Source organism: Pygocentrus nattereri, chromosome 13 (assembly GCF_015220715.1).
Source record: "Pygocentrus nattereri isolate fPygNat1 chromosome 13, fPygNat1.pri, whole genome shotgun sequence".
NCBI lineage: Eukaryota > Metazoa > Chordata > Actinopteri > Characiformes > Serrasalmidae > Pygocentrus > Pygocentrus nattereri.
The window spans coordinates 5,647,769-5,719,857 of record NC_051223.1 but is presented as its reverse complement, the minus strand read 5'-3'; the positions used below and the strand labels follow the sequence as shown (position 1 = coordinate 5,719,857).

Below are 72,089 nucleotides of genomic sequence, written 5' to 3'. Positions count from 1 at the left end.
ATTTAGAGCGCAGACTGGACTTTACCTAAAACAGTCACGACCGGCACTTACGTTCCTCCACCAGGCATTTCAGCCATAATCTAAAACGACAGTGATCATACAGTGAAAAATAAGGTGGATATGTTTTACATGAAGTTTGCATCAGACGTTAACATATATTTAAGCTCAACTCCTTCAGTACAGATTCCTGTCATAGAGCTGGTGTTTCTAATAAAGTGGCCAGTGAGTGGAAACACAAGACAGGCGTTTCTAATAAAGATGCCAGTGAGTGGAAACATAAGATTGGTGTTTCTAATAAAGTGGCCAGTGAGCGGAAGCACAGGGTAGGCGTTTCTAATAAAGTGGCCAGTGAGCGGAAATATAGCCAGGGTTTCCAATAAAGCGGCCATTAAGTCATTTTAAACTCTTTGCGGAGCTTTAAGTGTCTTTTTTTGTCTATACTCTTTCCCTTATGCTCTGTTACTGTCATCCTTCACTCTGTGGTGAGGCAGGAATATGTGAGATGCTTCTGTTTTGTATATCGCATGTTCATCTGCTTTGAAATCTTTTATTTCCCTCACACATCATGGATGGATACAGGTGCAGCAGTCATTTCAGAAGTTCCTGGAACAATACTCAAAGGGGAAAAAAGAGCCTGCACGTCTAAATCAGGCGTTCTGATGCACGAGTAGTTTGTTATTCAAATCTTCAGTGCTAGAGCCAAAACATACATGACCTTCTACAAAAACAGGCCAGTGTTTCTGATGCACCACTACTGATCCTCCTCACTTACACAACCCTTCAGGCAAACCTGCTTATTAAAGAAGCCAGAGTTCACATAAAGATGTCTATTACCTTTACCTGCTTAATGAAATCCATGAATATTTCATGTGATGTAACTCCAAGCATGTTATTCTTTATCTACTCTAAATTACTCAGTGACTATAATGAGACTAATTGTGTAATGGAGTCATTCTATGGAAACGTCCATTTTTGGGTCCCTAGCGTTTACAGATATATTACACTTGAAAAACATGTTGGGGTCACAATCCATCCATCCATCCATTTTCTTCTCCACCAGGGTCGCGGGGGGGTGCTGGAGCCTATCCCAGCAGTCTTCGGCGAAAGGCAGGATACACCCTGGACAGGTCGCCAGTCCATCGCAGGGCAGACAGACAGACACTCACACCTAGGGGCAATTTAGCATGTCCAATTGGCCTGACTACATGTCTTTGGACTGTGGGAGGAAACCGGACAACCCGGAGGAAACCCACGCAGACACGGGGAGAACATGCAAACTCCACACAGAGAGGACCTCGGTCACCCGGCCTGGGAATCGAACCCAGGCCCTCCTCGCTGTGAGGCGACAGCGCTACCCACCACGCCACCATAACGCCCTGGGGTCACAATTGATTTATATTTTAAAATAAAATAATATTATTTTAACAGTTACACCTTCTCGAGCCTCAATTTAGCAACATTGGTTTTTAAATTAATCATATAGAATTCCAAGCACCTCAGAAGAGCTGGTCCCCACAGTCATGTATGAAGGCCATATTTTGAGGTAAAAACACAATCTGCAATTTTAACTACAATAATCTATACATGACTATGAAATATATGACCCAAATGACATAAAGAAAACAAAAGCCACATAAATATGATTAAAAAAAATATAATGAAGGTTTCCCAGGAGTCGTGTCACTGGTGTTACCGCGTAACAAAAAACTCTTATTTTGAAATAAAAGTCACACTGATGACATCACTCGACTTCCTTTTAGCTATTTTCTGAGGATCTATGAAGAAAAGCACATGGTGGGCCCACTGAGTCTTTCAGCTATCAGAGATTTTCTCATTTAGCTCATGATTTCATATGAAGCTTTTTCGCTAAAGTCACTAGTGTGACAGACTTTATTCTTAGGCAAGTGTGATAAAACAGAATACAAATGGATTAAATTGCATATTTTAGTGGATATTCTATGACTGACAACGTGTGGTTTGATGCTCTGCTGCAGCCATTTAGTAAAATGTCTCTGGTGTTACCTTTCTTATGTGTAACACCAATGACAATCGGTAACACCAGTGACACATATGGGTAGATAAAACAGTGGACGTTTTTGTAGAATGACCCAATGAAGGCAGAAAATGCCCACGTTTCCTTGGCATTTAAAGGGGTAAATTAGTAGAACAAACATAATATCAAAGAAAAAGGTACCACAAAGCTTCTAGCTGTTAGCCAAGGTCCAGGAATGTGGTAAGCCATGTGTTATTAGGGCACGTTTTTATAAGATTATAATCAGCGTAAGCTCAGGGGGAATCTCCTCACTGAAATCACATTCTCAGGGGTGCCTGCCTTAAATGGCACTGACACCAAATGACTGAAAGTACAGAATCTACAGAGCAGGACTGAACGTTCGTTCCACGGTCCAACCGCCTGGGACTTGCAACCCGTTCCTAACAGAATGATTCAGTCAATAACAATGAATGGAATCTAGTAGTGAACGATAAGCATTACTGAAATGACAACAAGATAAATGGTGGCTATATTTTACTGTTCAGCATCTCGAACATCTGAGAAAACAGGACATTTTTATTCACATGTTCACAAATACGTACATAATATATAGTCAGTTTTCAGCTATGCAATGAACTTCAGTGCACATTTTATAAAAGTGTCACAAACCACATAATCAAGTCTACTACAGATTAGTGAACTATTTTGAAGGGAGCATGTGATGACAAATGCATGTAGTGAGATGCTAACTGGTGGATATATGGGCTTCCATTACTTATTAGCAACATTAGCGCTGTAGCTACAGTGCAAAACTAAATTTCAGACACTAAGCATGTTCCCCATATGTAATGCACCAGTTGTATTATATAAGTGTCAATATGTAATAAAATTACCCATAAGTACTGTAGTGTAATACTAATGCATGCTAATTTCAGAGTGTTAGGTCTCTAGCATTATTCACTGGTTTATTCTAAAAGGACTCTTATTGTGAAAGCGGGGTTTGCTGGTTCGCTTTGTGTTTACGCCTGTACAACTGGATAAACTTGTCAGTCGAGGCATGCAAGTGAGTGTATGCCTGTGCTAACGTTAAATCCTTACAGGAAAGTCTGTTCACTCAGCGGCCATCTCTGCATCGCCGCCGGGCAGTTATTTCCAGACACACAAGACCAGACTCCTCTCTCTTTGAATGGGGACCTAAATACTCAAAACTTAAAATATTTAAGTTAATGTTTGTAATGTTTGACAATTTTGGACCATTTCTGTTGGTCTGTTAATTATGAAATATTAACTCAATTTATTATGCAAAAAAAAGCAACAAAAATGAAGGATTACAAGGTTTTTGCACAACAATGAAATGAAAGTACTTATATATAATAATATGGCCCATCTGTATTATATAGAGTACCTACATGCAATAACAACATGTCCAGTATGTATGCAAGTACCTAAATATAATAATATGTCCCATATGTAACATATAACTGTCAGTGGGATTATAACAAATTATTTTATAAATGACAGCAACTCAGCCATGAAGTAGTCACGTAAAATGACAGAGCAGGCTCAGCGGATGCTGAGGTGCATAGTGTGCAGAGGTCACCAACTTTCTGCAGAGTGAATCACTACAGACCTCCAAACTTCATGTGGCCTTCAGAGTATCTCAACAACAGCGTAGAGAGCTTCATGGAATGGGTTTCCATGGTCGAGCAGCTGCATCCAAGCCTTACATCACACCAAGCACAATGCAAAGCGTTGAATGCACTGGGGTAAAGCGCTGCCACTGGACTCTAGAACAGTGGAGACATGTTCTCTGGAGTGACGAATTATGCTTCTCCATCTGGAAAGCCGGTTGCCAGGAGAACAGTACTTGTCTGACTGCATTGTGCCAAGTATAAAGTTTGGTGGAGGGGGGATTATGGTGTGGGGTTGTTTTTCAGGAATTGGGCTCAGCCCCTTAATTCCAGTGTAAGGAACTCTTAATGCTTCAGCACCGAGAGATTTTGGACAATTTCACACTCCTAACTTTATGGGAACAGTTTGGGATGGCCCCTTCCTGTTCCAACATGACTGCGCACCAGTGCGCAAAGCAGGTCCATAAAGACATGGATGAGCCAGTTTGGGGTGGAAGAACTTGACTGGCCTGCACAGAGTCCTGACCTCAACCCAACAGAACACCTTTGGGATGAATTAGAGCGGGGACTGTGAGCCAGGCCTTCTCGTCCAACATCAACATGTGTTCCAACTCTTGCCAGAAGAGTTCAAGCTATATATATATATATATATATATCGTCACATAAAGTGGGAAAGCTGGTCTGATCAGGAGCAGAAAAGCCCCAGAAGCAGCTGACATGGGCTTAAGATTTTGAAACTGCTTATACGTATGAAATACCGTGAAGAATTTATAGCCATAATCAATGAATAAGTGAGGGACTGTGGAGGACCCTGATTGAGAAAGCATGCGACTGCTTACTTAACCAAATTACTTATTCCAACGAAACTATTCGACTGACGAGGCTGGGGCCTGAATCGCACATACACACAGAGCCTCTCGCTCGCACAGAAGGTCTATTGAAGCCAGTCTCCCACCCCCTCCCCCTGCACTTACATCATCAAGCATGGCCTGGAATCCTGGATTACCTCACAGCACTGAACGTCCGGACTCATGTAGTGCATATTGTTTCTGCATACATTGTTCTTTCAAGGAACAAAGAATATAAATGCAACCTTAAAGCTTTCACGGTCCAACTGTGTAACTTCAATTAATTTTCTTCCCAGAAAAAGCATCAAATCTTTTAAAGCTGAACAATAAAGTAAGAAGCCTGGAGACACAACTTAAAAAATAGGATTGTGGTAGAATTACACTGATCAGGCATAACATTATGACCACCTCCTTGTTTCTACACTCATTGTCCATTTTATCAGCTCCACTTTGTAGTTCTAGAGTTACAGACTGTAGTCCATCTGTTTCTCTGATACTTTGTCAACCCCCTTTTACCCTGTTCTTCAGTGATCAGGACCCCCATGGACCCTCACAGAGCAGGTACAATTTGGGGGGTGGATTATTCTCAGTGCTGGTACGAGTGGATCAGACACAGCAGTGCAGCTGGAGTTTTTTAACACATTAGACACTCCTACCTCGTCACACCACCACCACATCAGTGTCACTGCAGTGCTGAGAATAATCCACCATCCAAACAGTACCTGCTCTGTGAGGGTCCATGGGGGTCCTGACCACTGAAGAGCAGGGTAACAAAGTATCAGAGAAACAGATGGACTACAGTCTGTAACTGTAGAACTACAAAGTGCAGCTATACAGTAAGTGGAGCTGATAAGATGGACAATGAGCGTAGAAACAAGGAGGTGGTCATGATGTTAGGCCTGATCTGTGTGTGTTCCCTGACTAAAGGTGCTGTAGACATACCCCCAAGGGTTCCAATCCAATCCAGTAACAGTTCTTTTTTTTCCGAAAGTATACAGAGGTCGTTACATGGCGACGGTTGATAACAGCCCGAGGCAGAGACATGTAAACCCACACACCTGCACACCTGAACAACCACCTAATCAGCCTGTAAACATGTGTCTTCCAGCTGAGACACAAGCTCGCTCCTAACAGACACCCCAGAGGAGAACAGGAACCAATGACTTTCAGTCTAGATTTCAAACAAAGAATATTTCCTGAAATACAAACCATGGTGGACTTCCAATATAGACCATATGCAAAACAGTCTGGCTATATCCGAAACTACGGCCCATTCACTGCTGTCTGACATTTTCAGTCAAATCATAGTGAATATCCAGTTCACTCTCACAATCCTACAACACATAGAAGAGACAAAAAAGCATCCATAATGCACTGCTTTGTTCGGTTTGAAAGTTCACATGCAACTAGGAGTCGGCTCACCTTAACACTACTGTGGCAACATCTTCCCATATCTTTCCTCTGATATCATACAATTCCAGGTTGAGGTTGAGATGTAACCAGAGTCCTTCAGAGTGGTTTGGTGTGAAATGGCTGATTGTAGAGACTCAGATTTCTATATAATGGTGGTGAATGGAACCAGGGGTCACCATGACTAAGTTTAAGTGATACTTTTTAATCCCACAAACAGGGAAATTCCACCTCCGCATTTAACCCATCCGTGAAGTGAAACACCACACACACACACTAGGGGGCAGTGAGCACACTTGCCCGGAGCTGTGGGCAGCCCTATCCACGGCACCCGGATAGCAGTTGGGGGTTAGGTGTCTTGCTCAAGGACACTTCAGTCATGGACTGTCAGTATTGGGGATCGAACCGGCGACCTTCCGGTTACATGACCACATACATGACTACATACTGTCCTGATTGGATAATTTTCCATTGACTGTTTCAATTTCCCTGCGATGGACTGGCGACCTGTCCAGGGTGTATCCTGTCTTTCGCCCAGTGATAGCTGGGATAGGCTCCAGCACCCCCCGTGACCCAGAAGGAGAAGCGGCTTAGAGCGTGTGTGTATATATGTGTGTGTGTGTGTTTCAATTTCTTAAAGCAAATTTTAAAAACAAAAATGTACCAATTACAACCTTTTTTTATTTAATGGGCTATGAGGGTTCACCAGTGCTGGTCTGGGTGCATAAGACACAGTGGTGCTACTGTATTCATGCCCTCCGATGTAAAGAACAGTGATTAGGGAACCGGTTTGAGAGCTATGATTTGGAGGGACTGTACGCTCTCTCTGACATCACGTCCTGATTTTAATGCCTTCACGTGTCTGTGGGGGCACGGTTCGATGTGTGGGGGCTCTGGGTTTCACATCAAACACAACACCCCCACCAAAGACTTAGCACCTGCTAAGAGGAAGTGAACAACACAAGAACCAAAAACGGATGTTACATAAATGACACTTGACATTAGGCACTAGACTACCCTTATACAAGCTCAGCCCAGGAGACAAACACAGCAGCAGAACAGACGACCAAAAAAATGCTGATCGTCCACCTACCAGACAGGGGTGGCGTAATCAGTCAAGTGAGAGATAAATATAGGCTTACTGAGGTTTTGGTTCCTAGCTAGAGACGTGCAGGACAGCTAAAAATTACATTTGCTTATTTAGTTTAGCACTGGAGCTATGAGGTTAATGTAGCTCACAAGCTTACTTACTAAAAATAATATATACACACACACACACACACATATATACATACATACATACACACACATATATATATATACACACACATACATACATACACATACATACATCCTTATATATATATATATATATATATATATATATATATATATATATATATATATCCTAAAGTCTGAATTGTGTCTCAACTTTTGTCCTCCTTAAACAGGTAATTAAGATTAAGTGACCCTTATTAGTCCCACAACGGGGAAATTTCACCTCTGCATTTAACCCAGCCGTGCAGTGAAACACCACAGACACACTAGTGAAGACAAACAATAGGAGGCAGTGAGCACACTTGCCTGGAGCAGCAGGTGGGCAGCCCTATCCGCAGCACCCGGGGAGCAGTTGGGGGTTAGGTGTCTTGCTCAAGGGCACCTCAGTCACGTCCTGTCGGCTCAGGGGATCTGAGACCATCATGGGCTGGAGGTTAGGGAACCGGCTCTGTGACCAGAAGGTCGCCAGTTCCGATTCCCAGAGCCAACAGTACATGACTGAGGTGTCCTTGAGCAAGACGCCTAACTCCCAGCTTCTTCCCGGGCGCTGCGGATAGGGCTGCCCACTGCTCCAGGCGAGTGTGCTCACTGCCCACTAGTGTTTGTGCTCACTAGTGTGTTCACTAGTGTCCCGTTGTGGGACTAACAAGGGTCTCCTAATCATAAACTCATACAATCTTATGAGAAGTATATACATGATTCAGACTTGGCTGTCCAAAAATATCTGGACACCTCTTTAAATTAGTGAGTTCTAGTGACATTAGAGCTTGTATATCCTCCATAGAAAAGCAGGCATGGGCCTAAGGTCACCACTTGGCTGTGGAGCGGTGGAACTAATACCTCTGGCATGAGTTGAAGTGTCCAGGTTAGTCCAGAACTGATCATCTAACATCCGTACCTGACCTCAGTAATGCTCACGTGGCCTATTTATACCTTTGATTGAAGAGGAAACCCAAGATGAAGAGTTTTGTTCATCGTTATAGATGACCGTGTCAAAGTAAAACAACTGTTAATCAGATAAACATCTTCGTGTATTAGCAGCCGCTAAACGTCTAGGAACACGTTCTCACTGAACACTCACACTGTACCTGTCTGGGCGGCTGGGCTGCATTTCCTTCATGCCTGCATGAAATATCCTCGTATGGGAGATGAACTCTGTCTGTATCCGAGCAGTCAGAACATGTTCTCACGATCGCAAATTCATTGTAGGAGTAATAAATGATGGGTGGTTATTGGTTTCAATGGTATATTGTGATGTAAAGCCAAATGCTAATCAAACCATTGCACATTTGTATGGGCTCATTTATTAAAAGTCATAATTCATCTTTTCACCATTTCCCAACCACATCCCTTAGAACTGAACATAAAAGTGATGTATGCAAATGACCTCTGTTCTGACTGGCTGAACTGCATACAGCCTCTCAAAAAGCAGTCTGAGGGGGTGGAGCTAAACTGCTGTAGGCTGAATAGTTGGATATGTAAATATGCTGCCCATGATCATTTTCACCACTAATACTGTGATAGAAAAGATAAGAACAGCACAGGGACCTGAATACAAACATATCTATAAATGAATATGAACATCTATATGAATGAACATGAATATCTACTTGGGTAGACGTAGAATATAACATTTAGAGACATGGATTAAGCCCAGACTTGGACTAAATTGCAGTGGCAATGGAGAATCACCATTAGAAATTCCTTTTGGTCTAGGCTTAAAAGGGACCTCCTCTGACTTATCAAAAATTTCTGCATAATTAAATGGTTAACGTCATCACAGTCATTCAGACTGGCTTGGTGTGAAAGGCTCTGTTCTAGAGATGGGAACCAGATGTGATGGGAACCAGACGTCCACCTCTAAGAGCTCCCTCAAAGAAGGTTATTGCATGAAATGGCTAGGAATACAATGTACACTGCCTGAATCTGTCCAGGGTGTTTCCTGCCTTCCTCACACGGACTGCTGGGATAGGCTCCAGCTCCCCCCTGACCCAGGAGGATATTTCCACTGTAGACGCTGGGCCTCCTGGTTCCTATCACCACCACTGTAAAGAAATCTGAGTCTCTGCAAACAAACCATTTCACATCAAACCAATCTGAACCACTGTGTTTACGTTTCAGCCACTGAATTATGCAGACCTTGGGAAAAACTGGTGGAATTCCTCTTTCAGCTTAAACTGGATCTGGCAAACTGGCTCCATAGGATCACAATTCTGTTTCATTAGTCACAAATAATTACAAAACAGTTCTCAAACACAGAAACCGTAACTACAGAAAGAGAGACTCCTGTATGTTTCGTAATTCCAGAAGATGAGTAATGATTGCGCAATGCATTACTCATAAAATCTCACTGTAAAAACATCGGTATTAAACACACGCCTTTCATTCAGGGTGTGAAAAGTCACGGAAAGGTTCCACTTTAATTCAAGGCAGAGAACCTGACCAGAGCTTCACACTGACACAACTAAACTCTATTACTCTATTATTAATTAAATCAGTGGGCTTTGTTCTGTCTTACAGTCAAAATGAGTCTGACCAATTTAGATTTATATACATTCATACACATTTCCACCATATCGCTGTTGCTGGAACAAAACCTCGCATCTCCATTTTGGTCGTTTTTCACTTCTTGAAATAATTTGAAAGCACCTGTTGCCCTTTATGCTGTGTTTAAATTTCATGATGAATGGGCCAAAAGAAATGGCCCAAAATGACTTGGAAAACATTCTGGTTCCATTGACTTGCATTATAAGTTAAGCACGTTTTTTCCTTCTCCTGTAAAGTTTGATTTTGGAGATATGAGGTTTTTCTTCTGACAACAGCGATATTCTGTTCTTAATGATTTTAAAGGGCACATATCCTATATCTGCAGCCTTTAATGGGGCCTATTTTTCTATCATTCAGGTATTTTAGAATAATCAGAGAGTCCATTTTTATTGTCAACACAGCCAAGTTATTATTATAATCAATAGTCACAGCCCTGAACTTTTCCATCTCCATGGGCAGAAGTAGAGTTCATTCTTCCCCAGTTTAAAATGCACCTGCTGCTATTAATATAACAAAGTTATAATATCACAAAGTGTCATGCTGTCACTCATGTAGGCATACAAGGTCAATGCCAGGCCTGTGTCTGGGTCCAACTGACCCCCAATAAAACATGCAAACGTTGCCATCTATAACCACACGGTAGTTTCACAGTGTCCTGAACAAGCTGGTACTCGTATGTCAAGCAGGGTGTTTCTCCATTTCACTTAGAAGGGCTCATATCAACGAAAGCATGTTTACATACTAGATCAACTTAAATAAACATTCTTAAATAAACCAACGGGTCTTTATCTGGAAACTAAGCTGCAAAACAGCTAAGCTCACAAAAGCCAACATATTTACATATGTCCTATTAATACACACACACACACACACACACACACACACACACACACACACACACACAAATGTATATATACACTCACCGGCCACTTTATTAGGTACACACTATTCAGTTGCCTGTTAACACAAATAGCTCATCAGCCAATCACACGGCCGCAACTCACTGCATTTAGGCATGTAGAGGTGGTCAAGACAACCTGCTGAAGTGCAGACCGAGCATCAGAACGGGGAAGAAAGGGAATTTAAGGGACTTTGAACGTGGCGTGGTTGTTGGTGCCAGACGGGCTGGTCTGAGTATTTCAGAAACTGCTGATCTACTGGGATTTTCACGCACAACCATCTCTAGGGTTTACAGAGAACGGTCCGAAAAATATCCAGTGTGCGGTCAGTTGTGTGGACGAAAATGCCTTGTTGATGTGAGAGGTCAGAGGAGAACGGGCAGACTGGTTCCAGATGATAGAAAGACAGCAGGAACTCAAATAACCAACCAGAATCTCTGAGGAACGTTTCCATCACCTTGTTGAAAGTGTGGCACGAAGAATTAAGGCAATTCTGAAGGCAAATGGGGGTCCAACCTTTTACTAGTAAAAGATACCTAATAAACCTGTACCTAATAAAGTGGCCGGCGAGTGTATATGTGTGGGTGTATATATATGTTATATATATATTCATGTGCTGTGTTTAACATATTGGGAAAAAAACAACAATGTGCTGGACAGGCCAACCAATCAGAGCAAAGCAATTTACATGTATTAGTCTTAAAGGCACAGTAAGAAAATTTAATAATGTTTAACTAATTTCAGGCATAATGTGAAGCTGGAAAATAGGCACAGACAAAAACTAAATTGATGGTTTTATAATAAACCTAAACAAAAGTTTGCTTAAGAAAAAAAAAACATTTTATAGGTTCTAGTACTTTCTGGTTCCCAGCTCTCCATCCAGGTTCACTACAGCTGGGTATGAAGCGGCTCCATTCCACTAATTTGCATCATACAGTGCACAATTATGTGTTATGATTATATAACTGGCCATGACCAACACAGGAACTGTCCTTCTCTCTGCTCACCTCACACAATAATCAAGAACCACAGCCTTCTGTTAGGAGACTGAAAAACAGGGGACATGTCTTTTAGGGTGTTTCAATGGCTGCATGATGTGGTCAAAACATAACAATAAGCCATTATATTGCTACCTGCTTCCTTACATATTCCATGCTTGATTTCTTTACAGTGGAGGTGAATGGAACCAGGGGTCACCATGTCTACAACACAAATATAGCCATTTTATTACTACTCAAAACAATCTACACACGTCTTCTGATGTTGACAGTGAAGAAAGTCAAAGTGAAAACCAACAGGATTTTCCAAATCTGGAGGCACTCCTAACAACCACCTGGAAGAGCTGGTAGACACCAACACTACCCCCCATCAAATCAAGCTGCTACAGATCTAAAAACATTCACATCCATCCTTCCCGTGAAAAGACAACTCAGCGCTCTGGGTCGGAAATGACGTGTAGCTGTCAAGAACCTAACTGAGAAAAGGAGACGGACATATCAAACAAAGAAGCGGGAGGATGGACTGACCACTCCAGAGTCCAGACCACAACGTCAGTCAATGTGTTAGGGATTACTTAAATACTTAGATCATGAGCAGAAAATGCTAAACCAACTTCTAAGACTGAACTTTTGGAGGTATGGTGATGTCATCACTGTGCTGACTCTCTAAGTACGTTTGATTGGCTAGTTACTGGAGCTCATTCGCATAATGCAGCCTTCTGCAATGTCAGAGCTGCAAAGGCCAATATAAGGCCATAGACTAACACAATAAGCAATATAAGGCCATATATTAACATAATAAGCAATATATCGATGTAACTGTGAGTCGTGCAGAAGTGCTGACCATATCTAGGCCTAGATGAGTACTTACTCATCGTCTAACACACAAAACCACATCCCCATTACACACACACACACACACACACACTGGGCTGCAGGGTCTACCCGTGCATTGAAATCATGTGAGCTTGCATTAGCATAAGATGACCTACATATCCGGGACTTCTGCACATTGTGCCCGCTGAACTGAATGGCACCTCGGCCGTGCCACCCTTGGAAGCCTCATCGCCATGGAAACCAAAACTTCAGTGGCAGACTTCCAGAGGCGCCTGGGCCTTTCCATACACGAGAGGTTAGGCTGAAATGGTTGCAAATGCCTTTTTCTGTAGAAATAAGACTCACCTACAGATGAAATCCCCACTGAGGCACACCTTGCTATAAGCAAGATAAATGATTGTCATATTGTGTCATTGTGCAACTCATTATGCAACGAAATGAATTCGAAAAGGGTGGGCAAAACACTTGTCCTCACAGCTGAGAGAAGAAAGTCAACTTTTTAAAGTAGGCTAACGTCCTAAATTCACAAAAAGACTGCATGACCTGTTTTGTCTGGAATGGAATCAAACTTAGACTAAATAACGACAAGGAGGAGCAGCTTAAATCACAACAACACACTTTAAACGTGATATTTTAAGTTTTAATTTGTGTAAAATGCACAAATGAAACCCTGCAGATGGTTTCTCGTCCACCACATTTCCAGTTTTCATAAGAAAAGCAGTTTTCCCAATGCTACTTTTTCGAACTTTCCGTTCCACCTTAACTGTGCTGCACTCAGTGCAGCTTCCATCCTCGCCAGAATGTAACTGCTGCACCATTTAAGGTGGAACGGAAAGTTCGAACGAGAAGCCCAACCTCACCTGCAGAAAACAACATCCTCCAACGAAGGAAACCGTGAGAAAAGCCTACCGTGCAACAAGTGCTTTTTCGCTCACTCCAACAAAGCCCAGAACAGCCTCCTGACGATTCTATTACACTTTAAAACATTAAACGATATATTAAAGCCAAAAATTAAATAAAAGTCCCTCGTAATCCAGCCTTTTTGGAGTGGTACGGATGCTCTTTGGAGTTGAGGCGAGGAAAAGTCCCTCCTCCTGTGGGAAACAGGTAGCCGAGGCCTGAGGGGGAGGAGCAGCGGAGGGAATTTAACTCTTTCAGGCCCTGCTCAAGCTCAAGCTCTACCGTACTGACCATCTATTTAAGTACAGTATTATTATTATTCAGGATTTGCTGAATAAAAGTCCCCTTAACAGCCTTACAGAAAATGCAGACTACAGTTTACCTCAGGATAGTACACAAATGTAACGGATTCCTACAGGAATATTAAAAAACAGACTGTAATAAAAGTATTATACACTAATATAGGTACCTTATAGTTTATTCTAGTGTAACTATAGATTTTTGGCACATATTTTCTCAACGTTCAACAAACCTGTTGATATGAGTGCTTTTATTTTGTAAAACAGAAAGCAAAGATAAAAAAATAAATAAAAAATATTAAATAAATAAATCAAATAATATTTAAGTATAAATATTTAAATAAAAAAATATTTTCCTAAGATTTTAATTGCTAAGTCAAAATAATGACTTTTTTTAAAAAATACTGACTTATTATGTCAAAATAATGAATTGTATTCTTGAAATTTTGACTTAGCATTTCAAGGCGATGACAAAGTGTAACGCAGGGGAGCGATGATGAGGCGGACGCATGAGTATGCTGAGAGAAGCTAGATTTATTAGGGGCAAATCCATAATCAGGGTCTGAACAGTCAAGGGTCAAAGAGCCAACACGGAGAGATCGAGGGACAGACATTACGAAAAGGAACACAGACTAGACACACAATGGAGGCCAGAAGAAACAACACCATACAAAGACCAGCAACTAACAAGGGAAAACACAGGGCTTAAATACAAGAACAATGAGGGTTAACAAGACACAGGTGAAAACAATCAAGGGCGCAGTCTAGAAACAAGGGGGCAGAACACGGAAGAAAAGGAAGCACATGGACAAGACCAGAGGTAAACTAAATCATGTGGAGGACTGGGAGGGGCCAATCGTGACACAAAGTCTATACTGATTTTCTCAAAATCTTGACTATGTTGACTATTAAAAAATTCTTCATTCATAATGCTATAATTGAAATAATGACTTGTTTTCCCAAGATACTGTGTCACGGGTGGCTCCTCCCACTACTCCATGTGCTCCTTTGTTTGATCTTCCATGTGCCTTTGTTTTGGTTTTCTAGTCCTGCCCCTTGTTTGGTTACTCCTCCCCCTGATTGTCTCCACCTGTTTTCCACCTGTCTCTCATTATCTCTGTTGTATTTAAGCCCTGTGTTTACACTTGGTCTTGGCTGGTCTTTGTCCTTGTCCTGTTTGGATCTTTGTTTGTAGTTTGAATTGTCGTTTGACGCGTTTTTGATTTGTTTGCTGTGTTTCTCTGTTGTGTTTATCTTGGTTCTTAGTTATGTCTGTCCACCCTCAACTTGGTGTAGATTATTGGAAACTGGACTGTCTTGACTATGACCCTGGATTTGTCCTTAATAAATCTTGCTTATCTCAGCGTATGCGTCCGCCTCCTCACTCCACGTTACACTGACTTAACATGTATAAATAATGAAATTATTTCTTGCCTTTTTCACTTAGTATCTCAAAGCAATGACTCAATTTCTAAGAAGTTTGACTCAGTATCAGAAATAAACACTTTTTCTCAAAGCTTTGAATTATAATCCCCCCCAAAATGACTTGAAATGTTGACTTAGTGTCTCAAAATAACAACTTTTTTTTTTAATTATGACATCTCAAAATAATCCCTTATTATCTCCAAATATTTACTATTTTAATTTAATAACTGATATTATGTTGCAGTTGCACTTGATTAATTAAAATCGCATTGCCAAATTAGTCAAAATCAGAAATAAAGTCAAAATCTTGACAAAATTGAATCATTCTGAAATAAATTTTCAAGATTATAAAATTACAAGTCCTTTTTCCGAGAAAATAAAGTAATAATTTCAAGATACTAAGTCATTTTTTTAAAAACTGTTACCAGAAACAGAAGGAAAAAAAGTATCCTGGAGGGAATCGGCTTCCATATATGTGGTTTTATGAGTCTATAACAAAAACTGGGGGGGGGGGGGAATATTTTTACCTCCAGAATTTGTAACACAGTTTTATCTGGATTTTTATATGGATTTTTTTTTAAATGCCCCCTACCACCCACCCCCCACCACAACCCCCCCCCCCCCCCCCCAACCTTTCTTGTGTCTGGGTTTTGCATTAAAGTATTACTGCGTCACGTGTGTCTTGTTTTGCATGAGAATTCTACTTTAAAAAAAGCAAAAAAAAAGATTTAAATCTTCATCTTGCCAAGTAACTGCAGCTTGTGACCACAGTTAGCCTGCTGTTAGCAGTGCTGAGGCAGCGGTCAGCAGCAGGCTAGGCTACTGTGGACTGAATATTACTGTCATGTGGACAGTTTTTACACCAGTCCTTTTGTCTAAAAGACCCGAAAACTATAAAATAAGCACAAAAACCATCATCTGGTGCGGAAAAGACAGCGAGAGGGCGATGAGTTTCTCTGGGAGCTTTGAGTTTGTGTCTCACAGCATTAGCCAAACCAACCCAGTCAGGAAAAAACAGCCACGCTTTTCACATGCAGATCTGTTTGGCACCGCACTGCAGCAATTACAGCTGAGGCTTTGTTAGCCCGGGCATTTGATCAAAGGAGATAAATAAGTGAACCGTAACGCTTGGGGAAACTAGCCTAACTGCTCTAATATCTTGTGTGTACTTTTTACAGAGCACTTTTAAACGACTGGGCCTTTAAAAACATTAAATGATGGAGGTTTATCAGCCGTGTGGCTAGACGAGTACAAAAGTGGTGATTCTGCCGGCACAAATAAATTACAGCAGTACACATGCAGATTCATTTCACACTAAAGCTGGGCCCATTCGCCCTGAGAGTCGGGCACGTTTGGCTGAATGTGAACGCAGTTTTTGAGCCTGGAAGTGGTCCAGAGAACTGAGCACTGGGTCTCTTGAAAATGGTGGTCTGGTAAGTGGAGGGAGTGCTTGCATGCTCATGGAAATGACATCCAGTAGTCACATTTGGCCTATTTTCATAGGTACTAACAGCATTTAAACATCATGCTCTCACTCACTGTCCACTCATTAGACACTACCTTGTCAGTCCACCTTGTAGATGTAAAGTCAGAGACGACAGCTCATCTGCTGCTGCACAGCTGCGTTGGTCATCCTCTAGTCCTTCATCAGTGGTCACAGGACGCTGCCCACAGGACACTGTTGGCTGGATATTTTTGGTTGGTGGGCTGTTCTCAGTCCAGCAGTGACACTGAGGTGTTTAAAAACTCCAGTATGATTGCTGTGTCTGATCTACTCAAACCAGCACAACACTCACTAACACACTACCACCATATCAGCGTTACTGCAGTGCTGAGAATGATCCACCACCAAATAGTACCTGCTCTGTGAGGGTCCATGGGGGTCCTGACCGCTGAAGAACAGGGTAAAAGATGGCTAACAAAGTATCAGAGAAACAGATGGACTACAGTATACTATACTGTAACTGTAGAACTACAAAGTGCAGCTATACAGTAAGTGGAGCTGATAAAATGGACAGTGAGCGTAGAAACAAAGAGGTGCTCATAATGTTATACCTGGTTATGTGAGGCCTCTTACATTGTATTATTGTGCACATAGTACACTTTACTACACTGTATATTCTCAGCGTAATGCCATTACTACTACCTACCACATTCCTTACTGCCAGTCACCTGGTGCTATTTCTATATATACTGCTACTTGTTTTCTGGTGTACGTGTCTAGTATGCACAATCCCTCCCTGCCCCCTGTGCTCTTCTACATAAATATGTAGAAACATGCTGCTGTACTATAAGAATTTATATACATATATATATATATATATAAATATATATATAATAAGAGAAGAAACAAGTCTTGTATCTTAAATTTATAAATTAATTGTATTATCTGATTAAAAAAGTGAGCTAGGGCAGAGTGATATCCTCTCAGGGGACCCAAAATTCCTTGTAACAGGGTCTTCCAAATCTTGAATCCAGGTTCCAGTCCTGAATTTTGCATGCACTGCTTGGTATGATACTAGGTGACCAACCAGTAACATGGACAGGTCAGTTAACTAGCGGCAATTACAAAATATAGGCCTGGAAACTGGACTGGGTCCAGATTTGAAGACCTGTGCCCAAGACTATTATTCTTGAGCACAGCGGTAATAAACATCACCAACATTAGTAGGAAGGGATGAGCGCTACTTTTGTTATTCGAGTATCTGCAAAGTTACTGAACAGATATTTGGATAACTGCTACTTAGATTACATACCTTTAGAAGGGTGTATATAATATGGTTCTAATACAAAGCTGTTTTCCTATTTGATCATAATGGCGCTTTCACTTAATCTCAGTTTCATTCCTTTTACGTTTTGCTTTAACTAATTTACCTGTGTGTAACCAAAGATATCAGTAAGCAGTATCATCTATATTCTGAGTACAGCAGCTGCACAGCTGCTGGACACCAGGCATGCCTGTAATCTGCACTCTGCACAGCCCTCCGTGTTCCTAAATCAAGATTTCCTCATCGCTTCCCTGTCCCGGCAGGCATTACTCTTGGATGTGTCGTTTCAAGAGAGTGGTGAGCTTAAGTCTACACATAAAGCTCCAGAACAGCAGCCCGGAATTTGGTGGAGTACAGCACCTCACAGTGGTCATACACGACCTTTCATCAGCAGAAACTCAGGTTACTAGCATGACATGTACATATAAGTGGACTGTGGCTTTTGTTTTGGTCCTTTAAGCATAATTCCTAAAAACACTAGTTCCCCAGTCCTGAACCTGGAGTATGGTACATTTTTGGTTGTTTTACCTGCTACATCTTACCCGATCAGCTAATCTGCTAATTAGCCAGCCCTTTCTGAGCTAAAGAGGTTTCCAGTCTCAACCTGTACTCCAAAAACTAGGCTGCAGTCTGGGGCCCTGTTTCAGCTTTTTTACTTGCCCTCTGTCATTTTGAATTACTGCTAGGATGTGCATCACACTATGGTTACACAAGTAGCCTCATGTAGCAGAAGAGGAGGAGTGGACCAGACTCACCCTCTGCTAGGTGAGCTTCAGTGAGTTAATCAGTGAGTTAACTGTGCAAAATTTGCAATGCAAATTTTTTTTAAAGCTCTGAGCATAAAACATTTTAAAAATAACTGCTTTGTCTGGCTATAAATTTTGATGTAGTGCCTTCTTGTTTGTCACTGTTAGCCATGTAGTCTTTAGCATGCTAATTAGCCAGCTAGCAGAGGAAGTATCAACAGTCATGTATAACAGATGGAGTACCTTGCAATCTAAATCTAAATCCCAGTACATTGAATATGGTTTTTAAATATGAAACATTTTAAAGTAGTTTACTGCTGTGGCCTATAAACATCTTTATCCTACCTTATTGTGGGGTATTTTGCCTCAGATTGCAAGGATATCTGGGCAAGTTCTGCTGCTGAAGTCAATTCTTGTGTTCACTCGTGCAATCGCCCGCCTCAGGGCTCATCTAATGCTCTTCAGTTTAGCTAATAAAGTAATGGAACAGTCTTCAAGACGGCACCAGACAAGGGAGATTTTGCAAGTCCTTTTTATTGATGTGACAGAGCAGCCTTGGAAGACCGTTCTGTTTTGCAATCTGTAATACAAATGAGGAACCTTTCTAGGACCTTTCTTGACTCCAGCCTAGCACTGGAAATCCACTGCCCTGCATGTTTTTAACCGTTCCCCATACCAACACCACTGGTCCATCCACTAATTATCAAGCCCTTCACAGTCTTGATCAGGTGTTTTAGGACAGAACAATTTAGAACCCCCGTGTTAGTGCAGGAGTGTGAACCATATTTTGTATATAATGAATAAATCAAAATAGCCTGTACCTTGTTTGGGAGTGAATCTGGCTTGTCAGGAGGAGATCCAGGAGTCTGCTCTTTTGTAGTGAAAGGAGTTGAAGGAGAAACAGGAGAGCCTGGTGTCAGTTCTGCCTCAATGTCTTTAGTTTCCTTCACCACTTCCTGATCATCTATTGACTCATACATATTGTCCCATATTTTCAGATCCCAACCGGCCCTTTTAAGCATGTGAATATCTTCTTTTAGTTCCAGCAGAGGGCTCTTAGGTGACTGGGTCTTGCTGCCAGCTGAGCTGGGTTCTGCTTCTTTGCCCTGTGAACTGGTGGTAGAAAAGTGCGGTGGAGAGATGGCATACGGGCTTTCATCCTCATCAAGTGGAAGAGAGGTTGGTGTTCCTCCATGGGTTACGTCCGCCTGCGTTATATCCTTGTATGAGTCACAAGGTTCAGGTTCCGGCTCAGCTTTAGGGTCTGGTGCCTCTGGCTCACCTAACCTAAAGTCATAAAGATCTTGGGGGATGATAAAAGTTGAGATCCTGTGTCCATCCTTCTCTGAGTCTTTCTTGATGGTCGTGGGGTCTCTAATGGTAACCTCCAAAGTCTTCTTCGAATCAGCAGGCTCTGTTTCAGAGAAAGGCTTTGGAGGACCCAGCTTATCTTCCTCTTCTGGAGGCTCAGGGAGTGCCCAGTTGTTCTCAGGAGGCAACTCTGTCACATACTTGGCTGGGACAAAGAAAGGTTTGGTGGTCTCATCTTTGCGCACATGCCACCAGTGGTAGTTGGTCTTGGCCACCAGCATGTAGCGCTCGTTGGGTTTGATGGAAACCTGATTGCCATCACGATCTGTGTACTCATACTGGAAGTTCACCACCACGACCTGGGGGGCCGACATTGTTCCCAGCTCTCCGTTTTACCAGGTCAAGGTGACATCATGGCTGGAGCTGTGGGTCAGAGCAAGAAGACAACAGCTATTTTTATAAAATCTTCATACTTAAACACTCAGACGCTTGATATTAATCTGCCCAAATTATTCACTAGATTTATCAAAACAAGGCGTTGTTCATACATGATATTAACATCTGTCTTGACTGATCTTATGACAGGTGAATAGTGAGATCTGCCATGTCCTGTATACAGTGACCACTTGTGACTGAATTTGGTGAATGCAGGAAAATTTAGAACCATTTCATGCTTAAATGGTTCTCTGCATGGTAAAGAATGTGCTGTGTATTGAACATAGGAATATTTAGCATCAACAATGGTTCTTGTAACAATGTCAAGCAGTATCTTTTGGTTCTATATAGAACCATTTTTTAAAAAGATTCTATTTAGAACCATGTACAGCACATTCTCCATCAATCTGAAGAGATCATTTCCCCATGCAAAGAACCATAAGCACAAATTGGTTCTATGTAGAGCTCTTGGTTCCAAATGGAATCATTGCTTTACCAAAGAACCCTTGAAGAACAGTCTCTTTTAAGAGTCTATAACTTTTAAACTTATAAGCAAATGGAAGAGGAGACAAGAAGATATGCAGCTGTTTTCATATCTACTATGGTGTCTTACATAATCCCTGACCACCTGTGAATTTGATCTGACTGATTAGATCAAAGGAATCTCCAAGGGCGTTTTCACCCTTGAGTTTTTTTCTGGACACTTGGTCAAGTGTGAAAGCTCTTTTCGTTCCCAGGAGTGGTCCAAATTGGCGATCTTTGCTCCTTTTGAAATTGGTGGTCTTCCAGTGAGCTCTAATGTGATCTGTTGCATGTGTGGGAGCTATCCAGGTTCCAATACTGCATGTGGGAGCTGCGTGATTGGTGGTCCATTTTATAATGTGACTGCTTCAACTCATCACGTCACTTCCCTAAAAATCTTCTTTTATGAGAACGGCTCCTTGTGCATTTTGCAAACGATCAGAAACGTGATGTGTGGAATTGTGCACTTGCTCCACAGTTTGAAAGGAATTCTTGTTTGCAGACAAACCAGTAATAATGAGTCTTTCATCAAACGAGGGTGTGGACATATTCAGCACAAGTGTGAAAACACTCCAAGATGCACTTGGATCCTGTTCACACCTGCACTTAGCAGTGTTCACTTGTGATCACATCACCCGGAATGCATGACGTGATGTGTGAATGAAGCCTGTGATACATTGCATGGGTCTAAATCTACTTTATGTGTTTTTTCCTTTAACTGAAACTTGGCTAAGTGTATAAGATGTTGCAAGGGCCAGGATTTAAAACCAGTCAGCTGTGTTTGGAAATATAGTGAATGTTGCATTTGACAGTTGCTCTTATACAGGATGGCTTCTGTCAAATCAGTCGCACATTCACTTCTTCAGTGAGAGCAGAATTGTTCATCAACATGTCGATGAACCTCCCCAGATTGACAGTGCTGACCTGGGATCATCTCTGCCTTTTTACATCCTGATGATTACTGCTACATGACCAGCAAGGACCTCATCTCAGATCAGCACCCATGTCTTCTTAGAAAAGAAGAATGCAGATGGACAAGGGAAACAACCAGGCTGCCACTGGATCTGCTCCAAATGCCATGGGGTAAGAAAAGGGAGAGGCCAGTTATGTGACAGCTCACTTGCAAACACGAAGAGCCGGTTTTCCTGACACAGATTAAGCAAAGACTTGGACCCAACTATATTTTTCTTGAGCCTCCTACTCGGGTACATTTGCAAAATAGCTTCTCACTATATCTGATATTTGCCTAAGGTTAGATTTGGGTAACTGTGCCTTCTTCAGCAGAAGCTGATTACTTAACAGACTTTCATAGTGCCACCCTGAAGAGGGCAGAATGCTTGGGGTGCTTTCAATGTAGTTAACCGAGCAAGTGTTGGGTTTTTTGTTGTATTGGTGAGTTAGAATGCCTTCCTGCAGCATTACAGGCAAACATTCACGGACATAGTATAGTATAAGTCATTCCATTTGGTGCACAGCACCAGCTACAGGAAACCAGTGCACTTTGCAGAGGAACGCTTGTACGAAACCCCAAGCCCAGAAGTACAGAGACTCAAAATAGGGGAAATGTAGTCATAAACCACAAAACAGGAAAACCTTCAGCTGTCATATAGCAACAGCCAGCATGATATACTGCAATCTCGGATTCCCATATATGGACTGTTCTGGCTGGGCTGAGCAATGAGTTCCCCAATTCCTATCCTCACGGCAGCAAAGCAAAAATACACACACAGTGGATTCAGTTCCATGAGAATGTGAAAACATGAGTTTCGCATGGTGGTGAGAAGGGTAAATGGTACCTGAAAATGGTTTGAATCAAGGCAGTGGTGCCACTATTCATGGGGCACTCCACAGATTGTCAAAAATTTAGTGCAATTACGTCATTAAGACGTAAACAAAGCCATTCAAAGTTGTTTCATGTGAAATGTCAAAATCGCTCGCAGTGGTGGTGACAGGAACCAGACATCTGTCTCTAGCAGCTTCCTCACGGAGAGATACACACAATAGTTATGGATGCATTTCCTGATGACGGAGACATTGCTTTAAGATGTCTGAGATAGCCTAAAATGTATTATTGAACACATCAATGGCAGAGGGTCTCATGAGGCAAACATGTCCCCAAAAGAAAACACTTTTTTTTCCTCTCAGTTTTCCACTATTTTGCTACCAAACTCAGAAGACATGCATAGGTTCACTGGTGGTTTTGGACAGTAAACAAACTGATTCTATTTGTGTTGTAAACATTACAACACCTGGTTTCTATCATTACCGCACCCTGTACAATACAACCATTTTAGAACCTGCACTAGCTAGCTGGACTGTAAATCCAGGTGTTTACTGCGGTATCTTTGACAGATGCTATCAAGCTAAGGCCAGTAGATTGGTACATCTTGGGAAGACTGAAACCCTTTTACAGTGACTAGCAGTAATTATAGTGCCGATTGCTCATCGCAAGAACTTATTCAACTAGGGGTGGGCGATATGCCAAAAATATAATACCACAAGAAATTAATCTGTTAATCTTATAAGAGTTAATAAGCTGGAACAAACCAAAACTATGAATTTAAGGATTTTTGTTCAACTGTGCTGGACTAAAACAGGCCTCATTAGGCTCTGTTTATAATGAAATGCGTAGTGTTCTGAATACTGACAATATTCACGATGACAATAAGTATTGTCATATTGCCAACCCCTAGTGGTCGACTCTCCTACTACCTGCTAATCAAGAGTTATTTTTGCTTTTTGTTTGGAATTTGGTCTAATGACAAACCTAATCCCCAGATTCAAATGCCAATTTGGTGCAAGTGGACCACAATAACTTCAAAACGACTTCAAAGGAGCTTCAGAAGAACCTATTTATTGTGCTATCAATCTAAAACAACCTGTGATGATTGGGTTGCCATCTTCTGAAAGTTACCATCAAGGAATACCAACCAACCAGGGCAAAGAAAAGAAGAAAGCATATTACAATATGACCAAAGCACAAACCACCGTACACTTCACATACATGGTTAAGGCACATTATCAAACATCTGTGAAAAAGAAAGTATGATGGTGGAAACCTACCTCCGACGAGCGAGACAGCAGTACAAACTTCTCATTTGTTCCCCCCCACAGCACCGCAGGAACAGGTGTTTTCATCTCTTCAATCTCCCTCCCCCAACTTTTTCCCTCATAGTTCTTACAGAGCTGTATGTTCTCAGATCTGCGGTCCTCAGCGTTGCAGTGAATGTGAGAAGGGAGGAGGTGTGTGTTGCTGGACGGGTTTGTGGGAGTGTGTGTGTGTGTGTGTGTGTGTGTGTGTGTGTGTGTGTGTGTGTGTGTGTGTGTGTGTGTGTGTGTGTTAAAGCGAGGGCGTGTTGAGAGTGTGAAGGAGTGTTTTTGGAGATGATGTGTCAGCTGGAAGTTGACACATTCAGGCCTATGTCCACATTTTCTCAAAAAAACAACAACCACATCGTGGAAAAAGTGAGGAAAAGAGAAGTGCAGTGAATGAGAGAGTAAAGGAGGAAGGAGACATAGAGATGACGACAGAGTAATGCTGTGGTTTGTTCCTGAAGCCACCAAGTGACAACACTGACACATGCCGCATATTTATTGCACGGCTGTTTTCAAGCTATTTCTGTTGCATGACTCAACCTGCATGGGTCATTTTAGGGTCGCTGGACATCAGACGATTCAATTAAAGAGGCCTAAAACTGGACTTTAAGATGTTGTTTGTTGTGTAAGTGTTCTGTAGCGTAGCAGCCTCATCAGTTTGATAGATCTTGTTTATACTGTTTACAAGTTTTAATTTATCAACACTCTCACTAAAACAGCCAGTATCATTGTGGTGAAGACCATTAGAGGCAAGTCAGGATGGAAACTAGGACACGTTGAGTTTGATTCAAGACTAAGACGTTGTAGCCGTTGATGACAGTTGATCAGCAGTTGATGAGTACATGTTCTTTATAAAGAACCCAAAGGCACTAGAATATGCTCAGGTTGTAAATTTTCTGTCCTGGTAGATCTGTGCCAGTCAACTGTAAGTGCTATTATTCACACTCACAGAGCAGGGCTGCAAAATATCACCTATCCTGTGTTGTGTCAATCACTAAAATTTGCAAACTGCATCTAAAGGCAACACCAGCACAAGAACTGCACATCCAGGGCTTCACAAAATGGCTTTCCAGCTGCATCGAAGGCTAAAATCAATTTATGCAATGCCAAGTGGCAGCTGGCATGGTGTAAAGCATGCCACCACTGGACTCTAAAGCAGTGGAAATGTCTTCTCTGGTGTGTTAAATCGGGCTTCAATATCTGGCAGTCTGAGGGACGAATCTGGTTTGGTCAGAATGCATTGTGCCAACAGTAAAATTTGGTGGAGGAGGAATAATGGGCTGGTGCTGTTTTTCAGGGTTTGGGCCCTGAGAATGCTACAGAATACAAAGACATTTTAGAATATTCCAACTTTGTGGCAGCAGATCAGGGAACAGCCTTTCCTGTTCCAGCATGACTGAGCCCCTGTGCATAAAGTGACATCCATAAAGACATGATTGGTGTAGAGGAACTCCTTGGGCCTGCACAGAGCCCTGACCTCAACCCCACTGAACACCTTTGGGATGAAATGGAACACCAATTGCAAGCCAAATGCCTCTCTGACTGAATGAGTGCAAATTCCCACAGACACACTTCAAAATGTTGTGGAAAGCTTCCTGGAAGAGTGGACACTGTTATAGCCACGAAGAGGAACAACTCTATAATGATGCCTATAGTTTTGTAAATAGATGACTATCAAGCAGATTTAGGTCAGGAGTCCACATATTTTTGGCCATAAAGAATGCATTGAGCACAAAAGTCTATGTTCATGCATTAATATACAAATCAAGTCATGTGTTTTTGTAAGAATACAACTTTAAAGCCTACAACTATAAAGATGTACACATGCAACTATGGTCTTGGTCATAAATAGGACACTTCTGTTAAAAATATTGGTCTCCAGGCCAAATTTGTAAGGCAGAAGACCAATGAATTTGGCATAGTGTGCCCAAGCAATCTTCAAGTTCCTTACCCTGGAGAACTGAACATTGTTGATTTCACCAAAGTGTGGACTTTGTGGAGGGCCGCAGGGTTTAGGGCACCATTTTGAACTGGGCTAACCTTTGGGAATCCTGGTGGTGTCAACCAATTATGACTGCTAACCTACACTGAGCTGTTGTTTGGCATTTGAGTGATCCATTCTCTCTGTTATGATGAGGATTTGAAGTGGCTACTTTAACTCTAACATTCGGTTTTGGGCATCCTGCATTCGCCAGCGTACAAACAATAAATAAATAAACTCCAATAATCCTCCCACCTTCCAGATACATCATCATCACCCTTGTCTTTCGGACTGTTGGATGCAAGTAAGAATGTTTCCAACAGATGTTTTAATGTCTTTAGAGTTTGTATCTGACTCTATTCTCCACCTTAATAGGACTAACCTTCACACATGCTACCCTTGGCTTCCTCTGACCCACTGGACTGGCCTGATAACACAGTTCTGCTCTATAAGAAACAGCAGTCCAGCCTGTGAGCGCAAACTGTTAACCTTTCAAAAAGGTCAGAAAATAGAACAGCGATTTGATGAGGTTTTCACTGTGAATGGCTTTTTCCAGCAATTCTTTTCTGCTGAGGAGAACAATAGCGGCCTAAATGTCACAATTCAAACGGTTCAGTTTAGCTTCCTGAACAGCACCAAGTTTCCATAGTCATAAACAAGAGATGGACAGTAACTAGTCCAGTTTACTCCGTTTCATGTATGTTTTTGATAGATTTGTACTTTCCTGAGTATTTTAAAGTGATTCTACTCATGTTTGTACTTGATCACACCTTTCACTGTGGAGCTTTAGACCAAAAGAACCCAGAAAGAGAAGAATCGAAGCCATTTAGGTTCTACACTGATCAGTGCTTGATGGACCACTACAGTTCCACTTTGGGAAATGGTATTCAAGTTGTTATTTGGCTACTTTTATGTGTTTCTGTGTTTTAACATTATTTTGTTGAAGTAACGACACTTTTACTTGAAAATACACCCAAAAGTATGTGGACAACTGTTCATCGCAATTATATGTACTCCAAAACTCTGGGCATTATTATGAAGTTTGTCCTCCTTCAGTATCATCTGCAATGTCATCCTCTATTCTTCTGGGAGGGCTTTGCACTAGATGTGGAACTTTGCTTTGCAATGGCTTGAAGGTTGTCTGGAATGCAAAATTTAAAGAACATAAATTCCTGGTGACTGGTGATTGTATGCTGTAGCTTTATGACTGGAACTAGTTATTGCTTGCACAGTAAACCACCGTAAAATGATGGTTAATATTAAAGTATCAAATTTGAATTATCATTAAAAACATGGTCAAGCACTGTGCTTTGATAAACTCTCATTACGTCCTGTCCAGAATCAACCAAAGTTAGCAATCTTACTGGATGCAGGCGCATAGGCACACAGGTGAGGCACATAACATGTCAGTGGAAAAATAGTGGAAACCAGTGAAAGCGCTCTGGAGATTTTTTAGCCTTCCAAGAGGACTTTCAATGAAGTGTGGTTATGTTTTGGTTTTTATAAGAGTGCAGAGCGAGGTGTGAAGTACAGAAGGTCCCGTACTGAATCTCTTGGACTCCCTGAATGTCTCAAAATCCAAATTCTGGGGAGGTCCCTAAAAATAAGCTTATTATATCTATATATTGTATCTGTTGTGGAAAATAGATGCTTGATTAAAAATTCAAGTCACTGTTTAGCTGCTTCAACCACAGTCACCCTGCTCTGCCTAAGGCTGTAGCAAATTGATTCACCCAGTTGGTCATTCATAACCTAGCAACTGTAACTGTGCCCGGGATACCTCTGAAAAACTTCACAATATGATGTTGTGTATTTGCAAACCTGAAAGCTTGCCCAAGAGTTTGGTGGAAAGAATGAACTGTTACGTATTTCTCAAACCCAAGACAAAAGTGATATGTAAGATCTCAATTAATGTGTGGAAGAGTGCATTACCAAACTAGAAAAGAGCATTTCCAGAAGAAAAAAACATGTTGTTGCCATTGAAGCCTGCATCAGCGCTGCTATTGTGAGTTAGCAGACAACTAATGCTGTGGTAGCCAGCCGACATACCAGAGTATTTCGCACACTAATGCGTGGGAAACTTGACTGTAGGTGGCCATCCTGTCTGTAGAACTTGCAGAAAGAAAATGCAGCGAAAGGGGTGACAGTTCAAATCTTATGATTCATCTTCATGACCACCACCCACTACTTTTAGCAAACGTGTTGTGACAAATCCTACTGTAGTGCATATTTAAAGGTAGCTCCGTACATAAAACTCTAGCCTTACTCATAATCGTTCAATAAATACACGTCTCAAATTAATTCAGTATAACTGGTTGAAGAGAACTTGTATTACTCCAGAGAAAATGTGCAAAATTAACCCAAAAGGGAACATTGCTATATTGTTTATGGGAATGTATAGCAATACAGAACTTTTGGAGGCAAGTAATAGGAATTAACGCCTGATTTGTACATACTGGAAAAGTATATATGCTCCTTCAGTGAGCGCACGGCTGAAAGAGATGTCTTCCTGTCTAATCCTGGAAAGAATAATGTACACAACAAAAGGAAAATGTGAAGTTTTTTTTTATAAATTTGTTTATAAAAGTTTGAGGAGGCAGATATTGAATCAGCATCCTGACATTCCAAAGCAAAAATGTAGATTTTGATATATATATATATATATATATATATATATATATATATATATATATATGTTTTTACTTATTTATGTATTGTAGTATTATTATTATTATTATTATTAGTTTTTTTCACAATATTCTTTATGATTCTGCATCTGTAAAGCTTGGGACTAATGTACATTGTGTAGTAACGTCAGTTTGAACTAATTTTATAAGCTACACTATATTTCCAAAAGTATTCACTCACCCATCTAAGTCACTGAATTCAGGTGTTCCAATCACTTCCATGGCCACAGGTGTATAAAGCCGAGCCCCTAGGCCTGCAGACTGCTTCTACAGACATCAGTGAAAGAATGGGTCGCTCTCAGGAGCTCAGTGAATTCCAGCGTGGTACCGTGATCGGACGCCACCTGTGCAACAAGTCCAGTCGTGAAATTTCCTCACTACTAAATATTCCACAGTCAACTGTCAGTGGGATTATAACAAAGTGGAAATGATTGAGAACGACAGCAACTCAGTCATGAAGTAACGTGAAATGACAGAGCGGGGTCAGCGGATGCTGAGGCGCATAGTGCCTTATAGTGGTGCATAGAGGTCACCAACTTTCTGCAGAGTCACTTGCTACAGACCTCCAAAGTTCATGTGGCCGTCAAATTACCTCAAGAACAGCGTAGAGAGCTTCATGGGTTTCCATGGCCGAGTAGCTGCATCCAAGCCATTACATCATTTCATGCTCCCAACTTTGTGGGAACAGTTTGGGGACGGCCCCTTCCTGTTCCAACATGACTGTACACCAGTGCACAAAGCAGGTCCATAAAGACATGGATGGGTGAGTTTTTAGTGTAGAAGACCTCAGCCCGACAGAACACCTTTGGGATGAATTAGAGTGGAGACTGTGAACCAGGCTTTCTCGTCCAACATCAGTGTCTGACCTCACAAATGCACTTCTGGAAGAACGGTCAAAAATTCCCATAAACACACTCCTAACCCTTGTGGAAAACCTTCCCAGAAGAGTTGAAATTGTTATAGCTGCAAAGGCTGAGCCGACATCATATTAAACCCTATGGATTAAGAATGGGATCTCACTCAATTTCATATGCGTGTGGAGCCAGATGAGCGAATACTTTTGGCAATATAGTGTATGAGATGGCAGGAAGGTGGGGGAAGGGTAACGTGTTTTATGTAATTTTATTAAATGGATATACACCTCAATAAAAACAAGTTTAAAAAAAAAGGCTACAGCATTATAACTACGAATTTGCTGTTCCACCTTAAATGGTGCACCAGTCTTATTATCTCAGGCGCCAGAATGTAACTGATGCACCATTTAAGGTGGAATGGGCGTAGGAAGCCGACTTCAGCCTCATATTAAAGACGTGTAAGGGCCTTTCACACCTACCTTGTTCGGTTCAGACCTTCTGACTTTTTAGTTAAGTCGGAACCAAAATAGCAGGTGTGAAAGGTGGCTTGGACTAAAGTCTGGACCAAAGGACCAAAATGTATGGATGAGTTAGACTTTTGGACAAAAACAGAAAGTTGAGGCAGGCTATCATCACCTGTTAAACGTCAGAAGAAGAAAAAGAACCAGGAAAGCAGTCATAATGAGCTGCTGTAGCACATGGGGAATAATTAAAGAGGATGAGAGAGGACAACTGACTGGACAGCATGCTGACCTCAGACGCTCCTCTACAAGCCAATTAATGTTAAGCACCGGGAGGTGATGACGACAGGACGTAGGTGTGCCATACAGAGATCTTTAGTATGCTTGGTAAACTGCAATGTTAAACCTAAACTAACTGGATGAAATATATACAACGTAACAAAAACATGAACATTGGGGTGGACTTTAAGGACTTTAAACACACGAAATATCCTTATCTCAAAATGTTACCAGCATTAAAGGGACAATTAGGATATTTTAATAGCCTTAAACATCGCATCAGGTGGGAAGTAGTAATATTAGGCTGAGTCTGTACTAAATTAACATTAACATTTGAATATTCATGTCTAAACCTCTCATGGCCAAATGGTGTCACCTTTAATGTTATTGCACATTTAGCTTTCCTACGTTTACATTGGCTATATTGTTATTTAATGCAAACAAAAAGTGCTGACTGAAAAATGTTCACCTTTTTTTGGTAGAAAACAACAAAAATCGGTGAACTGATTGTTAGTTGTCAGTTTGTGCATCAACAGTTTTTGAAACTTTTCAGCACATTTTAAAAATACTGTGATAATACTGACAACCAGGATTATTTTTGTCACTATAATTTGTGATATTAAATATTCAGACCTTTTCATTTCTAACTAAAGAGACCAAACCATGAAAAATAGCCCCTGCCCATTATCCCCCCTCAGCCAAACAACACAGTCGCCACGCTGCATTCAGACACGTTGTTTTCCATTCTCCAAACCCAGATTCGTCCATCAGACTGCACGATGGTGAAGCGTGATTCTTCACTCTGTGCTTTATGATGCTTCAGCCCACGTCTGACACTGCGCATGGTGGTCTTAAGCGGCAGTCACACCGGACCATCGCCTTGCTGTTTTCTTTCCCGGGACGGAGTACAAATTAAGTGTGGGTGTTCCGTGCGATGTTTTGGAGGCAAATGTATATATCAGTGATCAGCTAGAGCTACCTAACTAACGCCCAAGTTCTATTTTGCAACTGTGAGTGAAAAGTGATGTTTTTTTTGTATGGACTGAAGCTTACGAGGTTTATGAATGTGTGTGGCTCAAGTTCACCGCAGTTGCTTCTTTGCATTCTTGCGTTCTTTACCATTAAAGTGCACAGGCGTTTTTTCTAGAGGCAAACTTTACTGAGCTCACGGCTTAAGGCTTGTGTGTGGGCTGGTCACCACGGAAACCCAACCCACAAAGCTCCTGACAACATTTTTGAGCTGACATGCTTGCACACACACTTTGGAGAACCGCAACCGAGGACAGATGATTTTCCTTGTTATAACACTTCACAATAATATAACTTACAGTTGACTGGGGCAGCTCAAGCAGGGCAGAAACCTGAGGAACTAACTTGTTTGACAGGTGGAATCCTATGACTGTGCCATGACAAAAGCTCCCCTGTTGCCTGTGTTTGACTATGAAGTTTGTCTGCTTTAGTACTTGTCAGCGATGGGTGTGCCTGAAACAGCTGAACTCATACATACTTTTGGCCATGTAGTACAAGTTTAGGGTGCTCTAGACCCGACTCATGCAACACTGATATGAATAGAAGCTTACATACGGGATATATGAGACAGATAAATAGAGAAGTGGACAATACCAGGCTGAAATGTGCGAAACCTGAAGAACCAGTCCAGGCTGGTGGGAGCTGCAGTGCAGCCTGCACTGAAGAGAATGACTTACTGGAACAATGTGCATCTGTTCTACAGTGTTCACACATACAGCTGATCATGTGCTGTTTGTAAACACTACAAGGCGTGTATTCCAGATTCTAGTGACAAGCAGGAGCGTTTCCTGCTGTAAGCAGCATAAGAGGCTCAATAAGCACGATTTTTAAAAATATTGGTTGCGTTAATGATGATATTGGCTGAAATACACATTCATATGCAACAGTTTGGTCAAATGACATGTTTTTGAGATTGATTATAAGTGATAATAAGTTGATTATTATTCATCACTGATTACTTTGCTTCCAAAAAAGATCAAGAAAGCAAAAAAGAGGCAAGTTATGTGGAATTAATTTAATTTGTACTTCTTTACATAGATAATGTAGTCATATAAATGGTCATATGCTTGCTGTTTGGTATTATTAATGTGTTTCCTAGAACTGTTGTCAAGACCAAGACCATGACTAGCCAACATCAACTTGTCTAAAGCTTCACGAGGTCAAGTTAAGGCTGGCTCCAAATCGGAGTGAGACTGATCTTAACTAGACTTTAGCAGCTTCCAGTCTAAATGCTTTAGTCTTTTCAAACTGTTTGGCAAAGTCAGTTAAAAGTTACGCTAAACCCCTACAGATACACCATAGACAGACTGAGTGTCAAACTAATAGACATTGGTCTTCCTTACACCATCTGCAGTTGGATAAGAAACTTCCTCTCAGACCGTGTACAGAGAGTTAGAGTTGGCTCACATCTCTCCACAGCTCTCAGCATTAATACAGGCTCTCCTCAGGGCTGTGTGCTGAGCCCACTCCTCTACACTCTGTACACCTATGACTGTGTCAGCAGCCACTCGGACGACGTCACAATCAAGTCCGCTGATGACACCACTCTAGTCAGACTGATCTCTGATGGCAATGAAACGGCATACAGGGAGGAGGGTCAAAGGCTAGTGGAGTGGTGCTCAGAGAACAACTGGGTCATCAACACCTCTAAGACCAAAGAACTGATTGTAGGCTTCAGAAGGAGGAAGTCCAACTTGCAGCCAATCTACATTGATGGACAGTGTGTGGAGAGGGTGTCCAGCTTCAAGCTCCTGGGGGTGTGTATGGATGCAGATCTCCAATGGGGTTCTAACACTTCAGCGGTACTGAAGAAGGCCCAGCAGCGTCTCTATTTCCTAAGAACCCTTACGAAGCTGAATCTGGAAAAGAAACTGTTGACTGCCTTCAGTTGTACCATAGAGCACAAAAAGGCCATACAAAGGGTCATCAACACGGCACAGAAGGTTATTGGACACTCCCTCCCCTCCCTGGAAGACCTCTACAGAACTCGCTGTCTCAGGAGGGCTTACACAATCATCAAGGAGCGTACACACCCAGGACATAGGATGTTTGAAGTGCTGCCCTCAGGCAGACGTTACCGACATCTCAAAACAAGGACAAACCGTTTGAGGGACAGTTTTTATAACAGGGCCATATCCCTGTTAAACAAAAACTATACAGTTCACCGGTGGGCAGACGTTTCTGTCTGCCTACAGGGATAAGTGCAATGACCCCTGCTGCTAAAAACAAAATATAATGTGCAATAATTGATGCTGCAAATGTCTTCACTTGTGTATATAGGATAGCATAGTGTGTAAATAGGAGAGCTTAGTTAATTTATGCTTACGCCTTTACAGTTAACTGTAGCTCTAATCTGTTATTTAATTCGTTTATATTTTGAAACTTTTCTATTTTCTATTTAAACTTTTCTATTTCTATTGCACCAAGAGGGGAGGGAGGGGGGGGGGGGGGGGGGGGGGGGCTGTAAACCAATTTTGTTGCGCAAATGTACAAGTACCATGTTTAATGACAATAAAGGTTCATTTCATTTTTTCATTTCACTCTGGACAACAGTTATAAATGCATTTTAAATGTAATAATATAACATGCAATCATATTTATATAAGATTTGGACCATGCGAGAAAGCAGTGATTACTCAAACCTGCATTAAATTAAAACATAGACAAGATTTGATGGTTTACCTTCTAAACTTTGTTTTCAGTTTCAGTTTCTGTTGTAAATACAACAAACACACACAGTATAAGCCACTTATCCTCTGGCGGGCATTGGGCGGAAGGTTTATGAGGAGCCTGGCCACTTCCTATTTCCCACGTTATGTCAAAAACAGGACTGCAAAACTGCAGAGGGCACCCATGAGCGGATCCTCAATGAGTGGGAGTGAACGGAACTCAACGGCTAAAAAGAAAAAGTTAAAATAGTTTCTAATCGCTTGGCCAGAACGTTTCTTTAATTTTAGAAAGTAGAAGAATGTGTTTCACTCAGAAAGCAACGGGAACTCACCTGCGTTTCCTTTTTCGTATAGCAAACGGGTTTTGGGCAGCAGAACGCTGGCATTACTGAAAACAAGTCCCACTCCAGTCCTGGCTGTACTTAAAGGGATTATTTAAGCTGATGTTCAGGATTAACCGCAGAAATTAAAATCTCCAGTTTTATTTTTAGAGATTTTAATAATGTCCGTCTCAAATTCTTGTAAAGGAAATCAAATACGCAAATGAGTTTGGACGCTCCAGACGAGTGGACTTTTGTGGATAAGGCCTTCATATTATAAGTAGTATAAATCGATATGTATGCCCAGTTTTACCTCCAACCCTCGAAAAATATACCCTAAAAAAAAAAAAAAATTAAAAAAGACATGATTTTTAAAGAAATACATTTACATTTATGGCATTTTGCTGACGCTCTTATCCAGAGCGACTTACAACTTGATCATTTTACACAGGGGGGCCAAGGTGGTGTTAGGAGTCTTGCCCAAGGACCCTTATTGGTATAGTGTAGGGTGGTTACCCAGGTGGGGATTGAACCTCAGTCTACAGTGTAGAAGGCAGAGGTGTTAACCACTACACTAATCAACCACCAATACTTTTATAACATTTTAAGTACCTTAATACTTGAGTATAAACCAAGTTTTTTACTTGAGTGTTACTTCATCTTTAGTACTTTTTACTAGATTACTAGTGCTTTTCGTTCAGTAAGGGATTTGTGCCTCGATGTCTTGGCAGGTCATCTACATTTGAGGTGGGCAACTATAAATTTAGCTGAACTTCTCTTTTAAGGTGATCCCAAAACGATGATTCCTAATGAAACTGTTCAGAGAGCTGGGCAAAATACAAAATAATGACAGCACATGTTCTGTTTAATATGCATCATTTTATCAGGATGAAAAACATACAAAGTTAATGGAAAAAGAACCAGCAGAATCCAAGAGCTTTGATCAGCCATCTCAAAACTAGCATTGACAAAGCAAGTTATGATCCATTTTATATTATAGTATATTATATTATATAATATATATATATATATATATATATATATATATATATATATATATATATATATATATATATATATATATATATATACATACATACACACACACACACACACACACATACACACACACACACATACACACACTAAAGAAATGTGCTAATAATGGTGCGAGTTCATGTAAAGTTGGCAAAGATCTGCAGTAATTCTGCTACTAGCTGTGCAAGACGCAATTCTTTATTGCACTGTGTTTGGACCAGATTAGTTTTTTTAGTCAATGCTGCCCCCTAGTGGGGGAAAGTCATGTTTAAAAACTGAAAAAGAAAAAAAAAAAGTCATTCATAAAACGATTTAATATTTAAATGCTAAAAAGACATTCTTGTGCGCCAAACGACATTTAAAAGTTCACTGAAACATTCAGAACAACCTTTCAACTTTACCCCACTTACTAAGCCCACATGAGAGTGACGGCGGAAAACAAGCGACCTTAACAAACAAGTTGCTTCAGCTTCAAAGGGGAAGTCGATCTGAGAGCAGCTTGTGCAGAACACGTATATAAACAGTAAACATCCGCTTGACGTGTGAATCACATTTGAGAGCAAGACTGAATCTGAAACGGCACCGTGTGGCCTTAATACGGCACTACATGGAAAGCTAAGGCCTTTTAACTGTATGTATGTACTGCATATGGACTACATGGCTCATTCAGACTGACCAGCTTATTCCACTCTTATAAATACCAACAATATCAGTGTCTCAGCCTTCACTCAACTGTATTTTAACTCTTGTTTGCAGTGAGAAGAAACGAGAACTACAATATGAAAGCAGTGATTACGTGGCAACATACAAAGAGTTAATTTAACATTCTTATAATTAGATTTTTGGCACAATGTAGATCTGAATTAGAAAAAAAAGAAAGAGCTAGAACTGTACAGTGTGAAGAAACAGAAAAACAGGCACGAGAAGTCATAAAAGATTATTTCTTCTGCTGATAAATAGCTATAAATGTCCAGAGCTACTGTTACTGCCGTATTCAAATACACCTTCATTAAGCTTGAGACTAGTGTTTGGTCTGTAAACATCTCTAAAACTGTCTCTTTCACACACAAAGAGACGTGTAAAAAGATCTATAAAACAGGGCATCATAGGATCCTTGGCAAAACATCGCGATGGGGGTTTCCTCAAGCATGAAGAGCGACACCGATCCCGATGCTGCAGATGAACCCGCTGAAGAGCCTTTGGCAAGATGCATATGACTCTAAACCCCCGCTTGCATATTCTCTACATGTTATGTTAATGAAGGTAAAGCAAAGTCCAGTATAGGTCCAGTCAGGTCTGACAGATGAACAGAAGCCAATGGACAGAGACTGTATTAGTCTCAGTTAGTGCAAGTTGGTCCTTCTACACTCCATCTGCTCACCAATACGCACATTGAGAGTATATACAAATATATAAATAAGTGCACTTAAGGCCACACGTAAAAATATATTAACACTAGACTTCAGGACTGCAGCTCGTAAGCCGTAACAGGCCAAGACACAGGAGCTGGATGTCCCTCATGGCCTCCACTAGCTTCGGCTAACAGCTGCTCAGTCGGGCCGATCTTTGCATGAAGGTGGAGATGCAAAGGCTTACTCGAGCAGATCTCTCTCCTGGTATCTCTGCAGACGCTCACAGCGAGGACAGGAATGATTCTGGGCCTTACAGGAGGAGTGGAACACCGTCTTACACGCTGTACACCTGAGAGTAAGACAGGAAGAACGATGAAGAGAAAAGATTTGAACAGGATTCGTTTTTAATCATCATAAAAGATGGTTTTAGCACTGCAGCCCAGCACCGCCTAAACACTCTGCTCCTCTCAATCACAACAAATACATCATTAAATATCAGTTTGAAACATCAGACTCTTTTCTTTTGAAGCAAATCCACTGATGCCCATATGGTTCCGATATCTGACATCATTGAGTGTGTTTACATGCACTTAATAATTCTAGAACTGCAGAAAATCAGATTTTTTCAGTAATCCAATCAGTGTGTTTACTTCCACTTGAGTGATCAGATAATGGGGAAACTCCGGGTTTATGAGTCAGGCAGTAATCGGATTTCTACTTTGCTACCAGCCAATGAACTTGCAGAAGACGATGTAACGGAAACGTAAAACATTGAGCCACTTTACCAGAAAATATAAATATACATCATCTAGAAGATGAATATTTAAATAATTTCATCAAACATGTATTTGGTTTCAGTGTCGCTCCAAAAGTGCTTGCTGTGTCTTGCGGCGGCGCTGCTCGCTTATTTCCGGTACAGCAGTCTGTTTTCACTCATCCGAATGCAATGCAAAAGAAATCAGAGTTTACAGCACAGAGAAATCTGATTACCGAGCTGGATTTCGAAACCTTACTCCGATCTAAGAAATCAGAGTGTGCTGTTTACATGACCGTTTGAATAAATCAGATAACTGCAGAAATCTGATTATGAATGGATTATTGAGTGCATGTAAACACACTCAATTATTATTCACATTATTATTCCTATTATCAAGTTATTCCTATGGTTTTTCGGTAGCACTACATTAATTAAACTTGGGGTTATTTCTGTTATAGCATGGAATTAATTAAACCTGGTGTTATTTCTACAGTTCACAGGATTAATTTAACCAGGGGTTGTTTCCACAGCTTCATCAAAACCTGAGGTTATTTATACAGGTCATTTTATAGCACGCAATTAACATAACTGTCAATAACATAAATAACCTGGAGTTATTTCTATAGTGTGTTTTCTAGCATAGGATTAACATAACTTGGGGTTATTTCTTTATGGTTTGTTGTATAGAGTGCGATCAATACAACCTGGGGTTCTTCTACAGTTTGCTTTTACAGCACAGGACCAATATAACCTGGGATTATATCTACTCAGCAGGGTGGGGAGTTGCCCTGCAGTTAAAATATGCTCCAGAAGTTGTGAGAGTACCTGGAGGTGGTGTCGAACTGAAAAGGAAAGATGATGTCATTTCCATTGCATATCTGGCAGATGAAGCCTCGCTGGGTGCAGAGGTCACAATGATGCACATGGTTGGACGCAAACTGGATCTGAGACAGCAAGAAGGACTCGTAATTGCCATCCACTATCTGCGGAAAAGTAAAAAAAAGACAATAGAGAAAATGAACACAAAGAAAGAAAAAAAGAGAAAAACACCTGCAAAGCGCAAAAGGGCGGAGAAGGGGGACAAAATCTACGAGTTGTTGTCAGGGGAGTGACGTCAATTTTTAAACATTCTTTGGTAAAAATGTGTCTTGATTAGTAAAAATCTTCTGCAGAAGCAATCAGGGCATTTCATTCTTTGCAAATGACAAAAACACTTGAGCAGCACTTACCTGCCTTAAGTCAAACACACTGTACAAGTGACTCGACTCCATGAGGTATGTACGTTGCTCCAGCCTACAACAAAGAGCTGCTTTAGTTTTCTACAGATAACCAACAACCGTAATGCAAGCACTAATACATTCAGCCAATAATGCACTCCAACTCATGCCCACACATACATACAGGGGTGTGCAATATGGCAAAACATAATGCCTTAACCCTCTGCTGCACGCGTTATGGGAGCAATTTAAAAAAATATTTGACTTTTCTTGTATAAAATGGACGTGATCATTAAACATGAAAACATTTTTTTTAATAATGTGTGCAGGGGTCATTTTGGAGCATGCTGCCTTGAGGTAACATTGTGTGAGAATGGGAAGAAACGATATAGAGCTGTGTTCCCTGAAGTGGTGAGACTTGGCTTGTGTCTGGTCAAATCCATTCCACTGTCGCAGTGTTGCTTCTAGACAACAAACATATTTCTACAAATTCTCATAACAAAAAAAATTGATACTGAATGTTAAAAAAGAGGTTTAAATGTCCGAATGCCCACCCAGGAACATGCTTTTTACTGACATATTCAAACAGTTCCCTTTATTGTTAATCCTGTCATTGTCTTTAAATATGAATGTTATTGTAAAGTGAGAAAATGGGTTTGTTTCCCTGAGGTAACAGTGTACAATAGACGGTTAAGGAGTTCACTAATATTACTTTTTCCCCATCCAGTACGTACACTCGATCCCAAAATATCTGCCAATACTGAGTACTATCCAACCGAACTGCTCGATAGGAGCTTATAAATCCTGAAAAATATCCCCATCACTTCATACACATGTACCTGGCCTGGACTTTCTTCCGGATTCCGCTGCGGCAGATGAGCAGGTAATCTCCGAGGAGGCGGAGCCTCTGCCTGAGGCGCCGGACTGTTGCCATGGCTTCAGCGTGATCGAACAGGTCAGGGTTTAAGACGTCGAGATTCAACAAAGGCTCCTGCTCAATGTTTGCCAACAGTTTCAGAGCCGGTCTGGAGATCTAGACACACATGGATTGAAGGTACTGGGGTAATAACAGTCTGATATGATGTCATAAAATATTTGCGTTGAAAGGACATCACCAGCGCTCACCTCACGTGCAGTGAGGTCCCAGTTGTGCACCATGCGGGAGGGGATGATGGTGGTGTCGCCATGGTGACAGCTTTCACAGAAGTACAGACCTGAGAACTCACACAGCCTGGCTCGACCCAGAGACACACCGATCTGCTTAGGACATCCTACATGCATGCACACACACACACACACACACACACACACACACACACACACACACACACACACACACACACACACACACACACACACACACACACACACACTTTCTTCAGTAAGATACAGACCGACAGGGTTACAGCAGTTCTCCAGACAAGAAATATGAATTACAAACATATTAATCAATCAATGTATTGATTAGCTAATTAATTGATTGATTGATCAATTGCATGTTAGCGGTCATGGTGGTGAATTCCAACTAAACTTGATTTGATATCAAATTAGCCAAATTAAGTCTGATTGACTGAACTGTGTATGATATGTGCCATAAAAGGGTGTGAGTCTTTTAGCTGAGAGTGAACGAGTTCAATTCACATAGAATTGGTTTTGGCTAGGATTCAAAAATGTTTTTTGCTGATTAAAAACCATTGAACTCTCTCTCTCACACACACACACACACACAAACACAAACACTTTCTAAGCTGCTTCTCCCTCAGGGTCGCGGGTCCATTAACTAAATTGCTTTCTGGTCAGCAATTCTCTTCACAGATTTAAGCACCTTTAAGAATTATTAGACTCTCAATGGAGTTGGGGAGTTACATCATCATCACGGAGAAAAACAAACAAACAGTCTTATATTTTGGACAACATATTTTCCAAGAATGACTTTTCATAAGATTTGCAGGGGTCCACAGTGCTCAGTTCAGATATTCTGTGACTTCAAAAAGTCACAGACTGGTGCAGCTCCAGTTAACTTCACTACCTTCTGTGTGTGAAAGCATTATGTGAGTATTAGCTAACTGCAGTACAGAGCTTTCACATATAGAGCAAACTGAATATGAAATTAAAAGTAGAACAGAGAGCTGTTGACTGGCTTATGATCTGCAGTTTGTATATCTCTGATTTACATCTGTGGTTAGCTTTGAATGCTGACTGAGCCACAGATCACATACAGCACAATAACACTGTTGCAATGCTAATGTTGAAGCAGCATTATGTAAGAATTGTTGTTTCGCTCTTGGGCTCCCCCTACAGTTGCAGACTTGCAGAAAGCGCTGTGAGCCCCCCTCATGGACATGTATTTGTTGACTGATAGTGAATCCAACTCCCCTTTGCATGCACATGCTTTACGCAGGCATATGGATGCCATAGATTACATTTGCGATTTCTATTTCTATGTGTAAACAACCGAAACAGCAAGCGTAAACTGAGCGACTATATACCTCTGTGCTGTGTGTGCACACAAAAGCGAGTCTGATTCTGCCGGTGAGATGGAAATCACCACAACACCGGCAAAGAACATCACAAGAGAAAAATTTACAAGGTAGAGTAACATTACAGGATTATTGTTACATCTGCTAACAGATGCCTGTGTTGACTAGCACTGTGCTGAGTGATGAGGGAGAATTGGGGCCATCCTACCCAACCAGAGAGTGAGGCCAATTGTGCTCTCTTGGACTCCCGGCCACAGATGGCCGTAGCATCACCAAGGATTGAGCTTGTGGATGATACTCAGTGCACCATCGAAATGATTTTGAAGCTGTAATTTTAAGGTAAATTTGTTACATAATATTGTTCTAAAGCTACACTATATATTTTTGTTATTATTGAAAGAAGTAGCTTTACTAAGTCAGGAGAATAAAAACAGGCTAAAACAAGGTGTGTGAGTGCTGTTGCAATTCAACCTGTAAAGCCAAGTCAGGAAATGTTGTACATCTTCACGTATTAATGCCACACGCACAGGCTCCATAAGAAGGTCCGGCTCAATGTCCAAATGTCAAATGACCTCAAAATCAACATCATACCAATAAAAGGTATGATGACAACAGCAAACGATTCACTCATCCTCGGAAGATGGGGTTATCTTTGAATACTCATTGAGTCATCAGATTCGTTCACTTCGAGGTCTAAAGCAAAACCCACATTACAAAATGTTGTGTGTGCAATTCTACATTTCCACCAGAGGGGTCTCCAAATCTCTAAACGTTACATACAGTAGTTTTAGTGTTATGTTTAAATGTCACTTAAAAATGAATGACGGTGCCTGTTACAAACCCACACAAAAGTCACAAGCAAACCTCAGGTGAAGAAATGGAAGTTATGAGGTGTACCTGCACATTTAAAGTTCTGTGCGTCCAGTCCTCTCTCCATAGGAACGGTGGTCAGATGAGGAAGCAGAGCACCATCTTCTTTCAGCCTGTGCTGGACCAGCCGGTGGATATTTTCTGCCTGTCCTCCACCCAGGGACACTATTTCCTCTCCGGCCCCCTCCTCTGTATCCAGGTAGGAGCTCAGCGCTCCTCTGATGAGGCTCCTCCAGGCTTGTGCCTCCTCCCCACTCTTCGCCCTGACCGTCAGCGTCTCTCGTGTCGTCAGTACTTTGAAAAAGGCCGGGCCACCCAGCGCTGCATCCGGCACCACGTCCCTCACAGCCTCGATGGGATGGGTGAAAAGGGGCATCTTGCGGCCGTCCTGCACGGAGAAACCCCTGAGCGCCTCCAGAGAGAGGGAGAGCACCAGCAGGCTCCAGCCTCGATCCTCTTGGCTCAGGCACACTACAGCCTCCTTTATTGCGTCCGGCTCTGGGTCGGCCTGTCGGCTCCAGTTTATCTCTGGTAGTTCTGAGGGTTCCCGCTCCGGACTGGAGGGTGTGGAGGAGGGCGTGGAGGCTTCCCGGTCGCTAGGGATAAACAACACATACAAAATATTATGGTTTAAAAAAAAATGCACTGTTTTGAGCAATATGTTCTAGGTTTGTTTGGTTATAAAATAGAAGTTAATAAAATCCGAACTAATATTAAAGAGATGAGAGATCCCACCAATAATTACTGATCTCACCTTTTGTTTTTTTGTCTTCAGCCCCCCATCAATTATCAGGACCAGGGCTGAGGAACACTAATCTACATTTACACATCTAGACTGAATTCAACCTATAAAGTCCATTAGATGTGTATAAAATCCATGCGGACACAGCAAACAGTAGAATGTAGTGCTATAATGTAGGGATGAGCCAGAATTTTCAGTCATGAATGGTAAAATAAAAATCAGTAACTGAGAATTTTGATATGCAAATTAGGTTCTCTATAACATAAAATTTCACAACAACCATGAGATACCTGCACAGTATATAGCCAGCATCTTACCTTTTGGTCAAAGATTCTTGTCCATTTTGTCAAAAAAAAAGGAAGGTATATATATATATAAAAACAAAAGCGACTTTTCCACTATCGAGTCAAATGGTTATCAGGGCCATACTCGGCCCTCCTGCGCTGGTCCAGACTTGTGAGACCAGTTACGGCTTGATGTGGTGGGTTTCACCTGTGATAACTAGGTGATACAGGATACAGCTCAAAGCACCACACAACAATCTTTGTCACTTTACCACCAGTTATTCTAAAATCTGCTCACAGATACAAGTCTTTTTCCTGTGAAGGGGTGTTTTTAATCATCGGATTGCTAGAACTGATCACGTATTGCTGTGGGAGGCACCAGGCACTAGCGTTATCAGAGCCCAGCAGGCTACAGCTTAAAGCACTACAGAACTGGTTTGATTTCAGCTTTCTGTCACTCCACTATCAATCAGTCGACCTTGAAGTATGTTTTTATCATCTATACTTGTGATGGAAGAGCAGTCAGTCAAATCGAACCTGCACTGGGGTGTTTTGATCTCTTCAGCTATGCTGCGAGTATATCAGAGGCGTTAAGACTACATCCAACATCACTGGATATTCTGGGAAGATAATTGAGGCCTTTTGTGATTTTGTGAAAGGGGAAATGGCCATTTATCCTGTAGTGTGGGCCAGGTATAAAGCACCCACAGAATAGCTCACAGCACAAAGTACGATTACATACTGTGACCCTCTGCCTCTGTGCAGTAATCATTATTGCAAGGGGAATTTTGTGATGACCATTTGTGCTACATCAATCAAGACATTGTAATCTGTTCTAATATTGCACAATTAACTACAAATTTTCTTGCCTATTTTTCTAAACTGTTGGAATCACATTTGTGTATTTGTTCATAAACCTCTGAACTGTACCAAAATGATCTAACCAAATTATGGTGAATTATGTTTAAATATTATACGGGTCGTACCGGTCGGGAGACGGCTGGAGCACTTCCCACTGCTCGTCACGGGCCACGGGCCGGGCTTTATTGACAGCCTCAAGGATGCTGTCCACCCAGTCCTCTGCTTCCCCACGTGACGGTGCCCTTAGCTCAAGCTTCTTGCCCGGAAAGTTGAGGCGGAAGCGGCCTTCGGTGCCGGAGGACAGGCGCACGTCTTCACAGCGCAGTAGGAAGCAGTTCTCGCAGCAGCTGCGGTCCTCGGCGTTGGTGTAGAGCCGCAGCTCAAAGGGAGACAGCTCGCAGTAGTAATCCCTCCACAGGCCCATGGCACCCCGCCGCTCCAGCTGGCCCAGCTTCAGCAGGCCACGGAACGGGTTAGACAGGCCTTTAGGAGAAAAGGGAACAACGCATACGGGATTTTCATAAAGCAGGAAGCAGAAAACAATGAGGTACCCGAGTTGACACACCTCCCTTGCCCATTCTTGACTATCTAAATTACATTCATATAAATATTATTAATAGTCAGTGAATACACACACCCATTTCCAGCACCCCCCACTCATCTGTGGGTTAAGCCACACCCACTTTCATTGTATCAAAATCAAGGTATTCGTATCGAATTCGAATTCGTATCGTATTCGAATCTTTGTTTTCACCTACCCTTCCTTAACTTGACACCTGAGTGAATCAACTAGGATAACCTGACATACCAGGTAACCTTCTCTCACAACCTAAACCACAGGCCACAAAAAACACAAAAAAAAAAAGAAAAAAAAAAGAAAAAAGGAATGAGTTCATTAACAGGAAACACTGCACACTAGAAACATGCATACATAATTAGCAGCAGCCAGTATAGTGTGCTGAGAAAAGCGCCCTGTTTTTCAGTTCCCCTTAAACAGTGCATGTTCATTTGTTTAAACAGCAGTTTGGAAAAGGGATGCTGTGAGCTCTCTGACTCACACGTTCCCTATCGCTGCTAAAAAGCAGTACTGCCAGGTCTGGGTCACAAGTGTGTGGTCTGACTGCAGCACGAGTAGCTTGAGCCACTTCCTCAGTGAAACACATGACTAAAACAGTCAGCAGAAGTCACACTGCATTCACTCTTCCTTTACTGGACGATTTCCAGAATCCTGTATCTTGGCTGTGGGACACTTTGTTTTGCAGAACTCAAGGAAGGTCAAGGCTTATAATGTCTGTTACAGAGCAGGTACCATTTGGATGGTGGATCATTCTCAGCACTGCAGTAACACTGAGGTGGATCAGACACAGCAGTGCTGCTGGAGTTCTTAAACAGCTCAGTGTCACTGCTGGACTGAGAACAGTCCACCTACCAAAAACATCCAGCCGACAGCGTCCTGTGTGCGTCCTAATGAAGGACTAGAAGATGACCAACACAAACTGTGCAGCAGCAGATGAGCTATTGTCTCTGACATCTATATCTACAGCTGAAAAGTCAGGAGTGTCTAATAGAGTGGACAGTGAGTGGATACAGTGTTTAAAAACTCCAGCAGCACTGCTGTGTCTGATCCACTCATACCAGCACAACACACTAACACACCACCATCATACAGTGTTACTGCAGTTCTGAGAAGGACCCACCACTCCAGTAGTTCCTGCTCTATGGGGCCCTGAGCACTGAAGAACACGGTAAAAGAGGGCTAACAAAGAATCAGAGAAACAGATGGACTACAGTCTGTAACTGTAGACCTACAAAGTGCAGCTATATAGTAAGTGGGGCTGATAAAGAAAACACACACACACACACACACACACACACACAGTAGAAAGGGCAATATATACATAAACTCCCTGTACAAAGGTCACCTTGCATGTTTAAGGTGGTAGTAACTTTCGGGGTGCATGACGGGATTCATAGATTGAGAAGAGGTGGTACAGTGCAGTGAATGTCTCGCTCGATGTGTGGAAAATGGGTCGCAAAGCAGATGTTAGTGATTGGCAAAAAGGAGCGATTGCATTTGGGCACAGAGTGAAGGAAGTAGCTGAATTTGTAGGTGTAATTGAACCGTACGGTCATATGGGTTGACCAGCAGTGGCAAAAATCATAGTCTTCAGGAAATTCTTGTCATTGTGTCTGAAAGCTGAACCTGACGGACAGTGATCGTTGGTGTTTCACAGCTTGTGAAGAAAAATTGCTGCAACTGGTTGTGAAGGACCTGCACTTAGTCACAAGGTCCCTGGACAGAAAATTTGTAACTCATGAGAATATGGGTGCTGGGGTGCATGATCCTGCTGCAAGAGTTATTGTTAGGAGCAGCCTTTCAGTTGGTATTTATAATTTTAATTATACTGCAGCCCTGACGGACACAGCACATAGATTTCCAGATGTGATGCTCTCTCAAACATTATTGCCAGACAGGCCACACAACAATGTATTTATGAAATTCAACCTTTGTTTTCCATATTTACCTTAACTGGCTGTAACTGCTATTGTAAGTGCGTTTTTAACTGCCATATGTTTTTCAAAATCAAGACAAAGAACATTAACTTCCCTGTTTTGACTAGTCTAACTGGTCAAGACACAATCATCAGGTGCATTTTTTCCAGACCAGACAATTAAAAACAAAACAAAACAAAAACCAAAAAAAAAAAAAAAAAAAAAAAAAAAAAAAAAAAAAAAAAAATGTAGAAATATATGAGAAGCCATCTTCTGTGAAAATGTCCCTTTGAGAAATTATTAATGCAGAAAATCTGGTGACTTTTGCGGAACTCTGGGTAGATAAACTTATCACTCAATTCAGACACTGAGTTTGATCAGCTTGTACAAAGACTGCAGCTGACAAGTTCTCGAACTACAACCCTGTTTCCAAAACCGTTGGGATGCAGTGTGAATTGTAATATTCCATCTTACCGATCTGTCTACGATGAACCACACTGGGTGGGGACTGGTGTGACGCTGGCTCAGAAACAGGAGAAATCTTCCCATTCATTTGGGTGACATCTAGACTGTCAGGCCCTTCAGAATCACCACTTCCACAAAGGTCAGGCTTATGAAAGTCCTCCTCTGAGATCCACGATGGAGATTTCTGAGGAGAAAAATAACAGAGTTTCAGATGTGCATTCAATTGCTTTTGCTAAGTGACATCTGCATTTTGATATTACTTCCAGATCATATTCAGAGGCACCCTCTGGAGAGACAGTGGCAGTTTAAATAACATACGGGGGGGGGGGGGGGGATGGTAGTAATAAAATAAATTATGCACTTATAAGAAAATATAACAAAAAAATTGGTCTGGGAGCTCCACTTCTGAACTAAGGTCACTAAACATATCTTGGCTGGTCAACTGCATTTGGGTTAAGTAGAAAATCCTGTAAAATTTGATTTTCTGACAAATCACTCCTTTAAAGCCTAAATACTCGTGGGCTGGAGGTTAGGCAACTGGCCCTGTGACCGGAAGGTTGCCGGTTCGATCCCCAGTGCCGACAGTCCATGGCTGAGGTGTCCTTGAGCAAGACACCTAATGCCCAATTGCTCCCCAGGCACCGTGGATAGGGCTGCCCACCTAGTGTGTGTATTCACTAGTGTGTATGTGGTGTTTCACTTCACGGATAGCTTAAATACAGAGGTGGAATTTCCCCGTTTGTGGGATTAAGAAAGTATCAATTAAAACACAGGAATGGGCATTTTTTCATTGGATTCAACGACGACTTGAATCCTGGCACTAACATCAGGATGGGAAATCTTTGTATCGTGCATCTCTATGGGACAGCAAACTTACAAAGAGAGAGCCTGAAGAAGTTTTTCTGCTCAGAACACTACAACTGCGCTGGACAGGACAGTGACCAGGATTTCCCATTGGCCTGATGGCATTAGAGCTCAGCGGAGCTGGAGGGTTGGGGGTCTTTAGGTCAGAAGTCACCTCAGAGGTCACAGCAGGAGAAGAGATACGAGAGGGTTTTGTGTGAGGGTCTGTCGTCTGCCTCTGCTTCTGTTTTATAGAAGCCTTAGAGACAGCTGGGCTTGCAGTTATAATGGCAGTCTTGGGTTCAGACCGAGCCTCTGTTGATGACGTTCTCTGTTGATGATGTTCTGCTGAAACAGCTGAGAGAGTGTTGGATACAGTATCTGCTGAGGGTGGAGGCAGTTGGTTTGGATTCTGTTTGTTAGGTGAGGAAGGTCTGGGCGAGTCTTCCTCACTGCTGCTCTGGGTGGTGGTCTCAATCATGCTGTCTGGAGCGGAGCTGAGCATATGAACGTCTTCCTTCGTCAGATCTTGGCTGGAGGAGCTGCTTCCTCTGAAAGAGAAGCAGACACTCTCGTAAGATTTAGATGTTAGCTTTATTTAATGTTTGAGACACCTTACATACATGAATTATTATTACTGTTGTCATTCAACTTAGGGATTATATGAATATATTTTATTGTTAGTGTGATAAACTGCATCACATTTGCGGACAATAACTTCCTCTTTAAAGAAAATTGGCCAACTGTAAGTTTCACTGAAAAGAGAGCATAGCTAGTCCTGTTTAACTGTATTTAGGGTAGTGCAGAATGAGGTTAATTAACTCAAATTTTTCACAAGATGTTATTTGAAGGTTGGTTAGTATACTCATCATTATTGGTCCGCCGCGTTAGAACTTATGATCAAAACTCATAAAAACAAAATATTGTGATGCATGTTTTGAAAATGTCTACGTGTGTCATTGTTCTATACATCACCCACCCTGACATGAGTCAAGAGTCCAGAACCCTACAGTACATAAAAATATACAAACTAATACTATATAAGCCCTAAAACAGCATCATTTATTATGTTTATATTATGCAGTGTACAGGTCAATGACAAATAAGGCTTTTAAAAGGATCATTTAAAAAAAGTGTCTGTCACCAGACAGTACTGAAAATTATTATATGTTTATTTTTAATACATTTTTATATAAACCAGTCTTTCTACTTTGTAGACACTCAAATAAATAATTAAATACATCAAATAAATAAAATTGGGGTCACACCATATGACTTAGTCTAACCGCCTAACCATAATTCGAAATTCACCACAGTTTCAATATTTTTCAAAGGGCTACTGACCTTGGCATTGTACCATGAAGGTCACTTTACGACAGTACACTGCCCACTCTTCCTTAACATAGTCTATAAATAAAAGGTCCTTTGTTGTGCTGTGTGAAATTTGAGGAAATCTGCATGCAGGACGAAAGTGATATGATTTGACTTAAAGTTTGGACAGCCACACCACCCGACAGTTGAAATTTGAATTTTACATTAAGGTGATGTTGCAGAAAAATATGATGTAGGCTAGATATTACATTACCTTAATTATTTAACAGGAAAGGAGTGGATGGAAACAATAAACGCATGGCATTGGCTTGTGTGTAGTGATATAATCGTAATGCTATGTAACAACACCAAAAACGCCAGATTGATGAAACTACTCCTCTAAGGCTTTCAAACCACAAAAAAGTGCAGAGTGCTAGTCTGCGTATTACAGCCCGCAATTCCTTTCCTCCCCCCCACTGTCACCCCAAGCACATTCCAGCACTTAATTTTAGTATGACATCCCTCTCTTCCTCACTCGCACCTTGGCCATCAGTCTCAGATGCTCTGCCCACAGAGGTACACAGACCGTCTGATGTTTGCTATGTGGCCAAAAATATGTGGACCATCTTCGTAATAATTGAGATCAGGTGTTTCAGCCAGGGCTAGTGCTAACAGGTGTATGAAACAAGCGTATAGCCAGGCACTCTCTAGATAAACACTGGCAGTATGGGTCACACTGAAGAGCTTAGTGACTTTCAACGTGGCACTGCCCATCCTAACAGTGCTAAAATCAATGGCTGCTGCTATAATAATAAAGACGACTCCTCTGAAGGGCTGGATATCATTCAAGACTTTTCAAAACTGATACCTTGACTGTGATAGTGACTCCTGAATTATACCTTGTCCAGTCTAGACAGAGAAAAACTGAATTAACAGTCACATATTGCAGCAGCAGAGTAATTAAATGAACATGACGCAGTAACATTGACAAGTTTATGCAATGTCATTTAGACAGCCAATCAGCAGTCTAGGTTTCAGGACAAGTATGCATCCATCCTGGGAATAATAGTCATCCATCCATCAATCTGTCCATCCATCCAACTATCTATCCACTCATCCTACTATCCAACTACTCATCCATCCATCCAACTATCTATCTGTCTGTTTATCCATCCATTCAGCCATCTATCCATCCATCTTAATGGCTCATTTAAGCTTAAGAATTTTTCAATAGTCTGCAGTATTGAAGTAATTCGGTCAGTGCCATAAACTCTCCAGCCTTACTGTTCAAATGTTCAGAATCACTTACCATATTAGACTTTTTGTTACTCTGTATGCAACTGAACTGATACAATGTGGATGTAAAAATGACACTCAATTGTTTAGATGGTTTCAATATTTTAGGAATTCTGTGAACGGAGACATTTTTAAATTAATATTTTAGTGTAACGGTCTATTTATATTAATTTATGTCATGTTCTCTGCCTTAGAATTCTTCAAATGGGATTTATTCTAGAAATCAACTGTATTATAACCTAATTCACAAGGTCATTTAGATTTACTTCTTTATAAAGTTCCACAAATGATCTGAAACCTGTGACCAAGATAGACCAGAATAATTTTATACACTTTTTTTTGCAACCAAACTGGGGTATATTAAATATTTATCCTTTTGTTTAATGTGTTGATGTTTAATGTGTTAAAGTTATTTGATTGTAAAGCGTCCTTGAGCATGGGAAAGGCACTATTAGAAATAAAAGTAATGATGATGGTATATCAACAAATGTGAGGATCTCTTGTTCTTGCTCACAGTAACAACTACTCATAGTTGACTGTTTTGCAAAATCCATTGTTCTGTTCAAGTTCTTGATGTGCTGAGCGACAAACCCCCTCAACCTGTCTGTGGACAAATGAAACTAATTAGTGATCTGGCTACTCACTCTCTGAGTGTCGCCTTGTTATTGTCATCATGAGCGAACTCTGTATGGCAGTTCCAGTTCTCTCTCTCCAGGCCACGGTGGTCTTGCATCTGCAGTGGAGCGTCAGAGCCGAGGCTGGAGGACAACTGCGATGACCCTGCCGTGTCCAGGCTCAAATCAGAGTCTGTGGGTGGAGTGTGGACCTCACAGGTCCCATTGGCACTCCTGCCCGGCCCCCTGTGGAGCACCTCAAGGCCCCCATCTGAGCCTGTGGACCCACCAGAAGACCCGCCGGATGACTGCGACACTCTGTCCCAGGACTCCTTGCGCCTAGAGGGCAGCTGAAGGTCATCAGCAGGTGTTGGTGGGCACAGGCCAGCGAGAACCAGCGGAGTGGTGGTCCATTCGTTCAGCACAGCTGATTTATATGAGAGCGTGAAGGCCAGAGAGGCGAGGCCCTGCAGCAGGCTGAGCAGAACCTCGCGGTCCTCAGGGTCCAGGAGCAGCGCACCAGGCTGGTAATACACGCTCAGTTTGGTGCCCTCGCGCAGGAGTGACGTCAGGTAGCATTCCATGAGCCCGTCGTTCAGTGCCAGACGGACCCAGGCCCGACATCGACCCACATCGGAATTGATGAAACTCAAACCCTCCAACTCCAGAACCACATCTCTGAGGAAACAGAACCAAACATTAATGCACAGTATCTACTAGCATTACAGGATGTGTGAAAAATATCAAAGCTTTTTCATATACTCAATACTACAACAAACAATTCAATAATCAAGCGCTCAGTGAGGGCCACCATTACTTCTAGCAGTTTACAGGATGATGCATTTATCTTCTAATGTTTTTTCTTACAGTACAAACTGAGACAGACATATGAGGAGGTACTTGAATTTCTCACCACATGGGGTTTTTTGTGTATTTTTAATGAAGTCTTTTTAAAGGATTGTTTAAAAATTCGGACTACTCGGTTAATTGCTTAAAATAATTTGTATTCAAATGGCAGGATTCCTTAGAACTAGTGTAAATGGGCAGGGCTAAACTGTTGCTGGTTGAATGGGCATTTATTTGTAAATGTGCCTTTTTTTCTTGCTTAGTTGCTATATATGGACTGAATGGGTTGGGATGTGAATGATACATTTATACACTTTCGCATACATCCATCCATCCATCCATTTTCTAAGCCGCTTCTCCGTCAGGGTCGCGGGGGGATGCTGGAGCCTATCCCAGCAGTCTTTGGGCAGAAGGCAGGATACACCCTGGATGGGTCGCCAGTCCATCGCAGGGCAGACAGACAGACACAGACAGTCACTCACACACTCACACCTAGGGGTAATTTAGCATGTCCAATCGGCCTGACTGCATGTCTTTGGACTGTGGGAGGAAACCGGAGAACCCGGAGGAAACCCACGCAGACACGGGGAGAACATGCAAATTCCACACAGAGAGGACCCTGGCCGCCTGGCCGGGGAATCGAACCCAGGCCCTCCTCGCTGTGAGGCGACAGCGCTAACCACTTTCGCATACATTATAAAAAAATTGTTTTTCCACTATACAGGTCCTTTATTATCCAATATATTATTGAAGATAGACTATTTTTTTGGCTTGAATTACAGCTTTAGGACTACTTTAACAAAATATTATGAAAATATTGGTTGCCAAAGTTAAGGTAATTATCATCATAACGATTTTTCATATAGGCTGCATAACGCAAACCCAAATGTTTTCTGTGCTGAAACGTATTCCTCAAAGGACAGGGGTTTACAAGCTCTGCTGCTGCGGTGTTAGAGTTCAGCAGAATTTTGCGATTTCCTTGTTCTAACACATTTCACCTCAGCAGACAGTTACCAGGTAAAGAACTAGGTTTGTTTGATGAAATGATTCACCATTCTAAAGAAATCTCACTGTCAAGGTTGGAACCGAGGGTCATAATGTCGAACAGACAATATGAGCCAAAAATGAGTGAACGTTTTGCAGTTTTTACACGTCTTTTATTCGTGGTCACTTTACTTCTTTACTTAATTCGTTCCCACAATTAATAATTTGATCTCTCGTTTACTTTTAATTGTGCACACGTTTTCTTTACTTCATGGGTGTTTTTTTAAATTCACGATTTCTTAATTCATTCTCTCATTTTGTGAAATCATGCTCATGAATTCTTTCTATTTGAATGCATGGTTTGGTCCTAATTTGGGGGCGTTACGAAGACACTGTAGATCCTCTTCACAGCAAACGGCCCTCAGTGCAGCTACAGTACGGTGGTGAAATGAAGGACGATAAACTATGACAATCTTCACTGAACTGCACTTTCTAATGATTACATTTAATGGAGATATAGATGCAGCGTGGATGCTTCACCCTGTTTCAAGCTGTGGTGTTAAGAGACCATCACACAATTACAGTAAGAAATGATCAGTGTCAACATTTAAACAAACTCAAATTAAACACAAACATTCATGTGGGATGAGGTCAAATAGTGAGAGAGTCTAACAGATCTATAGTTTAAATGTAGATACATTAATGTGAGGCTGTTGAAACACGGATCATTTCTCAGCCTCTATGGTCTCCAACACTGCAGCTTGACACAGGAACAGAAACAGGACCAAGCGGTCGCGCTGTGTCTATATCACTGTTAAATATAATCATTAGCAAGCGTAGTTTTGTGAAGATTGTGGTCATAGTTTAGTAGTTGTGGTCATAGTTCCTTCATTTCACCACCAAACTGCAGCTGCACTGATGAATCTATGGACTGTTTGCTGTGAAGAGGAGCTGCAGTGTCTTCAAGGATGGGTTTAAAAAATAAAGGCCAAAACTTTCTCAAAACTATCATAAAACAATGTACCAGGCAGCATATTTGTAACCATTTTATGTAAAAACTTTGAGACACTGAACACTCAGTGACTCCAAGTTATTCTCTTGAATGGATCATTTCACATGTAAACACTCTCCTTACACTTTAACAACTGAATCATAAAGACATCTGGAAACTATAACAACTGTAACACAAACTGGTTGAATTGAGGATTCCAAGAGACACAACACAACATAAAGGATCTGTGAAAAGCCGTTAAGGGCCAGAGGTGTCACACAGGCCGAAATATGCAAAGCAGTGTCACTTGACCAGTGCAGTTAAACTTTGGAGCCAATTACTATACCACATGACTCAACTAATCCTAAGGCTGGTCACAATCTTTCCTTTCCATGTCTTTTTCCTGTCACCAAATGACTAAATGTTACTAAACCGAACAGACATCAAGCCCTCGTGATGTCAGGGCCATTTCACTGCTATGCTGTCTGAACCCAAAGGCCTATAAAGTTCAAAATAATTATCTTGACAAAATCCAGAGGATAAGCCAATTCAGTAGTGCTAAGTGGGTTAATGAGGAGTGAATGGACCTGCCTGTGAGTGACGCTCTTCAGCAGGCTCCAGAACACAGGCTGCGGCAGAGCGGCCCTTTTGCGCCCGCGTGCCCCAGCACCATCCGTGCGGATGTGTTTGCTCCGCAGCCCGTGGATGAAGGCGGCCTCCAGAGCGCAACACAGCTGGTTGGCCTCCGAGTCGTCGCTGGTCACCGGAGAGTCTATGGTCACATAGCGCTTCTGTAGGGCCTTCAGCGTCTGCGCTATCTTCTCCTTAATCCACTATGGAAGAGACCGGACAAGTGTTAGAGATCATATGTAGGATGCATTGACTAAAGGTGTTTTATCAAACGTGATATCAGATTTTTCAGTAGTTAGTGCGTCCACTCTACCGATACTCCAGCTTCTATTCCTTTCAGTTTTTTAAACAAATCTGCAGGGAGACTTTTCCATACCTGCAAAGTTCCGTTTTAGAAATTGGTTTTATTTTTATGCTTCTCACCATCCAAGTAATCCCAAACACATTCAACAATGGTTGTGTTTACATGCAAATCTTTTTGAATACATTCCGATAACAGATTAAGAATGAGGTGTTTACATGATCACTACTTAACAAACTGATGGAAAATCCGTTTACATGCTCACTACAAGTAATCAGATTCAAAATTATGTGCATGTGAAGAGAATCACTTAGTGTGGATGTTACCATAATAACCAGTATCACATATTGCATAAAATCACATGCGAGTCCAGTCAGAGTGAGATGAGCAGCAGTGAGCAGTGCTTGTGGTTTTAATGGCTTTTAAATGATGTCAGACTCAGGAAAATGTTATTAAAAAAGGCCAAGAGAAGACATTGTGTTCTGAGACACATAAGCTGGACGTCCGTCCCATCGGCGCCTTTTAAAGATCAGAGCATAAACTTTGTCTCCTCTGCAGTCCAGTTTTTGCTCCACCGTGTTGAACAGTATAAACTTTCCCTATGATGTGATGCACATGCAGAATGGACTTAAACCGATAGGGAATGTAATCAGATACAGGCGTTAACACTGATATTCTTCTATTTAACAGATTATTTACAGGATTACCCACCTCATTCAATTGGATAGAAGTTGTATTCTGAATGGCCTCAATCAGACTGGTCTATTCTGTATACACAAACGTATTATATTCTGACTGTGCTATTAGCCAAATTATTACCAGCTAATGTTTGACAGTTTTGGTGGTCTTGTAAGTTTTTTTTTTTAACTCCAGTTTTGAAAACTCTTGTTTTTTCCCCTCGACTTTCTCCCTCCTTTGCAGGTATATTATCTTATAGTTAATCTTATATATCTTAAATATCTACTGAAATATGAACTTGAACTTAATTGTGGGAAAACTAATAAATGAAGGGTGGTGTCTGATTCACACCTGTTCTGGCTACTCAACATTCTTCATCACAAAAAGCTGCCTGATACTGGCAACCTGTTGTTTTACCAATACTGGTGAAAATACAGCAGATTTCGAGCAAGTTCGAGTTGAATTTTCAGTTGGCCAATGCTTCAAACTCTGAGGCATGGTGATAGAAGACAGAAAGCGAAAGTAGGTTTCTTTGGATCCTTGACCAAATCAAGCCTCCCACTCGAAGCCCAGATAGCCAAACTGAAGCTGTTATTTTGGACGCATTTCGTGACGAAACCAAAAAATGTAACTATGACTGGTACAGCAGAAGGTAAAAGAGGAAAAGGACTGTAGTTTTGCTCAGTTATCAGCTGAATTCAACCTGCCCCCTTCCCACTTGTTTAGATACTTGCAAATTAGACACTGTGTCTCTTCTCTTTTTTTGGATTACATCCACCTACCTGTTGGATATCCTTTGGACGACTTTCTGTCTTTAGATCCCTTTCAAAAATGTTGTATATCCAACATCTATTCGAAGTTTGTTCATCTGGACCCATGTTCCATGAATAAAATTAAGATCTTGGGAAAACGACCTGGGCATAGCCCTAACAGACCAATGGTGGGATAAGGCTATCGCCAAGGTGCGGGCAAGTGTACCTTGTGCAAGATTACAATTGATTCAATTTCAAGTATTGCACAGAGTTCACCGATCTAAATCTCATTATTTATCTCTTTAATCTCTTATTTATTTATTTTTCCCCTCCTCTCTATCCCAATTCTCTAATCATATATTCTCATATTCATTTATTGGGTTAATTGGGCTGTTTGTTTAGTAATGTAAAATTTTCTTTGGGGACTGGGGTTATTAGATGGGTGCTACTAGGGGTAAGGGTAAGGTGAAAGGGTAAACTTAATGGAGGGAGTGTAGAGAGGGAGTGGAAGGGTGTATGGGAGGGTGGGGGGGGAGAAAAAGGGGAAAAAAAGAGGAGGACTTGGGAAAACATTATAATCCAAATTGGTCCTTTTATTCAAATCATTTATTTTTTCGTCATATTTGTGACCAAACACCAGATACTGTTTAGGCCTTTTTTTCCTTCACTGGATTTGTCCTGTTTCTTTGTTTTCCTGATGTCTTGACTCATTCCCTCAATAAAAAACAAAATTAGAAAAAAAAGAGGAAAAGAACAAGCACCAAGATGCATGAAGACAATCCAAGATATCACAAACCAGTTATTGTTGGAGAAAGCCATCCATATGCGCCCCAAAAATTGGAACCATCTTGACGACATTTAATAATAACAAAGATAATAAGGACTGATTTCCAGGACTGGTATACCATAACAGCTATGTTTTGCTTGTGCTAAAGGTCATAAATCTCTAGTTTGTATCATATTAATGCACATTTAAGATTTACTCAGTATCGTTTCTGTGACATCTCAAGGCTGACAACCTTATTCAAGTATAAGGGAACCAAAACATGCAAGTCAGGTCACTGAAACAAGCAGAGCACAGACATTAAAAGCGGCATGACTGCCAGCTTTTAACAGTTCCTCTGACAGGATAAGTGCTCATCTGGTTTTAGCCCTCTTTGTTCCCTTAGAGGAGAAGTGTAGGAAGCTAACAGACGAGTCAAAGCGTCTGTTTCAGCCACGCGGATGTGAGCCATACCTACAGGCTGACGCGTCACCTGATGTCAGCTGACTACCTACGCATGGGAACATGACCTGAGAGTTAAGATCATTACAGCCACCTGCTTTACCAAAGAAGGACACTTAAAGGGCCCATACTGTGGAAAAACAGAACTTCTCTCTTTCCTTATAATAAGAGTTTGACAGAGTGTGTGTGTGTGTGTGTGTGTGTGTGTGTGTGTGTGTGTGTGTGTGTGTACACATATACATACACACACACACACACACACACACGTATATAAAAATATGCAAGCTTCTCAAAGTATTCCATTCACACCATATATGAAAACTAAACTGGAAAAAACAGTCGGGGTTGAATTCACTCTTCCCATGATGTTTTAAAAACACACATTTACACAGAGTCACATGCAAAAGTTTCAACACCCCTGGTCAAATGTTTTGCTGATGCATTTACTATAGTGTAAAGAAAACAAACCACAGCATCTAAGATAACTCTTGTACAGACCACCATGTTTTCCAGCATTTAAATTCAGCAAATAACGTAATTGTGCATTAAAATGTGCAGAAACGGGTTCTCTGTAAAGTACGTGAAAAATCAACAAAACATCACTTGACCAAGGGTGCCCAAACTTTTGCATATGACAGTAGAGCCAGTCAGTCTAGCTCTGCCTGCTGCCAAAGTTACAAGATGTGTTTCTGAACTGCTTTTTGAACGAGGCACAACGTAAGGCAGTCAATTAGAACAGCGCTCATTTACATACATCAGTCATAGTAACAAAAACAGCCCGTTTTATTCTACATTTGGTAGATAAAACCATACAAATCTTTATAAATCCATGTATAAAAAGTAAGAAAACAATATAGGATATGCACCCTTTAAAGTAAATACAGCAAAAAATAATAATGAATTTAAAACCTTCTCTCTTTTTTTTTTAGCCAGCACATTTTGTTTTTGTTTTGCTAACTGGTGGCCATAAGCTTTCATTACTTGTTTGCTTCGTTAGCCTCATAACTTCAGTGCAAAACTAAGTCTATGCTCACATTACAAGCCTCGTCGCTCAGTCCCAATTCTACGCTCAGATGCAATCTTTCTAACTTTATCTTTTAATCTTTCTGACATTAATGTGAACAAACCTGTGAAACCTTGAAATGACCCGCATTTCCACATCCCAATCAATAAGATCAAGTGAGTGAACCACAAGAATCATGAACAAACTAACCAGCAAAATAAGCCTTCTTTGCAAAGATGAGCTGCATGTTGTCATTAAGGCCATGTTCACATTACCAGGTTGAAGTGACACAAATCTGACTTTCTGCCCTAAACCGGCCCAGATCTGATGTTTTCAGGGCTGATCTGATCCTTCCAAATTCGACCTGAGCCAATTTCACATGTGGTCCTAGATCAGATACGTCTCCGATTCATGGCCATGTGACCTTAATGTAACGCTCAGATCGGAAGTCATGTGCTTTACTCGCACTGCGTGTGCCCCATCATTCAGCATTACCATGGCAGCAGTGTCAAACCGAGGCTAAAGCCTGTAAACGGTGGAAAAGCAAAACATCTCAGCCTTTTCTCCTGAAGCTGAGAGCTGATCAGAGTTAATGATCTTCTCAGCGAAGCTCGTTCTGCTCGTTAGTTTGTGTTGATGATGCAGGGATTCATTCACGTGACGTTACTGAGTAGGATGAGCTCATGAGGGTCATTTCAGGATGCTGGTTTGTTCAAATTAATAACAGATTTGAATCACTTACCTAAATGAGTGTGAACCACCGATTTGAGCAATAAGGCTTGTAATGTGAACACAGCCTATGGTGGCATGGCCACAAATGAGATATGTATCTGAAGGAGGACTACATACGAAAGTGGCTCAGATTTGATTTAGAAAGACCAGATGTACGTGTCCTCACTGCTCTGAAAACATGCGTCACAATACGACAAAAAATCTGATGTGACACTACAGCCTGGTAATGTGAACGGAGCCCAATGAAGGACCTACTGCTTCAATGTTAAAGACACTGAACAGTTGAAAAAGACTAGTACAAGTAAACTCCAGTACAAGTCTAAAGGCCGTCACACACAAAAAAGGGCACAAAGGCCTAATATATATCAATCCGATGAAAACAGGTCACTTGCTCTTCATGAAATGAGCAAATTGTGATACTATGCAGGATGCTTTCCACCGTGGAAAAGCAAACAGACACTGGAGAGTTCCTTCAGCTCATGCAGGACCCTCAACTTTGTGAGTACTTTCACTTACAGCTGGGATCTCAGCAGAGTCTGATCAGACTTTGGCGATGTAGCGCAACACAAAGTGCAAATAATATCCGATCAACCGCTCCCAGCGAACAAGTGGAGTCACTGAGCTACTGTCTATTTTGGGAAAGGGAAAGTAGAATGAAGAGCTTCATCACTTCATTAAGAAGGTGAAACTCTTGCTATACAAGCCATGACTCTGATGTTCGCAGCTCCGTTATAGCTGCTTTTGGCATTTCTACTCCTTCTGATGTTTGTGGAAAAGCTCTATTCGCTGGGACACAGATGCTCCATCATTCTGGTTGTCATGTCAACTGCAGAAGTGACTGATTGGTCAGGCAGTTTTTGTTGGCGGTAAAAGTTTGCAAAAATTGAACAGAGGTTGAATAAAATAATGCAGCATTTTCGTGTTCAATAGGACAGAAATTGTATTCAGAATGGCCTCAATCGGACTAGTCTATTCTGACTGAGGTGCATACATTGATGTATTCTATTCCAATTGAGCCACTGGGTCATAAACGGATCATATCTGAGATGCCAGCTTGGGATCTTCACGCAGTCTGACGACCACCCCTGCTTTCCAATATATCACACTGATACAGACTAATATATGTAGAGCACAAACTTTTATATGAGAATATTCAGAAAGTGCTAAATGTATCCAAATACAATGAAAACAGATGAAAAACAAAAGTGAACAGAAATCAAAAAGAATTCTGGGTAGCCCCACCCTCAGAGCAGGAATATTTGAATTATTTAAAAATGTTTAAAAGTTACTGCTTGTTATTAGAGGGAACTGACAAACGGAAAAGTGCTGCACAATTAAAATGTAAAACAGAAGAATTACACCAGCCAGTACCACAGTTGTTCGCCACAACATTTTCATATGGGCAGGGCCTTAGTTAAAGGGGCACAATGCATAATTCAGTGCGTTGAAGAAAGAAAAAAAAAAAAAAAAAAACCACAAACAAACAAACAAAAACCAACCTTGTTGCATTTGCATAATTCAAATGTGCACTTTGGTTCCACATGTATATATTACTGCTTAGCAAGTTAATCAAGTACTTACACATAGTTACTTGTAAGTTAATGCATAGTTAATGTAACATTTTACTCATTGTGAGCCTGAATCACATAAATTTAAAGCAACTTTTAAGCAGCTTTTTTTCAGTGTGGTTTAGATTCAGTCATTCAGAGGGGTTTGGTGTGAAATGCTTCACCAGAGAGTCTCAGATTTCTTTACAGTGGTGGTGAATGGAACCAGGAGTCACCATGTCTATAACACAAAGTCATTTTGTTTACTATCCAAAATAACCAGTGAAACAACACATGTCTTCTGAGTTTTACATGCAATGTTGATGATGGCAAACCAGTGGAAAAACGGTAGAAAACTCCACCAAGAATGGGGTTTAAAACGTTGTGGCCTTCAACTTTTATCTCAGAACTACTGCACAACAATGCCTGAGTATTCATACCCATTTCAAGGAATGTTTTTTTCGGAGGAAGATTTTAGAGGTGGATATCTGGTTCCCATCACCACCACTGTGCCTCTAAGTTTCTTTAAAACAGCGTTTCACACCAAACCACTCTGAATGACTTTATTTACATTTTAACCTTCCAATTATGTAAAAACTTTGGTGGTTGGTTAGTGTAGTGGGTAACACCTCTGCCTTCTATGCTGTAGATTGGGGTTCAATCCCCTGCCTGGGTAAACACCCTACACTATGCCAATAAGAGTCCTTGGGCAAGACTCCTAACACCACCTTGGCCTCCCTGTGTAAAACAATCAAATTGAAAGTCGCTCTGGATAAGAGCGTCGGTCAAATGCCATAAATATAAATATAAATTTCAATTTCCTTTCAAAACCAGAAAAGTTTTGCCCTGATTTATGAGATTGGATCCTGATATTTTGACAAACAGGGCAATCATAGTGCCACATTTAAAAACGGCCATTAAAAACTCTGTGCACAGTGACTTGGGTTCAGCATTTTACATAACGCACTGCACTAAATCCATTTAAACATGATTCATTCGGTCTGTAAGCAGTTGGTCACTGCTGAAGTACAGACAATACCCACAAAGTGCTTATAGAAGCGTATGATTTTACATAAATTACGATAAAATATCACCTGTGCAACCCTATAACAGGTCTGTATCACAACAGTATGACTGAATGATTAGGGGAAAACATCTAATTGTGATTTTTCTGACCAATATTGCGATTAAAATGCGATTATTTTCAAATCAAGCTCAAGGCCTTTATTCACATTATTTTTTCAGACTTGAAGTTTGAATACTAGTAAAGTTAATATGTTCAATTTCCTCAAGTAAAACTTAAGGCAATGTTGAATAACATCAAATATAATAATAATAATAATAATAATAATAATAATAATAATAATAGCAGCTCCTGTGATTTGAAATTTGCAGTCATTCAAGTTTTTATATAAAAATGATTCCCTACAAAACAGCATGAAATTTGATACCCAGCCCTAATCATAAACACTACAGGCAACCTGTGGTAAAACAAACAAACAAACAAACAAAAACAAACAAACAAAAAAACTACTTAATGAAACAATCCCAACCCCAGCAGTGCTCCATCAGAAGGGCCATCAGGTGACTAACCTGTTTGACATTTTTTGCTTCTGGGCCAGGGTCAGCGGTCTGTGTGGCGAGCATGGCTCTTCTCAGGTTCACCTTACTGCCACTGCACACCCTGAAAGAGAAGGAAAAATGACGTCAAAATCTTCTACAAGCAACTTTGCACTGCCACAGCCCACACGGGTAAAGCTTAGTAAAGCTGAACTTTGCAAAACTTAGGAATTTCTGAAAAAGGGATACTGTCCCTCCTCAGAAGTAGAGACAGTAGTGAATGACCTAAGCAAAACCTCAATAAATCGCAAGCCCAAATGTCGACATGCTGAACATCACAACAGGACATAACACAGGACTTTACTGACACAAGAGGCTCCTCCTCAGACGAACGGCCACAGCGACACTTCCTTAAATATGACCAGTTTGGTCATGAGGACATAAAAGAGAGGAACGCTGGTTAGGTAACTGAGCAGAGAGAAGGTGAAACCAGATCTTGTTTTGAAACAGCGGCTGACCGACACTGTGATCAACTTATAACGGCCTTCTTCCCTCAAACATTTCCATTAGACACCTTTACCCAAATTACCCTATTAACAGTAGACTTGGTACTGTACCTATAATCCATATTTATCATGACACTTAAGGCAACTTTAAAAGAACATTCCACCACTGTTTCAAAATTTCAGTGCAATGTAAATGGTTAAGATTGAGCGATTTGGGGTCAAATGCTCCGTTCTGCAGTCAGAGCCGTTCACAGTAGTGGTGATGATAGGAACCAGACGCCCACCTCTAAAAACTCCCTCTCAGAAAGTAAACACAAGGGTGTAAACACACACATGGCGACCCCTGGATCCATCCACCACCACTGTAAAGAAACCTGAAACTCTTCCTCTTTTAACCTTGCAGTCATTTAATCATGGAGAAATTTTAAAAATGGTGCAAGTGCCCTTTAAATGTTTCCCAGGTGCTGTTGCTCTGTTAAAAAGTCTTATTTTATCTTATTAACGGACTGTTTTGCTCCACTGTCTGTTAAAATGACACTAAAACAGACCTTATACCGTAGTATAAAGGTTAATCTGACAATAAGCACATTTCCAAAAAGGAAACTTGCAGTTTATTACACTTTTATCTCAAAAGCAAAGCAGCCAGTGACGTACCTTGAAGGTAACTAAGCTAGCTTAGTTAACTACGCTGTGCTTTAAATTTCTGCATTTTAGACCCGAAGTTTAAGTCTCAGCGCCTCTGTTTGTCACAGTAACCTAGAATTTACAGCTTCAAATGTGTCCCTCAAGTGTTTAACTAATTTGTGCTTGTGCAAGCAGCTCCCGGACGCCATAATAACGACCACAAAACAGAAAGTTTAAGTTAGCTTAGCACCGCTAACCTGTCCGAACTGAAGAGCCGTCTGAGAGCACGAATATCTCACAAAATGACGGTTTTCCAGCTCTGTCAGTCAGTCTAACGCGTTAGAATTCGTCTAGATACCTGATACAAACACGTATTCTGACCAATTTGTGCACAACGGGTCTTTTTTGTCAATGTTTTGGTCCCCTCGGTAAAAAGCTGCGAACTAACACGAAGATGAAGTTAGCTTCTCGGTCGAATTTTCCGTTCCACCTTAAACAGAGCGGCAGCTACATTCTCCGCCTCAAGCGCCAGAACGTAACTGCTGCAGCATTTAAGGTGGAACGGAAAGTTCGAATAAGAAGCTGGAGAATAGCAGGAAAACTACAGTATTAGAAAGTACTACATGACATTATCATCTGACCAACTCAAAATAGTCGTTTAGTTACTCAAAAAAGAATCGAAATGTGTAGACAAACTAACCTAGTTTATGTGTTGGTAAGTTAGGTAACCTAGGTTAATGTTGCCGTGTCACCAGCTCAGCTCCGCTAACAGCTCTAGCGTTCACCGAGAGAGGAGATGCTCCACAAAACAAACCAGCAGAGCTACTTACCATTGTGTGGTTAACAGACCGAGTGTAGTTTATTTAGAAGGATGGAAAAAGAGATTTGTGAGGGAACGCAGCCGCCTTCAGCCTCCTTAAGCGGGCTTAAGAGCGAACGGAGGAAGCAGAACTCAGAGGTATTACGGGATCGGCCTGTTTCTGGCCAAACACGCTGAACTGAGTGGGTGGCTTCTAACCAGACGGCTCGCTTGTCATGGCTCGCTTGTCGTGGCAAAGCGGCAGCCTGGTGTTATTCCAAAATAAAAGTTCTTATATTTTAAATCAGCAAAATACAAAGTGGCTCTTGTGGTCCCACTGTAGCACTCACCGCTATGAAAAGAGACACAGCTTTCTATCCATCCATCCACAACCGCTTATCCAGGTCTGGGTCGCGGGGGCAGCAGCCTAAGCAAAGAGGCCCAGGCCTCCCTCTCCCCCGCCACCTCCTCCAGCTCTTCCGGAGGGATACCGAGGCATTCCCAAGACAGTCAAGAGATATAATCCCTCCAACATGTCTTGGGTCTTCCGTGGGGTCTCCTTCCTGTCTGACATGTCTGGAACACCTCCCTAGGGAGGCGTCCAGAGGCCATCCTTGCCAGATGCCCGAACCACCTCAACTGGCTTCTTTCAACATGGAGGAGCAGCGGCTCTACTCCGAGCCTCTCCCGAATCGCCGATCTTCTCACCCTATCTCTAAGGGAGAGCCCGGCGACCCTGTTGAGAAAGCTCATTTCGGCCGCTTGTATCCGTGAGCCATGAACACAGCTTTCTAAAGTAAAGAAATTGACTTCTAATAATGGCATAGCTACTAGTTTAGCATACTATTTAGTGTGGTAGTATGTGGTGTTAGACGGAGCATGACTCCCAGTTGTTCCTGATCTGCGCACATATCCCTTGGGGAAAGCTTCACAATAAGTCCTGATCAGAATAACCCATAAATAAATGGTGAAGAACTAAAAAAGTGAAATGATGCCACAAACTGTAAGTAGTCCCAACTTGCTTTGGAGAGGAAACTCTCCCCTGAGGCACCCCGAGGCCAAGGATGCAGCTCTGAGACGGGGACAGTGGACATTCCGGGACAGTGGACATTCCGAAACCACTGCTGTGGAGAGACTGTGCTGGGGGGTTGTGGGAGTGGTGTGCACGTTCTCTGCTGCCTGCTCAATAAAAGAGCATACCCTCTTGTTTTACTTTGTTATTTGTCTTCTTGTCTATGTTCAACTTTAAAATCTCACCTCCTACATTTTAGTTAAATGTTTTGGTGATGGGGAAACAGCAGTGAAGTTCTTCAGTCAGTGTGAAAGAAGTTCATTACTTCCAAGCTTTAACTGTGTGCTGCCCCCTGCTGGACAAAACTGTTTATAGCAGCCAAATCTAGGAAGGAAGATCTATCACTGTTTCTAAACTGTGTAACTAAACTTCTCTACTGTCTGTATGCACTAATTCAGGGTTTCTCAACATGTGGGCCATGAAGCACCCTCTACTGGTCTGTGGGCCTGTGCTTAGGAGGAGGCAGTAGTCCATAGAGGGCTGGTAACGGCACATTAAGTCATAAAAACATACAACTTAGGCCCAATAATTAAAAATCCAACAATTAAACATGACTGAGGTGTCCTTGAGCAAGGCATCTAACCCTGTGTGTGTGGTGTGGTGTTTCACTTCATCGATGGGTTAAATGCAGAGGTGAACTTTCCCCGTTGTGGGACTAATAAGGCTCTATTAATTAATTAATTAATTAAATTTGAAACTATAACCAATATAAACCTTCCTGGATCCATCTGTTATTTTTACAGGTGGAGGAAGAGCCGGGAGGCCGCTGAGGAGCCGACTGATAACCGAGCTACTGATAAACAGCTTCTGATAAACGGCGTTTATCGGTAACAGAGCAGCTCAAACAGCCGCTTTACTCAAACCAGAGCGCTGACGTCAGTGTTAGCCTAACAGTGTGCGCTAACGTACAGAAGCAGCTCATCAAAGCGGTTCTAGATAAACGTTAACTGGAGAACTAGGTTAGCAAACTGGATACGAAGTTAGATGATGGAGAAGGAAAGTCGTCAGACGGTCCTCTGCTGTTTACATTCAGAACCTGCTTTAAAGGAGAACTTCATTATTTTTCAGCTTCTGTGTAATTAAAGGGTCCATATTCTGCATTTTCTCATGTTTTAATTCCCTCCTCCTGCATGTTCGACAAACCAAAAAGAACCATAATGTATTATACATGGCCATATTCCAGCCTCTCTTTAAATTGGGTCTTTAGGACTGATATATATGTAAACCCACGGTTCTGGTCCATCAATAAAGCACGTGCAACGATAAGTTGGTTCTGAGCCTTCGCTGGAATCACATCTGCTGGAGCCTGTTTGAGTCTGTTTGAGTATAATCAGAGGAAATACAGCAGCTAGTCAGAACTGTGCTTCTCCACTTTTACAGCATGTCTCTTCAGTGGCAAAGCTGAACTGAACCGGATATAGTAGGAGGGTTCTTTATAAAATACGCAATACTCCCTCTGACCAGCAGGTGTGTTTTTTAGAGAAACATATGTTATTATATTTCCTTTTAGAACCAATTTTGGCGAATTGTACTAAAATAACTTTACTTAAAATAAAGTGTTATTTATTTTTCTGTTACATATGTAAATGATCTCTCTTCTGATTGGCTGCTGTGTATTGTGCCTTGTTCAATAAGCAGTCGGTTCTGAAACAGTTCTAATATGTATGTATGTATGTGCTGATTGTTGTGACATCACAAAAACAGTGAATTCAAAACAGGCAGTATCTGCAGCTGAGTTTCCATTCTAAGGTCTGTATGAACACAGGAGCGAGATACACTTTAAACTCTAGCAGTGCTTGTAAACTACATCAAACCCTTTCATATTAAAACATAAGGAAAATATGGGCTCTTTAAATCATTCGGATGTAAACAGTGTTCATTCAGAGTGGTTTGATATGAAATATTTCATTATAGAGAAACTTGTCAGAATTATTCACAACAGTGTTGGTAGAAACCAGACATTCAAAGCGTTCAATGCCTTTGGAAGCTCTGTCACATGAAGCTGTTACTTGAAAGATTTCTGAATGTGTTATCTGATCTTTACAGTTATGTTATTAATATTGTATTTGTAGCTCCTGTGCCTCAGCATGAGGCCAGCGCGCCTCCCCAGAGCCCTGCAATAGCACCTTCTCCACCTCAGATGCCACTCAGGCCTCCGTCATTGACTTCCAGCCTGGGTTCTCCAGAGGCCAGACTACACACACGGATCTCAATTCTAATTACATTCTTAGTTTCATTTGTCACTAATAACTACTGCGTGTTTCATGTTACAGGCAGCTGAACATACGTCTCCACAGAGCTGACCTACATCACCACCCCAGGCTCTAGTGGCACTTTCTCCACCTCAGCCACCACCTGAACTTCAGCAGGAGCTAGTGTCTTCTCATCAGAGTGAGCCTGAGCTTATTGCCCTGTTTGTCCTACAGGACTGTGTAAATGTCAGAGACCACCCAACATGGTCAATAAGTAGAAGTTATTCATTTTTCAGCACCAAGAAGAAAAAAACAGAGCACATATGATCAACAGAACATTTCACAGACGCCCCAAATCCAATTATAATATCAAATCTGTCAGTAGTTAGTGTGTCTATTTGGCCTTTATTACAGCATCCATTCTTTTCAGGAGACTTGTGTTCAATTTCTGAACTTCTGGAAGCTCCTTACTTTGTGCACGTAGATGATCTTCTCAGAAATATCTCCAGAAAAATGATTTAGTCTTAAACTATATTAATGAAGGGTGGTCTTTGACTTTTACAGTGAAGTATATTAATCCCCACACTGCCCTGTTTTACACCCATCTTACTGCATATTTGGTGTTAGTGAATCTCCCCAGGTCCCACCCACATCACCAATCCATGCTCCACCTCTGGAATCCTCTCCTCAGCCGGCACCCGAGCCTCAACAGCACTCAGCTTCCACTCCCCAGACTGCAGCAGGGGTAAGACTATGCACGATGCTCTTATCAGTTCTGACTACATTCCCAGCAGTTTAATTACTAGTAATTACTGCATGTTTGACATCGTAGGCAACTGAAGATCTTTGTGTCCCTCCTGAGGCTTATCAGGTGCCTGCTTTGTAGTAAGTAATCTAGTTTTCACCCTTTCAAATAGAACTCACCTGCTTATATTTCTTTAGACACAGATTTGCAAAGTATTCGCATGTACGATATTTGTTTTGTAGTACCTACTTTTCCAACTCGTCCAACTTTCCTCTGAGGCTCTCAGCCCTGAACCAGGCTTCCACTGTAAGTCTACCACATCCTCAGTTCTCGGTGTCTCTTTATACCAGAACTTATTCGGTTCTTCTTTTCCTGCTTTCATTCTATAGATTGTTCTGAGCAACAGCCATCATAGGAAGTATGTCTGCATTGCAGGCTGGGTCATTCTTGGTGGACTGGATGCTCGGAATGCCAGGGTAACGCAAAACGTTCATCTAGAAGCAGCTAGAATTGTGTAATCTGAACGATCGTGTGAATTAACAACAAACCTCTCTTCTGCAGGATCTTCCAGCCTACCGTCAGGCATACGATCAGCTGGCAGCCTTCGCAGTGTCGACCAGAGGAAGATGGGTTCCCCGTTTGAGTCTTGGTTCCTCTCAAGGTTTCTTCCTCTTGCTCTGAGGGAATTTTTCCTTGCCACTGTCGCCCTTGGCTTGCTCACTCAGGGCTCAGGCTTGGATTTCTGTAAAGCAGCCTTTTGTAAAAAGGACTTTATAACGAAATGTTGAACTGAAGGGGGTGTGTTTACTTCTTTTCACACAACAGCAAAACATTAATTGACCAGGTGGGCCCAAACTTTCACATATGTCTGTAAAGGAAAAGTTGGGAATGTAAGCTGTTTATCCAGAAGGGGGCAGCAGCACTACATCCAGAGTGCATCCTGTAGCCTGGCTTCCAAATGGTAATCCCACAAAGTGTGGTTTCTCCAGTGCTGGTCAAGAGTAGGACAGTCCTAATAAGGGTCATAACAGGGCTAGTGGTCAGCTCTGTGAGACACAGAGGAACAGTTAGGGCCAAGTGCTCTGTGTGAGTCTGAATGAGTAAATAGTGCTGCTGTCAGTGCTGAGACACTGAGTGGCTCACTGCTTTTACAACACGGAGAAACTTTGGCGCCTTAATACATAATATCACTTATATGTGCAGTGAAATGTGTATATTGTTTTATAATGATTTCAAATGTGCATTGGCCGTGTTCCGAAACCCAACCTATCTACTCTATAATAACTCAATGGTCAAAACAGCACCGTTAACTCATCCTTCCCACATACCAAAGGAGTAGTGCAGAGAGGAGACGGCTGTTCATTCTGTCTTTGGTCCACTTAGATCCCCAAAATATATATACAATGAACTGAAACTGAAAGTATTCTGGGACCTTTGTTTTTGTTATTTAAAATACTTCCACTACACATCCATTATGCTGAACACAAAAACTTACCAGACACTGTATTCAAATATACACAGAGGTAATGGATAAAAATAAAAACTAGCCGAGTTCGACATATTAATGCCGCAAAAAATAAAATGAAAAGTAGAGATGGAAGGATTGCATGGCTAGGAATTGGTTTTGGCCATTTTTCAGCCCAAGTACGCGATCGGCCATCAGTTCGTATTTCCCTAACTTAGCCAGTCTTGAGAGCTGAGCGGGGATGTAAAACATATACATCGCCATATGTATTGCACTTATAAAGAACATTTAATTCTGGAGTATGTTACATATTTGTGTCCTATTTCATTGTAAACTCACTGCGTGAAGCTGTAATTAATGCGGTTTGTTGTCAAAGCTTTAAGGATTTGTTTCTGTTAGCTAGTTAGCTTATGAGGTCTAATCTTACAACCCCAATCCCAATGAAGTTGGGACGGTGTGTAAAACATTAATAAAAACAGAATACGATGATCTGCAAATCCTTTTCAACCTATATTCAATTGAATACACTACAAAGACAAGATATTTAATGTTCAAACAGATAAACTTTATTGTTTTTTGCAAATATTCACTCATTTTGAATTTGATGCCTGCAACATGTTCCAAAGAAGTTGGGACAGGGGCAACAAAAGACTGGGAAAGTTGAGGAATGCTCAAAAAACACCTGTCTGGAACATTCCACAGGTGAACAGGTTAATTGGAAACAGGTGAGTGTCATGATTGGGTATAAAGGGAGCATCCCTGAAAGGCTCAGTCGTTCACAAGCAAGGACGGGCGAGGTTCACCACTTTGTGAACAACTGCGTGAGCAAATAGTCCAACAGTTTAAGAACAACGTTTCTCAACGTGGAAAACAAGGAATTTAGGAATTCCTTAGAAATCTCTGCAAGAAAGCGGCATGGCAGAAAACCAACATTGAATGCCTGTGACCTTCGATCCCTCAGCCAGCACTTCATTATAAACCCACATCATTCTGTAACGTATATTCCCACATGGCCTCAGGAACACTTCAGAAAACCACTGTCAGTGAACACAGTTCGTCGCTCCATCTACAAGTACAAGTTAAAACTCTGCCATGCAAAGTCCATCCATCCATTTTCTAAGCCGCTTCTCCCTCAGGGGAGGGGGGGTGCTGGAGCCTATCACAGCGGTCATCGGGCGGAAGGCAGGCTACACCCTGGACAGGTCGCCAGTCCATAGCAGGGCTTCTCTGGGCCCGAGCTCATCTGAGATGGACTGCTGCAAAGTGGAAAAGTGTCCTGTGGTCTGTCGAGTCCACATTTCAAATTGTTTTTGGAAATCATGGACGTCGTGTCCTCTGGGCCAAAGAGGAAAAGGACTATCCGGATTGTTATCAGCGCAAAGTTCAAAAGCCAGCGTCTCTGATGGTCTGGTGGTGTGTTACTGCCCATGGCATGGGTAACTTCCACATCTGTGAAGGCACCATTAATGCTGAAAGGTACATACAGGATTTGGAGCAACATCTGCTGCCATCCAAGCAACGTCTTTTTCAGGGACGTCCTGCTTGTTTCAGCAAGACGATGCCAAGCCATATTCTGCACATGTTACAACAGCGTGGCTTCGTAGCAAAAGAGTGCAGGTACTAGACTGGCCTGCCTGCAGTCCAGACCGTTCTCCCATTGAACATGTGTGGCGCATTATGAAGTGCAAAATACGACAACGGAGACCCCGGACTGCTGAGCAGCTGAAGTTGTACATAAAGTAAGAATGGGAAAGAATTCCACCTACAAAGCTTCAACAATTAGTGTCCTCAGTTCCCAAACGCTTGAGTGTTGTTAAAAGGAAAGATGATGTAACACAGTGGTAAACACGCCCCTGTCCCAACTTCTTTAGAACGTGTTGCAGGCATCAAATTCAAAATGAGTGAATATTTGCAAAAAACAATAAAGTTTATCCATTTGAACATTAAATATCTTGTCTTTGTAGTGTATTCAATTGAATATAGGTTGAAAAGGATTTGCAAATCATTGTATTCTGTTTTTATTTATGTTTTATACAACATCCCAACTTCATTGGAATTGGGGTTGTAGCTTAGCTTACACTTCACTAGCTTCATGACCTACGACTGAAAATAAAAATTAGATGCTACAAAGGTGATTGTATGTCTGCCTTTTTAGCTTTTAGAAGACTTGCAGAATTAAGAAGCACCAAGATGTAGGTCTAAAATTTGCACTCAGGCACTCTCACTCTTTATATTTCAGCTCGCCATGTTTAGAGAAAAAGAGCTGCATGTATGATCCTGAAAACGGCATTCCCACAGTGAAGTATGAAGGCGGGAGCATCATGATGTGAGCATGCTTTTCTGTAAATGGTTCAGGGGCAAGGAAACATGAATGGAGCAATGTACCACAACATATTAGAGGAGAATTTAATCTCTTCAGCCAAGAACAGGGGAGAAGATGGACGTTTCAACAAATCCACTATCCAAAACATACAACCAAAGACTGTTTTCTGGAAGAGGTGAAGGTGCCTGCATGGCCCTTAACTCCTGACTCGAATCCCATTGAAAATTCATGGAAGGTTTTAAAATTACATCAGTGGGACCCTCATGTC

The 72,089-nt window shown here is 41.5% G+C and overlaps 2 protein-coding genes across 4 annotated transcripts in view; both read right to left on the bottom strand.

Annotated features, from left to right (window-relative positions):
* arhgap27 (Rho GTPase activating protein 27) overlaps positions 1 to 24,034 on the bottom strand; it is a 61,583-nt gene extending 37,549 nt beyond the window's left edge. Inside the window, exons 1-2 of one of the 2 annotated variants that reach the window (XM_017710588.2) lie at positions 23,911 to 24,034; positions 19,401 to 20,313 (exon numbers count right to left, since the gene is read on the bottom strand). In XM_017710588.2, coding sequence (XP_017566077.1) covers positions 19,401 to 20,264 — 864 coding nt within the window. In that variant the 5' untranslated portion in view covers positions 20,265 to 20,313; positions 23,911 to 24,034. The remainder of the gene's footprint in view (positions 1 to 19,400; positions 20,314 to 23,910) is intronic. The other variant, XM_017710590.2, reaches the window with a different exon arrangement.
* An 11,403-nt stretch (positions 24,035 to 35,437) lies between these two features.
* On the bottom strand, positions 35,438 to 64,210 carry plekhm1 (pleckstrin homology domain containing, family M (with RUN domain) member 1). 2 transcript variants are annotated; one of them, XM_037544397.1, is made up of 13 exons: positions 64,056 to 64,210; positions 62,129 to 62,219; positions 54,259 to 54,500; positions 50,877 to 51,524; positions 47,660 to 48,176; positions 46,792 to 46,966; positions 43,950 to 44,307; positions 41,965 to 42,533; positions 39,713 to 39,858; positions 39,427 to 39,620; positions 38,600 to 38,663; positions 38,196 to 38,353; positions 35,438 to 36,962 (listed from the first exon to the last, which is right to left on the bottom strand). In XM_037544397.1, the coding sequence occupies exons 2-13, from the start codon at positions 62,180 to 62,182 to the stop codon at positions 36,854 to 36,856; spliced, it is 3,234 nt and encodes a 1,077-aa protein (XP_037400294.1). In that variant the 5' UTR covers positions 62,183 to 62,219; positions 64,056 to 64,210; the 3' UTR covers positions 35,438 to 36,853. The 2 variants fall into 2 exon arrangements, with proteins under 2 accessions (XP_037400294.1, XP_037400295.1); XM_037544398.1 differs by lacking the exon at positions 64,056 to 64,210 and adding an exon at positions 63,483 to 63,600.
* Positions 64,211 to 72,089: the final 7,879 nt, after the last annotated feature.

What these genes read in the sequence shown, in the direction of transcription:
- plekhm1 (XM_037544397.1), bottom strand. Translation starts at nt 62,182, where the DNA reads ATGCTCGCCACACAGACCGCTGACCCTGGCCCAGAAGCAAAAAATGTC. An exon ending in AAGCAAAAAATGTCAAACAG is followed by an intron (nt 54,501 to 62,128) that starts GTTAGTCACCTG and finishes TCTCTTCCATAG; the next exon opens with TGGATTAAGGAGAAGATAGC. An exon ending in CTCCAGCCGTCTCCCGACCG is followed by an intron (nt 42,534 to 43,949) that starts GTACGACCCGTA and finishes GTTTATCCCTAG; the next exon opens with CGACCGGGAAGCCTCCACGC.